General features: G+C 43.9%; 1 long non-coding RNA gene across 1 annotated transcript; it reads left to right on the top strand.

Annotated features, from left to right (window-relative positions):
* The first annotated feature begins 38,480 nt into the window (after positions 1–38,480).
* On the top strand, positions 38,481–44,529 carry LOC120639062. The gene is made up of 2 exons (XR_005661236.1): positions 38,481–38,547; positions 44,115–44,529. It is a non-coding gene; the product is annotated as an uncharacterized LOC120639062 (long non-coding RNA).
* Positions 44,530–72,089: the final 27,560 nt, after the last annotated feature.

Raw genomic sequence — 72,089 nt, 5'->3', positions numbered from 1 at the left:
GTCTCCCACCCCCTAACTCTGAGTGTCCCTCCAGGATCAGTTCTGGGTCCCCTTCTATTCTCCATCTACACTCACTCCCTTGGAGAACTCATTCCCTCACTTGGCTTTAATTTTTTGAACCGGCATTTGTAAAGCACTTACTTTGTTTCAGACATGCTACTAAAGGCTGGGGCAGATACAGGCTCGTCAGGTTGGACTCAGTCCATGTCCCACAAGGGGCTTGCAGCATTAAATCCCCATTTTATAGATGAAGTAACTGAGACACAAAGAAACTAAGATGGCAGTGAGGCCAACAAGAGTTCCCAGCCCTTGGCAAACACCGTGCCACAGTGCCACCAGCAGCCGGGGTGGGAGAGGTCGTGTCTTGGCCCAGGTAGTGGGACCGCAAGGTGGCGACAGTCTTCATCGTCACAGGGCTCCTCGGGATGTGCCCGGAATGGCAAGCAAGCAATTGGCGGCTGTGGATTGAATGTGTTTTTGCAGCAGGGTCAGAAGGACCAGAGATGAGCTTGGCACTTAAACAAAAGAACAAGTAAAATCCTGTTCTCAGGCCAAGCTTGAGCAACTTACTGTAGGCCCCCTCTGGGTTTAGGGTAGACAATCGGCAGGTCAGCCAAACTCTAGAAGTGCAGCTAGTGGAATCGTTTGGAACAAACACCCACTTGGAGGGGAGTGCTCAGACCTTATGAGCTTCCAAGTAGGGTTGGCAGGTCACTGCAGCTAATATTAGGCCTTGGTCAAGAGGCTGAGATAGATCCAACCTCCTCTCTCCTCTCTCCTCTGCCTCCTCCCCTCCTCCCCTTCCCCGCCCTAGAACTTTACCAGTGCCACCCCTCTTCCCCATCCCCATACGCTCCTCCTCACCATACCTCCTCCTCCCACCCTCCCCCCTTCCCTCTTCCCCACCCACGCCCCATCCCAGTCCTCCTGTCCCACCGCCACCCCTCATCCCCTGCTCCCCTCGACTTCTCAGCTGCCTTTGACACTGTAGATCATCCCCTTCTCCTCCACACCTTATCTCACCTTGGCTTCACGGACTCTGTCCTCTCCTGGTTCTCCCCTTATCTTTCTGGCCAGTCATTCTCAGTCTCCTTCGCATGCTCCTACTCCCCCTTCCATCCTCTAACTGTAGGGGTTCCTCAAGGGTCAGTTCTTGGCCCTCTTCTGTTCTCCATTTACACTCACTCCTTTGGTGAACTCATTCGCTCCCACGGCTTCAACTATCATCTCTATGCAGATGACACACAAATCTACATCTCTGCCCCGTTCTCTCCCCCTCCCTTCAGGCTCATATCTCCTCCTGCCTCCAGGACGTCTCCACTTGGATGTCTGCCCACCCCCTAAAACTCAACATGTCCAAAACTGAGCTCCTTATCTTCCCTCCCAAGTCCTGTCCTCTTCCTGACTTCCCTGACACTGTGGATGGTACAACCATCCTTCCTGTCTCTCAAGCTCGCAACCTTGGTATCATCCTTGACTCAGCTCTCTCATTCACCCCACACATCCAATCCGTCACCAAGGCCTGCCGGTCTCACCTTTATAATATCACCAAGATCTGCCCTTTCCTCTCCATCCAAACGGCTATCTTACTGGTACAGGCTCTCATAATATCCCAGCTGGATTATTGTGTCGGCCTTCTCTCTGATCTCCTTTCCTCCTGTGTCTCCCCGCTCCAGTCTATTCTTCATTCCGCTGCCCAGCTCACCTTCCTGCAGAAATGCCCTGGGCATGTCACTCCCCTTCTTAAAAACCTCCAGTGGTTGCCTATCAACCTCCGCACGAAACAAAACCTTCTCACTCTAGGCTTCAAGGCTCTCCATCACCTTGCCCCTTCCTACCTCTCCTCCCTTCTCGCTTTCTACTGCCCACCCCGCATGCTCCGCTCCTCTGCTGCTCACCTCCTCACCATCTCCCGTTCATGCCTATCCCACCATCGACCCCTGGCCCACGTCCTCCTGCTGTCCTGGAATGCCCTCCCACCTCACCTCTACCAAAATAACTCTCTTTCCCTCTTCAAAGCCCTACTGAGAGCTCACCTCCTCCAAGAGGCCTTTCCAGACTGAGCTTCCCCTATTCCCTCTGCTCTCTCTGCTGCCTCTCTGCCCCCCGTCACCTCCCCTCAGCTAAGTCCCCTTGCCCCCTTCCCTCTGCTCCTCCCCCTCTCCCTTCCCCTCCCTTCAGCACTGTGCTCATTTGCTCATTTGTATATATTTTTATTACCCTATTTATTTTGTTAATGAGGTGTACATCCCCTTGATTCTATTTATTGCTACTGTTTTTGTCTGTCTCCCCTGATTAGACTGTAAGCCCGTCATTGGGCAGGGATTATCTCTATCTGTTGCCGAGTTGTACATTCCAAGTGCTTAGTACAGTGCTCTGCACATAGTAAGCGCTCAATAAATACTGTTGAATGAGTGAATGAATCCAGGCACACCATACAGACTTCATCAATCAATCGATGGTATTTTTGAGCATGTACTGTGTATGGAGAGTATCATATGGAGTGCTCGGGAGAGTATCATATCATACGGAGTTGGTAGACACATTCCCTGCCCACAGCGAGCACCTAAAATTATAAATGAGATGGTAAGGCTTGCTTTCAGGGGTGCAAAGAAAATTGGGGCCTCCCCCAGATACCTGGCCAACGAAATCACCTCAAACGTGATTTTGACTCAAGAAGAGAAGGGTGAGAGTTGTGGAATTAGTATGAAACTCATGGCCTGTCTTCTGGGATGAGTTGTTCTCTCTTGAGAAGTTCACAGTGATTTTGGCTTCTGGGGGTAGTCGGGGACAGGGGCAGGGAAAAGAGGGTAGACGGGAGGGGTAGGAATCTACATTTAGCACCTCTATATGGATAATTTCCAAATCTACATCTCTAACCCTGCTCTCTCTCCCTCTCTGCAGTCTCACATTTCCTCCTGCCTTCAAGACATTTCTACTGGGATGTCCCACCTTCACCTCAAACTTAACTAGTCCAAAAGAGAACTCCTTATCTTCCCACCCAAACCCTGTCCTTCCCCTAACTTTCCCATCACTGTGGACAGCGCCACCATCTTTCCTATCTCACAAGCCCATAACCTTGGCATTATCTTGAACTCTTCTTTCTCATTCAACCCGTGTATTCAATCTACCACTACATCCTGTTGGTTCAAACTCCACAACATCACTAAAATCCATCCTTCTCTCTCCATCCAGACTGCTACCACATTATCCTGACCTGCCTTGATTACTGCATTAGCCTCCTTGCTAACCTCCCTGCCTCCTGTCTCTCCCTATTCCAGTCCATACTTCACTCTGCTGCTTAGATCTTTTTCTGCAAAATGTTCGTCCATGTTTCCACACTCCTCAAGAACCTCCAGTGGTTTCCCATCCACCTCCACATCAAATAGAAACTCCTTACCACTGGCTTTAAAGCACTCAATCACCTTGCCCCCTCCTACTTCAGCTTGCTACTCTCCATCTACGACCCAGCCCACACACTTCACTCCTCTAATGCCAATTTACTCACTGTACCCCAGTCTCTCCTATCTTGCCTCCAACCTCTCACCCACGTCCTGCTTTTGGCCTGGAAAACCCTCCCTCTTCATATCTGACAATTATTTTCCCAAATTCTAAGCCTTACTGAAAACACATCTTCTCCAAGAGGCCTTCCCTAAGACCTCTTTTTCTTTTCTTCCATTTCCTTCTGCATCACGCTGACCTGTTCCTTTTATGCATCCTCCCTCAGCTCCAAAGCACTTATATATGTATTCATAATTTATTTATTTATATTAATGTCTGTCTCCCCTTCTAGACTGTAAACTCACTGTGGGCAGAGAATTTGTCTATTATATTGTACTCTCACAACTGCTTAGTACAGTGCTCTGCATACAGTATGATAATATGACTGATTGATTGCCCTCCATTGTTGCTTTTGTACAATCCCACCCCTACATCTCTCTCTTTCCCTTCCTCTGAAGCCCACACCATTGGCCTCTACCATATTTTAGTTCTCATCACCATTATTTACTGTCCCCTTCCCCAGGCCCCACTTCTAAGTTTCTGAACCATTTCAACATCTTTCTCACTTTGCATCTTTCTCCATCCATATACTGATCCTCAGGAACAACCATATGAATGGCCCCATTGATCTTTCTGTGGCCTGTTCCCTTTCACCCAATTATACTGATCTCCTGCTCCACTCCATCTCACCCAATCACCAACTTGTCCACCCACTTGATCTCATCATCTCTACGCCACTGTGCAGTCTCTACGCCACTGTGCAGTCTCTCCTCACTAACTTTCAAATTCCACTCTCTGACCACAACCTCCTGACATGCATTCTCTTCCACACCCCCCATTACATACTCAAATCTGTCCTTTTACCAGACTGAAATCTCCAATCTTTTAGCCCCTTCCAATTTTCTAAAGTCATGTCCCATCTGTTGTCCATATGCACCTTACCTTCTCTTGACAAACAAATCCACGCCATCCTCTCAAATGAACTTAATTCCCTCACTCCCCTGTCCCTTCTCCAACCACAGTTATGGATCACCTCCCTAGTCCTCTTCCTCGGTTTCTAAGCTCTAGCTGTGGAGAGCTGCTAGCCAAAATCTAGTCACTGGGCTGAACTCGTCCACAAAAATTTCATCCTTTCCTGCTTTAATTCTGCCCTCAAATCCACCAATAACAATACTTCTCGATCCTGATTGACTCCTATGACCATGGCAACAGTTTCAAATTTTTAACTCCTTCAGCTCCTTCAAAGTCCCTCTCCTCCTTTTCCCTCATCCCTCCCTATGGTCCTATGTCCATGAACTTCATTGATAAAAAGAAAAACTATTAGGCATGGCTTCCCTAAAATCTTCCCTGCTCATCCCCAGGCCCCTCCTCCTCTGGTCTCTACAACTCTCCCATCCTGCCCATAAGTAATTTAAAGAGAGATCTTCCACTTCCTTTCAAATACTCCCCCGCTTCACCTGTACTTCTGATCCCATTCCCTTTCATTTATCAAAGCAATTGCGCTTTTCCTTTTTCCCTCCCTCTCCATCTTTAATTGGAGATAACTTAGGTAAACTTAGTTTTCGGAAGCTTCAGACAACTTTCCAAGAAATACTCACTTCCTTATTTGATGATGGAGTCCCCTGTCAAATGATGGATGAGCATGGAGGATGCAGAGCATGAGGCCAACCTCAGAATCTGCATGTGAAGATTAACACTGACTGTTGTGCAGGCCTGAAAATCACCTTTCACCTAGAATATTTCATTTACACTTCAGAAATGTGTATGTTCTCAAAAGACTGAAAGACTAGTTGGCAGATCTGGTGTTAAGAACTTGTCTCAGGCCTCATCTTTCCGAGTACTAGCAACATGGAATAAATTTTGAAGTAGGTCTTTCGTATGTCTGCACTTTTTCCTCTTGCCACCTCTGAACATTGCACCAGTGCTAAACTCTTCATTAAAGATCATGCTGGATATCTTTTTAATATAATAATAATAATAATAATAATTCACTCATTCATATTTTGAGTGCTTACTGTGCGCATAGCACTGTACTAAGCACCTGGGAGAGTACAATGTAACAATTGACACATTCCCTGCCCACAGTTGCTCTAAGCCCTGGGATAGATATAAGCTAATCAGGTTGGATACAGTCTCTATGACACAGTCTTAATCCCCATTTTACAGATGAGAAGTTACTTGCCCAAGGTCACACAGCAGACAGTGGCAGAGCTGGGATTAGAACCCAGGTCATGCTGACTCCCCAGACCTGTGCTTTATCCATTAGGCCAAGCTGTTTCTCTTTTATATTCTATTTACACCAGATTACATCACATCTGAGTTCTTATTGGCATTACTTCTGGCCTGTGATACTGTAGAACCTCAGTGGTCTGGATTAGATATTGTCATTTTATGCCAACTATCAACTTCAGATGATGCTATCAATATGGTATTTGCTCCTTACAGCTACAGGGCAATTTTTCAAGAACAGCAACCTGGTAGGCATTGCTCTTATCTTCAGACTGGCTCCCTGTTCCTTTCAGAGCCAAGAATACAGCATTTCAATGTGATAGCTGTGCTGATATTTCTGTGATGTCATCATCTAGAAAGTGTTTTCCCAGAGGATGCTGGGAGTCACCAATAGAGACCATCAGAACAGGCACTGTGGCAGTGTTGGCCTTCAATTAGAGTGGTTTCTCGGTCTTTTTTGGACTAATTGTCAGCCCAAAGCATTTAACAACTCAGGAAAATATTGTATCTCCAAGTGGGTTGGCTGCTGGTGTGCAATTGTCCACAAATTGTAGCTCACAGATGAGTATCTTTGCCTCTTTTTGTCTTCGAGCCAATGCCACAAATTCGTGTCCATCATCTAGGTGGTATTACAGGTTGACCTTACAGTTTACATCTTTGAAAGCATGTCAGCAAGGCCATGAACCCAAAGGGGAAAAATGTTGGTGTGAGAACCCAAGCTTTTTGGATGCCGTTGGCAACAGAGTAAGATATCCAAAGTAGCCAGGAACCAAAATTCAGACCATTTTTCCAATGTGGCGGTATCTTTGGATGTATCTAGGCAGACAAACCTGTGAAGAACAAATTCCGCAGAAAAAACCTGGTTTACTGAGTTGACAGTCTTTGTGAAGTTGATGAAGACCAAATACTTGTTCAGCTCTTTGCATTTCTCCCTTAACTGTCTAACTGCAAATATCATGTCAGTAGTACCATGTCTGGATTGAAGTAATTTTTCTGCTAAATAAGTTGACATTTCTTCCCACTGGGGGTCAGGAGAGCTTGTAATAATTAGCATGACATCAATCAATTAATGTTATTTATTGAGTGTTTACTGTGTGCAGAACATTGTATTATAACCTTGGGAGAGTACAGTTCAGCAGAGTTGGTGGATACATTCCCTATTACAAAGAGTTTACAAGCTAGAGAAGACTGATTGTGACCAACCTGATTAACTTGTATCTACCTCAGTGCTTAGTACAGTACTTGGATTAACAAATACAATAAAAAATGGTAAAATACATTACAAATATGTACGTAACAGCTGTGGGGCTGAGGGTGAGGTGAATATCAAATGCTTAAAGGGGATTCAGATCCAAGTACATGTAAATTCAGAAAATGAGGACTTTGTTGGACAAAGTCTCTTGGAGAAGATAATATTTTAATAAGGCATGAAGGTGGAGTGAGCGGTAGTCTATCATATAGGAAGGGGGAGGGAGTTCTAGGCCAGAGGGAGTACTTGGGCAAGGGATCAGTGTCAAAATGGACTAGATCAAGATAGAGTGAGTAGGTTGGCATTAGAGGAGCCAAGTATGTTGGTGAAATCAGTGAAATAAGGTAGGAGAGGGAGAGTTGATTGAACACTTTTAATCCTATGGCAAGAAGCTTGATGAGGGAGTGGATGGGCAATCATTGCAGGCTTTTGAGGAGTGTGGAGACATGAACTTTTTTAAGAAAAATGATCTGGGCAGCAGAGTGAAGTAAGGACTGGAACGGGGAGAGACAGGAGGAGGGAGGTAGTGAGGCCGATACAACAGTCAAGGCAGGATATGATAAGTGCTTGGATCAGCATGGTGGCAGTTGGATGGAGCGGAAAGGCAGATTTTAGCAGTGCTTCGAAAGTAGAACCGACAGGATTTGGTGACAGACTGAACACATGGGTTGAATGAGAGAGATGAATCAAGGATAATGTCAAGGTTACAGACTTGTGAGACGGGGAGGATAGTGATTATTGTCTGTAGTAATGGAAAAGACATGGGAAGGACTGGATTTGAGTGAGACGAGGCTTTCTGTTTTTGATGTGTTAAGTTTGAGGTGTTGGAGGGACATCTAAATGGAGATGTCCTGGTGGCAGGAGAAAATGTGAAACTTCAGAGAAGAAAACATCAGGGCTAGATTTGGGAATCCAGCCCTGATCATCAGCGTAGAGTTGATTCTTCTTGTAGAGTTGTATAATATGCACATCTTAGAATTCTGGTGGCACTTTTCCCCATTCCTAGATTATGCACTGTGAACCTGTATTCTTTTGCCAACTTCGCTCCTGACATAGCTGTTGTACCTTAGCAGGAATGCTATCTGAACCAGCACCACTTTTTTTATGGTATTTGTTAAGTGCTTAGTATATGTCAGGCACTGTACTAAGTACTGGGGTAGATACAAGCTAAACAGGTTGGACACAGTCCGTATCCTAGGTCTCAGAGTCTTTTAATCCCTATTTCACAGGTGAGGTAACCGAGGTACAGAGAAGTTAAGTGACTTGCCCAAGGTCACACAGCAGACCGGTGTTGAGTGGTATTAGAACCCAGGTCCTCTGGCTGCCGGACCCATGCTCTTTGAACTAGGCTCACTGCTTCTGACAGAAGTTTGATTTGTATCCTTCAGTATTCTGACACCAGTAGCAGACATGAAAGAAATTGCTCCAGATGACTTAAAATAATAAATAAATAAATATGGTGCTTGTTAAGTGCTTACTATGTACCAAGCACTGTTCTAAGTGCTGGGGTAGATACAAGTTTATCAGGTTGGGCACAGTCTCTGTCCCACATTGGGCTCATATTCTTAATCCCTATTTTTTACAGATGAGGTAACTGAGGCACAGAGAAGTTAAGTGACTTCCCAACATCACACAGCAGACATGTAGCAGAATCAGAATTAGAACCTAGGTCCTTCTGACTCACAGGCCCATCCACTACGCCATGCTGCTTCTCAGTGAGGCTCGAAGAGTTGAACATTGAGAAAGAGAAGTGAACTAAGGTGCAAAATCCTGCAGGTGTCTTTTTGAACTAGGTAATAGCTATGGCATTTGTTAAGTGCTTAATTTGTGCCAGACACTGTACTAAGTGATCGAAGCAGTCAACATGAAGACTATCAGAGGAGGTGGAATATTGTTTTTCTCTTCAGGGCTCCACTGATGCATCACTGCAACCTCTAGATAGTCATAAGCAATATAGAGGCTAAAAATGAAGGTTATGGATATGGACCTTGTCAATCAGTCAATCAATTATATTTATTGAGTGTTTACTGTGTGCAGAGCTCTGTACTAAGCAATTGGGAGGGTACAATATAACAGTTGGTAGACATGTCCCCTGCCCACAATGAGCTTACACTTTAAAGGAGGAGACAGACATTAATATGAATGAATAGTTCATAACATATAATTCAAAGATATGTATATAAGTGCTGCGGGGTTGGGGGTGGGGTGAAAGGGAGAGGGAGGTGGGGAAAAGAGGGCTTAAGCAGGAAAGAGGCTTGGAGGAGAGGAAATGAAACAGCAGATGTAGTCAAATAAGAAGGGTTAATGTAGGGGAGGGAGGAGCATAATAATTAATAATTATGGTATTTGTTAAGTGCTTACTATGTGCCAAACACTGTTCTAAGCACTGGGATGGATACTGGGTAATCAGGTTGTCCCACGTGGGGCTCACACTTTTAACCCCCATTTTATAGATAAGGTAACTGAGGCACAGAGCAGTTAAGTGACTTGTCCAAGGTCACACAGCAGACAAGTGGCAGAGCCGGGATTAGAACCCATGTCCTCTGACTCCCAAGCCTGTGCTTTTTCTACTAAGCCATGCTGTTTCTCTACTAAGCCACACTGAGCAGTGAAGAGGACTGTGAAGAGAGCAGAATTTGTTGTCGAAGTTTCCTGACTTGTTCAATTCTCCATTTGCTGTTATCTAAATCAATCAATAAATCATATTTATTGAGCACTTACCGTGTGCTGAGCATTGTGCTAAGCACTTGGGTGAGTGCCATATAGCAGAGTTAGTAAACATGTCACCTGCCCACAAGGAGCTTACAGCCTAGGGGGTAGTGACAGACATTAAAAAAAATTAATTAAACAAGTATTAAGCACCTCAGATCAGGAGAAGTCACGGTGGAAACGTCACCTGGATTCCATTTAAGAAAGGTCAAAGTCTCATGTAGCTTTGACTGGCCAGTTTACCTTGGGATTGCCTACCCTTTCTTTAAAAACGGGCTTGGGAGCTGCTTACAGAAGAAATGGCAATTTTGAACAATATCCTTTTGCAAATTCTGTGGTTGGTTGGCATTATTTCCCACCCCATTTCGTCATGACCTCCTCACACTGCTAAATGTAGATATGTTCTTTTAAACAATGACTTTAAGTTGAAATCCAAATACTTTGCAGTTCCATAGTCTCTTTATTTGAGAAATATTTCTCCAGTGATATATAAACCCCACTGTGATTCGGTCTCCCAATTCCACTGTGATCTTTGATTTGAAATCCCTCCACTACAACTGTTTAAATGATTCTACCAAGTAAGTAACTGAGTGACTTCTGGCCAATTTTTTAAGAACGTTCAATGGGTTTCATCTTGACTATATAGCCATTTTTAGTTCTTTTTACTAATTTTTATTTCAGTTGTCAGAAGACTTGAAAACTTCCTCATGCAAACAAGAAAACTGAGTTTCAAGCTAGCATTCCAACTAATGTATAGTCTGGGAGGTCCAATTTACCATTTTAAAACACCAAATGTTGGTGATATCTGTGCAAGTAAAGGATCCAGAAAGATTTCAATTCAAGAAGTCAATTTTTCTTTTTTGAAATAAGTGTCACAACACACCTCTTACCTTAGATATTAAACAGGAACGAAAGCACATTTAAGAATTTAATTATCTTGGTACCAGAAATAAACGCAACAAAAACAGATTTATACTTAGTGATTGTGTCAACACCATGTCATGACCACCAGAACTATCTTGCATCTAACTATCTAATCGATTGAGGAGAGACATCCTGGACAGACACAAAATCTACTCAATGGCACCTCCTTGATTATAGCATACTGCAGTCTGAGCCTGTGTCTGGCACATTCCAATCCCTCACTCTAGCAATACACTCAAGGTCTCCAGAAGAGTCAAAGTGCCTACAGAGAATTCTGTTACATTACCCCAACGTTGGAAGAGTCCATTTAGAACTCCAGTGTGAACAGCGAATGGGTGACTCTCCACAATACTTATTATTTACCAGACAGTAATCTAAACACAGGGCATGACCAGTTGAAGAAAACAAAACTTGAAACAATGAAAGTGCTTCTGAGATAAAAAGGCTACAGGCAACACACTAAACAATTCATCAATTGCTCTTCTGTGATATTCAAGCAAGACTATCCCCACAACTAGAAGTAGGAGGAAAGAGCTCAGAAGATTCAGGAACCAGAAATTCATTCCTGTTTCCCTTCCCAAAGGCAAAATTTTCGTTATCATAATGGGTCAGTCATTTACCTGATGGAACCATATGCTAGCCACCCAAGGTAATATTAAGGAAAAAGAGGAGGCTATTAGCTAATTGAGGATCAAGAGATCTTGAGAACTGGCAGCAAAGCTCAAATACCATCAGGAAGTCTTCAGGAAAGAGCAAGGGAAGAGCACATCTGAACACTAGGGTCCCTGGAAAAGGGCTGTTTTCAGTAAAGGAGAATGGTCACTTCACTGCTCTCTCACTACAGCCCAGCCTGCACACTTTGCTCCTCTAATGCTAACTTTACTACTGGGCCTTTATCTCGTCTTTCTTACCACCACCCTCTTGCCCACATCCTCTCTCTGCCATGGAATGCTCTCCCTCTTTATATCCGACAGTTATTCTCCCCGCCTTCAAAGCCTTATTGAGGGTATATCTCCTCCAAAAGGTCTTCTCAGCCTAAGCCCTCATTTCCTCTTTTCCCACTCCCTTCTGCATCACCCTGACTTGTTCCCTTTATTCATTCCCCTCCCAACCCCACAGTACATATGTTCATATCTGTAATTTATTTTTATCAGTGTCTCTCCCCGTCTCGACTGTAAGCTCAGCGTTGGCAGGGCATGTGTCAGTTTATTGTTGCGTTGTACTTTCCCCAGTGCTTAGTACAGTGCTCTGCAAATAATGAGCACCCAATAAATACAGTTGATTAATCTGGAACTCCCTCCCTGTTCACATATGATAGAACACCACTCTCCCCATTTTTGAAGTCTCATTAAAATCACAACTCTTTCAAGGTGATTTCCCTGACTAAGCCCTCATTTCCCCTACTCCCTCTCCTTTCTGCATTACCTGTGCACTTGAATTTGAACTCTAAGCACTTGATATTCACTCCATCCTCAGCCTCACAGAACTCGTATGAGAGCAGCGTGGCTCAGTGGAAAGAGCGCGGGTTTTGGAGTCAGGGTTCATGAGTTCGAATCCCAGCTCTGCCACTTGTCAGCTGTGTGACTGTGGGCAAGTCACTTAACTTCTCTGTGCCTCAGTTCCCTCATCTGTAAAATGGGGATTAAGACTGTGAGCCCCACGTGGGACAACCTGATTCCCCTATGTCTACCCCAGCGCTTAGAACAGTGCTTGGCACATAGTAAGCGCTTAACAAATACCAACATTATTATTATGTATTCATATGAATGCCTGTCTTCCTCTCTAGACAGTGTGCTTGTGGTCAGCGGGGAATATGTCTACCAATTCTGCTGTATTATACTCTCCTGAGCACATAGTACAGTCCTCTGCACACAGTAAATGCTCAATAAATAGGATTAATTGATTGATACTTTGGAAAGGGTCATGAAAATTGTAGTGGGGTCTTGGTGCTGTCTTCTGCACTTTTCCTCATTCTGTACACCTAAGACATGATGTCCTCTGTGCCATATTGTGGTCTGAAACCACATTGGTCCCAAATGCTTAGTACAGTGCTCTGCCCATAGTAAGTGTTCAATAAATATGATTGATAGATTGATCTTATTGCAATCGAGACTACTGAGCAGGCTAGATAATTTCCACAGACTGATCTTTTGCTTTTCTTCTTTAATTTGGGGATGATGGTAGCATCTTTGAGATCTTATGGTGTTTCCTTGGTGGTCCGTTTACTGAGGATACATTTATGGGTTTGTCCGCTGAAAGTTTGTAGATATTAGCAAGTAAGGCAATGGTTCCAAGGGCTTTGCCATTTTTCATGGCTCGGATTTCTGCAGTGACATTTCTAAGAAAGGGTACAAGTGCCGTGATTTGACATAATGGAAAACTGTATGTTTTTCAGAGCCTTGTTTCAATAGTAGAAGGTGTGTTGAGGAGGATATTGAAATATTCTTTAGGATTTCCTTTTTTGTCTGGGGTGAGACTGAAGACTTTTTCACTCTGCAGAGATACCATGATGTCAGTAACAAGGCCATACAATGTCTTTAGCAATGTGTATCAATTTTTGGTTTTGTGGTGGTCCCCAGATTCTTGGATATCTTTTGCTTTGGCATCCCACCACCTGTCATGCAGAGAATACTTATCTTTGTATATCCATATTAAAAAGTATTTCATTTTTATCTTAAAATAGAATCAGAGTGAGTGAAAATCCAGGAAGCAGATATTTCAGGAAAACCTATTTATAGGAACATGGGGTAGATTACCCAAGAAAAGAAATCACTGCATATTAATCAAAGGAAACTGAATAAGCTGCATTTCTCAAACTCCCACTAATATCAAGGAATAATCTATTTTAAAATTCAAATGATCAGAACCCCATTAACAACAGCTGCATCTTTTATCAATTCTAGGCTCACACAGTCATGGCCAGCAACATACTTTCCACTTTATAAAATCTTTAAAACCACCAAGGGAGACATTCTAGTCTTCCTGGCCTTGGAACAGAAAGAGCTACAGCCAAGCACATGGAAAAAGCATGCAGGGAGTAGATTTTTCTGAGCCATAATTTAACATGAGGCATGGTCCCCCTTCCAGCTTGCTACCATTTGACAGGATGAAAGGGGAGAGAAAAGCTCGCTGAATACCCACCATTCATTCAAGAGGAGGGTTGGTTCCTTTTCCCTTCTCCCTCTTCCCGAATTGGCCTCTTGATTATAATAATAATAATAATAATGGTATTTCTTAAGCGCTTACTGTGTGCCAAGCACTCTTCTAAGCACTGAACACTGTTCTAAGCACTGAGCGCTCTTCTAAGTCTTTGATCAAGGTAGGATCACTATTTGAAGAAGCTACTCTTGATAGTCACTATTTACCCATTTTCTCCTTGGTCAAGAAAAACAGAAAATAAACAAATTGCCTATCACCCATTCTTTTTACCATATTTTCATTCACTTATATAGGATAATAAAATCTAGGTTCTCTTTAAGTATTGTCCTCTAAATTCCTAGCAAAAACTCAGTTTTTCTAAGAACTTGCATTAAACATCACTATGTTCTTAGAGACCCTTACTGTCATTTTGGAGCTCTTTATTTCTGTTCCATGTAGTAAATTCTTGGAATTTCATTAAATTCCTATCATCTGTTACCCAAATTCTCATGTAATTACAACACTTTTATCCTCCCTTAAGTCTTTCAAATCCTATTTGTAGACATTTCAAAGACTGTATTTGACATTCCACAAAAAGTCCATTTTGTCTTTGTCATAACTGTATCATTTCTAAAATGCTTTGGGTAAAGATGTGTAAATATGTGCACCTGGAGTTATGTAAATACATTTGAGCAAGTTAAATTACTCTCTGCTTTAAAACATCAAACATTTGAAAATCTCATCCAGTAAAATTTCAAGCTCTATATAAGATATTGCTTTGATTTCCTCGAAGAAAGGCAGTATTATAAACATACTGCATTCAGGCATACAGATTTAATTCCTTTATTTTTTATGATTTTTTCTGAAAAAAAAAACTGTTAGAAGGAGTAAAAAGTGCCACTGAAGTAGCAAAATATTTTGAAAATTCTGAGCTGCAACATTTCCTCATTATTCTTTGTGGAATCACTGGAGCTTCTTAGTGACTAGGTAGAATCTGGGATATATTAAGTGTTTATATGGTTTTTTTTCCCATTCCAACCAAACACACTGTGATATCGTTACCTTAAAAGAGTAAGATAAATCACATATTGGTTGTAAAAATCTAGACTTGTTTAAAAATGGTATTAATATAACTTTGTAGCCTAGTGGAAAAAACATAGGGCTTTGAGACAGGAAACCTGGGTTTTAGTTCCTGCTTCATCACTCACCTGCTGTGTGAACTTAGGCAATTTACTTACCTTTGTTTCTCAGTGTCTTATCTGCAAAATGGGAGTTAAATCCCTTTTCTCTTCTCTCTTATTCCTAGACTGTGAGACCCTTGTGGGCTGGAATTTATCTAATTATATTTCATCTCTTCAATTCTTAACACAGTGTATGACATGTAGGAAGTGTTTAATAAATAACATCATTATTAGTATAAAGCACTACAAGTAGATGAATAATGCATTCCTAATAGACACACCACTTTCTAGAACTCAAAAATCCCAAGTGACACCCCTTGCTTGCATGAATTTCAATCAGAATCTAGCATCTAAAGCATAAAAACTAACTTATTTTGCAGTTCTCTAATGGAAATCCTCTATGCTTTCCTTCATAAGGATATAATTTCCTTACTACCTGGAAATGAGATAGGGATTCCCTTATTATTATGATATTTGTTAAGTGCTTACTATGTGCCAAGTCCTGGGCTAGCCTCTGAGTAACTTTCAGTTTAGAGAAGCAGTGTGGTTCAGTGGAAAGAGCCCGGGCTTGGGAGTCAGAGGTCATGAGTTCGAATCCCAATTCTGCCACTTGTCAGCTGTGTGACTGTGGGCAAGTCGCTTAACTTCTCTGTGTCTCAATTACCTCATCATAAAATGGGGATTAACTTTGAGCCTCACGTGGGACAACCTGATGACCCTGTATCTCCCCCAGTGCTTAGAACAGTGTTCTGCACATAGTAAGCACTTAACAAATACCAACATCATTATTAAACAGGTTGGCACACTCCCTTTCCAGTATGGGACTCACAGACTAAGAGGGAGAACAGACATTGAATCCCCATTTTATAAATGAGGAAACTGAGGTACAGAGAAGTTAAGAGATTGCACAAAGTCACATAGCAGGCAAAGTGATGTGAAGCAGTGTGGCCTAATGGAAGGAGCACATGAGAAGCAGCATGGCCTAGTGGATAGAGCACGGGCCTGGGAGTCAGAAGGTCATGGGTTCCAATCCCCATTCCACCACTTGTCTCCTATGTGACCTTGGGCAAGTCACCTAGCTTCTCTGTGCCTAAATTACCTCATCTGTAAAATGGAGATTAGACTGTGAGCCCATGTAGGACATGGACTATGTCCAACACAATTAGCTTGTATCTACCCAGCACTTAGTACAGTGTCTGGTATATAGTAAGTGCTTAAAAAATGCCATTAAAAAAATCAGGCTGAGAATTTTTGAGACATGAGAAGCAGCATGGCCTGCTGGAAAGAGTATGAGCCTGGGAGTTCTAAGGTCCTCTAGGCCCTGGATTCTAATACTGGCTCTGCCAATTGCTTGCTGTGTGATCTTGGGCAAGTCACTTAACTTTCTGTACCTCAGTTTCTTCATTTGTAGAATGGGATTCAGTGGTGATTCAGTGTTTGTTCATCCTCCTATTTAGACTGTGAGACAAGTGGGAGAGGGACAAGTGGAATCAGCATGGTCTAGTGGAAAGAGCACAGGCTTAAGAGTCCTAAGACCTGGGTTCTAATCCTACTCTGCCACTGCCTGCTGTGGGATCTCGGGCTTTTTCATTACCCTATTTATTTTGTCATTACCCTATTTATTTTGTCATTACCCTATTTATTTTGTTAATGAAATGTACATCGCCTTGATTCTATTTAGTTGCCATTGTTTTTACAAGATGTTCTTCCCCTTGACTCTATTTATTGCCATTGTTCTTGTCTGTCCGTCTCCCCCGATTAGACTGTAAGCCCGTCAAACGGCAGGGACTGTCTCTATCTGTTGCCGACTTGTTCATTCCAAGCGCTTAGCACAGTGCTCTGCACATAGTAAGCGCTCAATAAATACTATTGAATGAATTGAATGAATGAATGAAAGGTTCTGTGTCCGACCTGAAAAACTTGTATCTACCTCAGCAATTAGAATTAGCAATACTTGACACATAGTAAGTGCTTAATGCAAACCACAAAAAAAGGGGTGGAGCCAGAGTAGCAACCAGGTCCACTAACTCCCAGGCCCGTGCTCTTTCCCTAAGGCTACAGTGCTCCTTGCCTTTCTACTTTTTTTTTTAGCAGTAATAATTTAGAACTTACTATATACCAGATACTGTGCTAAACTCTGGGGGTAGATACAAGAAAATCAGGTTGGTCACAGTCTAGTTCCCACATGGGGCTCACAGTCTTCATCCCCATTTTACAGATGAGGTAACTGAGTCACATAGAAGTGAAGTGACTTGCCCAAGGTCACACAGCAGACAGTGGCAGAGCCAGGATTAGAACCCAGGTCCTTCTGACTCCAACGCCCATGCTCTACCCACTAGGCCATGCTGCTTTGCTTTCCATTCAGATATCTAGTTCTCCTCTATTTATGAAGATGACTTGATGATGGTGAGGATGTATGAGTAAGTGTGTACGACTGTAACCAAAAAGACCAATGCGGAACTTGAAAATCTCTTCCTCATTGTGGTGCAAACTAAAATCATCATCATCAATCATATTTATTGAGCACTTTCTGTATATAGAGTGCTACACTAAACTCTTGGGAGAGTATAATATAAGAGAGTTAGTAGACACATTCCCTGGCCACAACAAGTTTACAGTCTAGAATGGGAGACAGACATTAATATAAATAATTAATAATATATATTTTATAGATAACAATAGTTCCCTGCTGCACTAATGTAGTTGTCTGAGATTTGTAAAGGTTGCAGTGGGAGCGGAGTTAGAAAAACTAATATATATATGTTCTAAATATTCTAGTAAATATTCTATTTACTTTATTAATGATGCATGTATATCTATAATTCTATTTATTTATATTGCTGCTATTGATGCCTGTTACTTGTTTCGATGTCTGTCTCCCCCTTTCTAGATTGTGAGCCCGTTGTGGCAGGGATTGTCTCTCTTGTTGCTGAATTGTACTTTCCAAGTGCTTAGTACAGTGGTCTGCTCACAGTAAGCATTCAATAAATACGATTGAATGAATGAATGAATGAACAAGTAGTGGGGAGAGAGCTGATTGAGTGCCTTAAAGCCCATAGTCAGGAGTTTCTGCTTGGTGCAGAAGATAGATGTGCTTTGGAGGTTTTTGAGGAGCGAGAAGATGTGTGCAAAGGTTGAAAAGCAACTTGCCCTAGTGAAAAGAGCACAGGCTTGGAAGTCAGATGATCTGTATTCTAATCCCAGCTCTGCCATTCACCTATTGTTCTACCTTGGGCAAATGATTTAACTTGTCTGTGCCTCTGTCTCTTCACACATAAAATGGGGATGGCAAACCTGTTCTCCCTTCTACTTAGATTGGGATTCCCATGTGGGCTAGGGACTATGTCCAGTCTGCATATACTGTATCTACCCCAGCACTTAGTACAGTGGTTGACACATAGCTTAACAAAGATTACTATTATTATTGCATCTTCTAATTCTATATAATACAAAGTTCAAATGCAATAGCATATGATATATAAGCAATTATTTACATATAATAATTGGTCCTTAACTAGGGAGTGAGGGCCAAGCATTTAGAACTGTTCCCTGAACACAGTAGATGCTCAATAAATACCATGGATTGATTGAATGTTAACTCTGGATATTGTTCAGTAAGTTTTCCTGCTCTGAAATGAAGCACTAAGAATCTGAAATTGCTTCACGACAGCTTGGTTGATCATTTCATATCAAGTCTAACGCATTTCCCATTGTCAGTGGAGAAGAGCAGCCCCCTCCCTTTCAACTGATTCTATGCCATCACACTGAAGGATGTAACAAGGGACCCTCATTCAGATGTTAACACATGCTTTCGATCCTCCAGGAAACTTTCCCGATTTAACAGCCTGGAAGCATCATCAAAAGCCCTAGAGACAGTCATTTGAAAGTTCTTATAGGCAGCTGCTAGAGGCACAAAGCCAAGAAAACATGCAAATCCATCAATCACTGGTATTAATATTGAGCTCTTACCATGTGCAAGGCACTGTACTGAATATTTGGGAGAGAGCAGCACAAACAACAGAATTGGTTCCACAGGGATCTTAGAGTCTCATTAGTTGTAAACCACTTTGCCAAATGAGTCAGGCCCTATAAACTGATGTTAAGTGAGAGCAGACTGAAATACACAAAGCTAGGAAATTCTACCTTCAACTAGAGATCTTCACTGACACTATAGAGCTAAAATCTGTCTCAGTAGTCTGTTCCATAGACAGTGCACTGACTAACAGTGTGATGACAGACAAAGAATTAAAAAGAAAATCCAATCAAGAAGGCCAGAAAATCCTATAGGTGACTGTCAGAATATGGTTCAGTGTGGCATCAGGCTTCAGGTCAAACTGGAAGTCTTTATTGTCACCCAACCTTCTCCATTCATTCATTCACTCATTCAATCGTATTTATTGAGTGCTTACTGTGTGCAAAGCACTGTACTTAAGTTCTTGGGAGAGAACAAAACAACAATAAACAGATACATTCCCTGCCCACAAAAGCAGCATGGCATAATGCAGGCCTGGAAGTCAGAAAGTCATGGGTTCTAATCCTGACTCTGCCCTTTGTCTCTACTATGTGGCCTTCGGCACTTCTCTGGACCTGTTACCTCATTTGTAAAATGGGGATTGAAAGACTGTGAGCTCTAGGTGGTAGAGGGACTGTGTCCAACCCAATTTCCTTGTTTCCACACCATTCATTCAATTGTATTTACTGAGTGCTTACTGTGTGCAGAGCACTGTATTAAGCACTTAGAATGTACAATTTGGCAACAGAGACAATCCCTGCCCAACAACAGACTCACAGTTTAGAAGATGATAGACAACAAAATGAAACAAGTAGACATCAATACCATCAGAATAGATAAATAGAATTATAGATATATACACATCATTAATAAAATAGAGTAATAAATAATATATATGAATATACACAAGTGCTGTGGGGAGGGGAAGGGGGGTAGAGCAGTGCTTAGCACAGTGCCTGGAACACAGAAAATGCTTAACAAATATCATAATTATTATTATTGTAATTATTATTAGAGACGAGCTTGAAGTCTAGAGACTCTATGCTTGTGAAGAGTCTCCACTTGTCACCCAACAACAAATACCATTTCTGGTAGTGAAATGACAAGGCAGGATCATATACCACGGACTTCTGGACTGAAATCAGTTTCTAGCCCTGAAGTTCTGTTCCCCTGAAAACAGCATCGCAGATCAAGGTAAGAAATCCAAACAGCTGCTCTATGGTATGCTGAATTTAGTTACTTGACACAAAAGGATCAGAGGAAATGTTTGAAGGTTGTAATGTAGTGGAGCCTCATTCATTCATTCATTCATTCATTCATTCATTTGTATTTATTGAGTGCTTACTGTGTGCAGAATGCTGTACTAAGTGCTTGGAAAGTACAATTTGTCAAGGGAGACAATTGATACCCAACATTGGGCTCACAGTCTAGAAGGGGAAGACAGACAACAAAACAATAGAAGTAGACAGGCATGCCTCATGTTACAAGGCATTTTAGTGGACAGTGGATAGAGCTTTGGGCCTGGGAGTCAGAAGGACCCTGGGAGTCAGAAGGACCTGTGTGATCGTGGGTAAGTCCTTTAACATCTCTATGCCTCAGTTATCTCATCTTTAAAACAGGGATTAAGACTGTGAGCTCCATTATGTGACTTGGCCTGTGTCCAACCTGATTACCTTATATCTATCCCAGTGCTTAGAACAGTGCCTTGCACATAGTAAGTGCTTAAAAAATACTACAAAAAAACCCAAAAAATGAAAAATGAAACAGAAGACTGTAGGCCCTAGACTGTAAGCTCGTTATGGGCAGGGAATGTGTCCTTTTATTGTTATATTGAACTCTCCCAAGTACTTACTACAGAGTTCAACAAACAGTAAGCACTCAATAAATACGAGTGATTGACAATTTCCACAGGTAGACTGGCATGGCATGCAACAGTCAAAAGGAGTGCTTTGAAAAGTACAGCTGATTAAATTTAATTTAATAAAAGGAGTGGGCAGTCACATGCAAATCTATCATTAATCAATGTATCTTAGCAATTAGGCCAATATTTCCTCTCTCACATGTGCTGCTTCAAATTCACAGATCCAAAAATTACACAGCGTGTTTGTGTTTTTGGCCTCTCTAGGAAGTATATCTTTCCTTGACCATATACCCCTTCTGGACTTAGCAAGAAAGCCTTAGATTCAGCTTTTCTTCGTGCTTCTTATTATTTCTTCCTATTTGGCTTGGATTTCCATTAAAATTTCCACAAGGATCCCTACTAAGTGCATTATAGATGCATTGCCGATTAACTCCAGACAACCAGGCTTCTTGCCAGTTGCACATCTCAATGTCAGAAGAATATGCTTTGCTTTTCACACAACTTTGTCGTTGGCGAGTCAACCTCTATTTTCTTTCCATTCCTGTTAATTTTCAAAACACCGACCCCAATTAGACCTGACTCCTGAGATCTAGAATCCAGATTTGAATGTGGCCTTGTCCCAGCACTGTAGAACCTCTGGAGAGCATGGTACCAGAATGGGCTGGCCTGACTAAATTTCTGCAGAAAGCAAACTAAACAATTCTCAGTTTTAGGATGTTATCATCTAATCCTTTAGTACTGGATAACAAATAACACAATTTTGGAGTCGCAAAATAATAATAATAATTGTGGTATTTCTTAAGCACTTACTATGTACCAGTTATAAGCTATATACTATGTACCACTGTAATAAGCCCTAGGGTGGATACAAGCAAATCGGGTGGGACACAGTCCCTTTCCTACATGGGGCTCACAGACTAAATCCCCATTCTACAGATGAAATAAGTGAGGCCCAGAGAAGTGGAGTGGTATTTGTTACTGTGTGCCAGGAACCGTATTAAGCCGTGGGGTGGATACAAGCAAATCAGCCCAAGGTCACACAGCGGACAAGTGGCAGAGCCGGGATTAGAACCCACGACCTTCTGACTCCCGGGGTCTACATCCTGCTGCTTCAAAAGCATTTGGGGTGAAAGTTAATTCAGTAATGATGGTATGTGTAATAATGAGAGCATTTATTAAGCAGGTACTAAGTGCTAAGGGCAGTTGTAGATACAAGATTAGGAGATTGGACATAGTTCATGGGATTTACACACTATCTTAACCCCATTTACAAAGGAGGAAATTGTGGTTTAGAGAAGTTAAGTGACTTGCCCAAGGTCACACAATACATCAGTGGTGGATTTGGAGCTCTAGCCTGGGCCCCTTGGCTCACTGTTCCAAGCATTTTACACTGCCTCCCTAGTGTGGCCCAGCTTTTGTTCATTCAATCGTATTTATTGGGTGCTTACTGTGGGCAGAACACTGTATTAAGCACTTAGCTATTATGTATAAGAATTTATGTATTATGTGCTCTTGTACTTAAACTTTGTAGTTTATAACAGCTATCAGAAGAAATACAAAGTTCAAATATAAAGGCACATAATAGCATAGGGCATATAAATAAGATACACGCTGTTTTTATAAACTTGGTCTATTTTAAAGCTATTTTTGAAGTGTAAAGCAGGAAGATATTACCAAAAGGGAAAGGGACAAAGAATATATTGCCTGTCCCTTTACGTTAAGGTCAGTACTTCCCTGGTATTTGAGTAATTACTGGAAATGAAAGTGAGATGGTGAATATGAAAGTTTTTAACAGTTTTGGTTCTCTTTAAATATATTTGGTCCCTCCCTTGCTCCCATCTTCAACTTTTCCTTCAATAACTCCTTCACCTCTGCCTTCAAACATAGTGAAGTCTCTCCTTCACTAAAAAAACCTTCAGATCCTATGCTCCTTGTAGCTCTCTGGCCTCTCACTTGCTCACTGCCCCATTCTCCTGCTCCCATTTCTCTCCAGATTATTTGAAGGGAGGAATTTTTCTGCCTTCACTTCCTTTTCATCCACTTTCTTTTAATAGTGATATTTATTGAGTGCTTACTGCATGCAGAGCATTGAACCAAGTGCTTGGGAGAATCTCCTTGTCCTCTAGACTGTAAGCTCCTTGTGGACTGAGAAGCAGCATGGCCTAGTGGATAGAGTACGGAGTCTAAAGGAAGTGGGTTCTAATCCCAACTCTGCCATTTTGCTGTGTGACCTTGGGTAAGTCATTTCACTTTTCTGTGCCTCAGTTACCTCATCTGTAAAATGAGAATTAAGACTGTAACCACATGTGGGCAGGGACTGTGTTCAACCTGATTTGCTTATATCCACCCCAGTGCTTTAGTACAGAGCCTGGAGCATAGTAAGCGCTTAACAAATACCCTGATTATTATTATTATAATTATTATTATCATGCCTACCTACTCTATTGTGTTGTGTTCCCCCAAGGGCTTAGTAAGGTGCTCTGAACACAGTAAGCATTCAATAAATACCATTGTTCAAATGCCTAAGAATACAATATAATAGAATTGGAAGATGAGAGCCCTGCTATCAAGGACCTCATCCAGCAAGTTTTGGATTCCTTCACTCCACTGACACAACACTTTCCAAAGTCCCCACTGATCTCCTACATGTTAAATCTAGGGGGTTCTACTCTGTCCTTCTCTTCTTTGATTTCTCAGACGCCTTCAAGCTGTTCATTGCTTCATTCCTTCGTATTTATTGAGTGCTTACTGTGTGCAGAGCACTGTACTAAGCACTTGGAAAGTACAATTCAGCAATAAAGAGAGACAATCCCTGCCTTCACCGGGCTTATAGTCTAGAAGAGGGGAGACAGACAGCATCAATACAAAATTAATATAATTATAGATATATACATGTCAAAACCAGTAAACAGGCATTAATAAAAATAAATATAATTATAGATATGCACATATATATACAAATGCTGTGGGGGTACGAGGGTAGAGCAAAGGGAGTGAGTTGGGGCGACGTGGAGGGGAGGGGGAACTGAGGAAAAGGGGGCTTAGTCTGGAAAGCCCTCTTGAAGGAGGTGAGCTTTCAGTAGGGGTTTGAAGGAGGGAAGTGTGATTGTTTGGTGGATTTGAGGAGGGAGGGCGTTCCAGGCCAGAGGAAGGATGTGGGCCAGGGGTTGATGGGGGGGACAGGCGAGAACGAGGCACAGTGAGAAGGTTAGCGCCAGAGGAGTGGAGTGTGCTGGCTGGGATGGAGGAGAGAGGGAGGTGAGGTAAGAGGGGGCAAGGTGATGGAGAGCTTTGAAGCCAAAAGTGAGTTTTTGCTTGATATAGAGGTTGACAGGCAACCACTGGAGATTTTTGAGGAGGGGGGGTGACATACCCAGAACATTTCTGTAGACAGATAATCTGGGCAGCAGCATGAAATATGGATTGAAGTGGGGAGAGACAGCAGGTTGGGAGGTCAGAAAGGATGCTGATGCAGTAATCCAGTCGGGATAAAATGAGTGATTTCTCTCTGCATCAAGCAGAAACCTCTGACCATTAGTTTTGAGGGGGCCCAACATTCTTTCCCTTAACTTTGTAAAGAATGGATTTTTCAAGGCAAATGTAATCCACAAGTTTAGTTAATTTACATTTCTATCATCAAGATATGATTTTTGAGAACTAATTGGTAGCCAAGAAGTTTCTTCAAGATCCTTTAATTCCTTGAAAACATAAAGTAATGTGATTGCCAATCATATCTGAATTTGAAACAAAAATTTCAGGTTTCAGTTTAGATCTCTAAATCTACAAATTTCAAGGGAGTGGTGATTTTGAAAAAAAACTATTTTTAATTCTACCATTTTGTATCCTTAATGTTCAGGGTTTTGGAAAATTTTCTCTTCCCTACTCTTAAGAAATGTTAAGGAATGATAGTGAAAGCTAGTGAAAACTGCTCATTTCTAAAATGAGCAGATCACAACTGCTTGGAAGAGAAACATTCTGGGCTACTTGGTGAAGTTGATCCTGCTAGGCTGTAAACTCCCTGAGAGTAGAAAATCCTATAGTAATAATAATGATGATGGTATTTGTTAAGTGCTTACTATGTGTCAGACACTATACTAAGCACTGGAGTAGATACAAGCAAATTGGGCTGGACACAGTCCCTGACCCACGTGGGGCTCACAGTCTTAATCACCATTTTACAGATGAGGTTACTGAGGCACAGAGAAGTGAAGTTACTTGTCCAAAGTCACATAGCAGACAAGTGGTGGAGCTGGGATTAGAACCCATGACCTTCTGACTCCTAGGGCCATGCTCTATCCACTCTAGTACACAAGATCAGTGGTCTGCAAAAATAATTGCTAAAAAAAACCCTATTCACTGATGGATTGATTTCAAGTTCTAGTCTGAAGGTCCCATTAGTTATGGGATTGATTTCATTACTAACTGTAGTAATGAAATCTTATCTTATCTCCCTCTGGTTTGGGAGTCAGAAGTCATGGGTTCTAATCCCGGATCCTCTGCTTGCCAGCTGTGTGACTTTGGGCAAGTTGCTTCACTTCTTGGTGCCTCAGTTATCTCATCTGTAAAATGGGGATTAAAACTTTGAGCCCCACGTGGGACAACCTGATCACCTTGTATCCCCCCAGCACTTAGAACAGTGCTTTGCACATAGTAAGTGCTTAACAAATACCACCATTCTTCTTCTTCTTCAGGCCCTGACTCCCTGTCTTTTTTTGATTATACATCTAATTTCTTTTCTTGGGCCATCAGGAAGTCCTAAACTATAGGCTCTTTGTGGACAAGGGCTCGGTTTAGCTACTCTATTGTACTGTCGAATCCCGGCTCTGCCACTTGGCAGCTGTGTGACTGTGGGCAAGTCACTTCACTTCTCTATGCCTCAGTTACCCCATCTGGAAAATGGGGATGAAGACTGTGAGCCTCATGTGGGACAACCTGATGACCCTGTATCTACCCCAGCACTTAGAACAGTGCTCTGCACATAGTAAGCGCTTAACAAATACCAAAATTAAAATTATTACTCTCCCAAGTGCTTAGTACAGTGCTAAATAAATGCCACTTATTGAATGACAGTACACTATAATGGAGTTGAAAGACACAATCCTTGCTCACTTAAGGAAAACTTGGGGGGAACAGGAGGAGCTGAACTCCATTTTTCCTAAGCAGTTCCTCATATCTATTCCAAGTGAAGTAGAGTGATGCCTTCAGGAGATCTCAGAGAAGCAGCATGGCTTAATGGAAAGAGCCTGGGGTTGGGAGGCATAGTGGGTTCTAATCCCGGCTTTGCTACTTGTCAGCTGTGTGACCTTGGGCAAGTCACTTCACTTCTCTGTGCCTCAGTTACCTAATCTGTAAAATGGGGATTGAGACTGTGAGCCCCACGTGGGACAACCTGATAACTTGTATCTCCCCCAGCACTTAGAGCAGTGCTTGGTACATAGTAAGCAATTAACAGATACCATCATCATCATCATCTCTTCTTGGATAGCCCATTGACACCTCAAGTTTAAAATATCCACAACAGAACTACTCATCTTTCCACCCAAACCCTGTGCGACCCCTTCCTTTGCTATAACTGTAGCCAACTCCACTATCCTCCCTGCTTCACAAGCTCATGAACCTCTCCTCAACTCATCTTTGACATTCAATCTGCATATTTAGTCTGTCACCTAATCTTGTCGGTTCTTTTTTCACAGTATAGCTAGACTGAGCTCCTTCCTCTCCATCTACATTGCTTACTATGGTGATCTATGCCCTTATCATATCCCACCTTGACTATTGCAAAAACCTCCTTGCTGACTTTCCTGCCTCTTATCATTTCCTTCTCCAGTCCATATTCCATTTTGCTGACTGGATCATTTTTCTAAAACCAAATACTCAGTTCAGATCTGCCTACTCTTCAAAAACCTACAATGGCTTCCCAACCATCTCTGCACAAAACAGAAACTCTTTTATCATCAGTTTTAAAGCACCTGATCAGCTCTTCCTGTCCTACCTTACCTCACTGATCTCCTACTATAGCGCCACCTGAATACTTCAATCCTCTAACACCAGTATACTCACTGTACCTCGATCTTTGTCTTTCTTGCTGCTGACCTCTTGCCCATGTCCTCCTGAAGGGACCTGAAGTTCCCTCCCCATTCATATTCGACAGCTCACCACTCTCTCCACCTTCAAATCTCCTCCTCCAAGTGGCCTTCCCTGACTAAGGCCTCACTTTCCTGATTTAGCCCTTCCTTTTGCATCAACTCTGCACTTGGGTCTGTTCCTCTTAAGCACTCTGTCCTCTCCCAACCATACAGCACTCATGTACATATCCATATCTATTTTAATGTCTGTTTCCCCATCTAGACTGTAAATTCTTTGTGGGTAAGGTGTTGCGTGCATCTACAGACGCTGTGATAATGTATTGTCTCTGGCACTTGACTGCTTGCTTGAGGAAGTCTGCAGATTTAGGTCATAAATAGCAAGAGAGAAAGTAAATGTGCAGGTAGGAAATTACATTTCCACGTTAATCCCAAATTAAGCCACATGAGTGGATAAGGCCCCCGAAAGGGAAGTAATCCAGAATTAAACCTGTGGGAATATCTTCAGTGTGAAGATGAAAAGGATATAGCAAAGAAGGCAGAGAAATGTCAAAGTGATTTGAGGAGAAATGAACAAATTTAGAGTTTCTGGGATGTTTGGTATCCCTATATTATGTGTAGCAGGGGTGAGACACATTGCTTTAGATTACAGTTTTTACTGCTATGGACTTAGTCTCTGTTTGTTGTGAAAGAAACCTAATGCTAGTAGGTGCATATCATATTCATTTGATGAAGATGAAGGGAAGCCCAAGAATTGAGGCTGGGCTTTAAAGCCTCAACCTACCCCTCTGCACATTTGGAGGGTAGGCGAAGGAAGACTTAGTTAAGGCAGGCATACTTGGTGGAAAGTAGAGAGTTGGGTTAAATCAAGGTTATTAGACTTGAGGGTCCAGATTGGTCAGGACTGTGTGCAGGAATCTTGCCAAGCATCACTTGTTTCCTACATTGGTAAATGAATTTTCAATTTTTAAGTATTGTTTTTGTTGCCCTTTCCCCATCTTTGATCTCATGAAGACTGAGGAACAATGTGGTCTAGCGGTTAGAGCACAGCCCTGGGAGTCAGAAGGACCTGGGTTTTAGCCTGGCTCTACCACTTGTCTTCTGTGTGACCTTGGGCAAGTCACTTAACTTCTCAATGCTTCTGTAACATGGGGTTTAAGACTGTGATCCTATGTGGGACAGGGACTGTGTCCAACCTGATTACCTTGTAATAATAATAATAATAATGATGGTATTTGTTAAGTGCTTACTCTGTGCCAAGCACTGTTCTAAGTGCTGGGTTAGATACAAGATAATCAGGTTGTCCCAAATGGAATCACAGTTTTAATCCCCATTTTACAGATGAGGTAACTGAGGCACAGAGAAGTTAAGTGACTTGCCCAAAGTCACACAGGCCGATAAGTGGCAGAGCTGGGATTAGAACCCAAGACCTCTGATTCCCAAGCCCATGCTCTTTCCACTGAGCCACGCTGCTTGTATCTACCCCATCACTTAGAATATTGCCTGGCAAATAATAAGCACTTAACAAGTACCATAATTATTATTATGGTCCACTAGTTAAAATACGTTGGGCAGCAGGTTGAATTGCAGCTGTCTTCATCCTCTGATTGATAGAGTCCAGAGGGTGATAGCTTTGGGGCAAAAATCCATGACATTAGGTGGCAACTGGAGTCCTGGCTCCACCTCTCTTTAGCTATATGACTTTGGGCAAGTCACTTAACTTCTCTGTGCCTCAGTTACCTCATTTGTAAAATGGCCATTAAAGACTGTGAGCCCTACATGGGTCAACTTGATGACCTTGTATCTACCCCAGTACTTAGAACAGTGCTTGGCACATAGCTCTCGCCCAGCTCTTTCCCGCTCTCTCCTCTGCCTCCTCCCCTCCCCCGCCCTAGAACCCCACTTTACCAGTGCCACCCCTCTTCCACCTCCCCCTAGGCTCCTCCCCACCAAACCCCCTCCTCCCACCCTCCCCCCTTCCCTCTTTCCCACCCACGCCCCATCCCAGTCCTCCTGTCCCACTGCCACCCCTCTTCCCCCGCTCCCCTCGACCTCTCAGCTGCCTTTGACACTGTAGATCATCCCCTTCTCCTCCACACCTTATCTCACCTTGGCTTCACGGACTCCGTCCTCTACTGGTTCTCCCCTTATCTTTCTGGTCATTCATTCTCAGTCTCCTTCGCAGGCTCCTCCTCCCCCTCCCATCCTCTACCTTTAGGGGTTCCTCAAGGGTCAGTTCTTCGACCTCTTCTGTTTTCCATCTACACTCAGTTCCTCGGTGAACTCATTCGCTCCCACGGCTTCAACTATCGTCTCTATGCAGATGACACACAAATCTACATCTCTGCCCCGTTCTCTCCTCCTCCCTTCAGGCTCGTATTTCCTCCTGCCTCCAGGACGTCTCTACCTGGATGTCTGTCCACCACCTAAAACTCAACATGTCCAAAACTGATCTCCTCATCTTCCCTCCCAAGCCCTGTCCTCTTCCTGACTTCCCTGACACTGTGGATGGTACTACCATCCTTCCCGTCTCTCAAGCCCGCAACCTTGGTATCATCCTTGACTCAGCTCTCATTCATTCATTCAATAGTATTTATTGAGCTCTTACTATGTGCAGAGCACTGTACTAAGCGCTTGGGATGAACAAGTCAGCAACAGATAGAGACAGTCCCTGCCGTTTGACGGGCTTACAGTCTAATCGGGGGAGACGGACAGACAAGAACAATGGCAATAAACAGAGTCAAGGGGAAGAACATCTCGTAAAAACAATGGCAACTAAATAGAATCAAGGCGATGTACAATTCATTAACAAAATAAATAGGGTAACGAAAATATATACAGTTGAGCGGACGAGTACAGTGCTGTGGGGATGGGAAGGGAGAGGTGGAGGAGCAGAGGGAAAAGGGGAAAATGAGGCTTTAGCTGCGGAGAGGTAAAGGGGGGACGGCAGAGGGAGTAGAGGGGCAAGAGGAGCTCAGTCTGGGAACACCTCTTGGAGGAGGTGATTTTTAAGTAGGGTTTTGAAGAGGGAAAGAGAATCAGTTTGGCGGAGGTGAGGAGGGAGGGCGTTCCAGGACCGCGGGAGGACGTGGCCCAAGGGCCGACGGCGGGATAGGCGAGACCGAGGGACGGTGAGCTCTCTCATTCACTCCACACTTCCAGTCTGTCACCAAGACCTGCCACTTTCAACTTTATAATATCGCCAAGATCGACCCTTTCCTCTCCATCCTACCGGCTATTTTACTGATACAGGCTCTCCTAATATCCTGGCTGGATTACTGTCAGCCTTCTCTCTGATCTCCTTTCTTCCTGTCTCTCCCCGCTCCAGTCTATTCTTCATTCCGCTGCCCAGCTCATCTTCCTGCAGAAACGCTCTGGGCATGTCACTCGCCTTCTTAAAAACCACCAGTTGTTGCCTATCAACCTCTGCACAAAACAAAAACTTCTCACTCTAGGCTTCAAGGCTCTCCATCACCTTGCCCCCTCCTACCTCTCCTCCCTTCTCTCCTTCTACTGCCCACCCCGCACGCTCCACTCCTCTGCCTCACCGTCCCCCATTCTCGCCTATCCCACCATCGACCCCTGGCCCACGTCCTCCCACTGTCCTGGAATGCCCTCCCCCCTCACCTCTGCCAAACTAACTCTCTTCCCCTCTTCAAAGCCCTACTGAGAGCTCACCTCCTCTGAGAGGCCTTCCCAGACTGAGCTTCCCCTTTTCACTCTGCTTCCTCTCTGCTCCCCCCTTCACCTCCCTTCAGCTAAGCCCCTTTTCCCCCCTTTTCCCTCTGCTCCTCCCCCTCTCCCTTCCCCTCCCCTCAGCACTGTGCTCGTCTGCTCATTTGTATATATTTTAATTACCCTATTTATTTTGTTAATGAGATGCACATCCCCTTGATTCTATTTATTGCTATTGTTTTTGTCTGTCTGTCTCCCGCGATTAGACGGTAAGCCCGTCAATGGGCAGGGATTGTCTCTATCTGTTGCCCAATTGTACATTCCTAGCGCTTAGGACAGTGCTCTGCACCTAGTAAGTGCTCAACAAATACTATTGAATGAATGAATGAAAGTGTTTAACAAATACCCTTATCATTATTATTATTTACCTCTTTGGCAGGTCAGGTATCAGAAGGTCCAGCTGGTCCTGCAGGGTTTATGATTTCATCTGCTCCTCCGTATTGCATCTTCTCAAGGGACCCATGTTGTAGGTAAATTTTCCAAGCTAGAATGCAATATTTCAGTTCTCATAAAGACCCATTCAGAATTTCCTTTGGTATTTTCTTTAGCAAGAACACATCAGGTGAAAGGCATCCTTCAGAGGTCAAAGGAATGATTAAGAACTTCTGGTCACTTTTTCCAAGACTATTTTCTTCTCAGAAATGCAACTTTTTTAGCCAGTCCTTTTTTCATTCCAACTGACATGATTCCAGTTCTTGTCATCTATGCAGTCATTTTATAGCATCTATTAAAAATGTCACTGATGCGAGCATCGCTTTCACCTTTCTTTGCCTTTAGTACGTCTGCAATTCCATTTTACTTGGCATTTTAACACCCAAACAATTGCTCCTTTTTTCCCCCATAAATAATTCACTTTGCAGTTCCCTTTCCTCCTTAAAAACATCCATGACTTTTTCTTTTTAAAATAAAACAGTCAAAAATACCATGTTTATGTCACTGGGCCAGTATATGTCATCGTCTCAAAAACATTCAGTGGGATAGACTATTGGAGTAATGCCAGAAAAGGAAGAAGTTCAGTTCTTCTGAATGAGAAATGGTGGAGAAATAAGTGATTCGGTGGGTTCAATCTGCTGAGAAGTGTATTGGCGAGGCCCAAGACAGATGCTCAGATTTTGCCTTTTCCGGTCTCACTTCTTTACCCTTCTATTCCTCAAAATTTGAGCCACTTGGTCCTAAGCTCTACTGCTGGTTGTGGGGAGGGGGACTAGAACAGGGGACCTAAAAATCTCTTATCTCACTGAAAACCAAATCAGTCAATTATTCAATCAATGGTTGATGGACTGAGCACTTGGGAGAGTACAATACAACAGAGTTAACGGAATTCCTTGCCCACAAAGGGCTCACCAAAGATAGCAATATTATGAGTCTTCGTGTGGTGGTGTATAATCAATGAGAAACCTTCCAATACACAGGGAATAACAATTACATCAAGGAACTTCAGGTCACTAAATGCTGATGAGAGCAAGTCATCTGATCAGGAGAGATTCTCTCACTCTCTGTGAATTAGCCAGAACAGAGTCAACATCATAAGCACTGAGCAAAACGATATTTCCTCTTGAAAGACAGCTCGCAGATATACGTGCCGGTACTTCTTTTTCTGGGCATATTGTTCCTCACAAAGCTCACAGTTATGGATTTCAAAGTCAGTAAATTTCTTCAAGTCTTCTAAATCATAGCAGTGGTTTTAGTATCTATTTAGTCATCCTATGTTCACTTCATCTCTAAAACAGAATCACTACCACCCAGTCATCAGTACCTGTGACCCCATTAGGAAGGGAACCACTGAAAAGAAAAGAAAGATTCTATAAAAGATCAGGACATATTCATGATAGCATCAATATTGATTAAGTTGATTCTCATGGGAGATTTCAGTCCATGGGTGGGCAGTATGGCATAATGGATAGATCACAGGTCTGGGAGTTAGAAGGTCAAGGGTTCTAATCCCAGCTCTGACACTTGTTTGCTGTGTGATCTTGGGCAAGTCACTTAATTTCTCTTGCCTCAGTTACCTCATCTGTAAAATGGGGATTAAGACTGTGAGCCCCACATGCGACAGGGACTATATCCAACCCAATTTGCTGGTGTCCACCCCAGTACTTAATATAGTGCCTGGCACATAGTAAGAGCTCAACAAATACTATCATTATTATTAATTTTGATAATGGTCAAACATGCAGGGCATCTCACTGCCTGGTACAGCCACCAGGGTACTCAAACCCTTCCAGAACAGACAACTGAAAAACTTAGAGCCATCTCATTTCTCCCTGTTGCTGGAAAATCCTAGCCAGATTATATCTGCATTGACCGCTGAAGAATACTGCCAATCAGACACTCCTGGAATCACAGTGTGGTTACACAGACCCTAGCATGACACATTCAACATGATCTCTGTGGCCCATCAGCTCCAGGAAAAGGGCACAGAGCAGCTCCATGACCTCTCCATTCTTTTCTAAGACTTTACAAAAGTATGTGGCACCATTAGCATCACCAGATTCTGGAAATTACATGGTGAATTTGACTTCCTTGAAAAGTTGATTAAGATTCCGGGACTACTTCATGATGTCATGCCTGGCCATTACGGGGCTGGGGATGCCCTGCCCAATCCATTCCCCATTGCCAAAAGCCTGGAAAAGTTGGGGTGGGAAGGGAGCCAGTGTTACCGTTTCATTTATTCTACATAGCCATGTCGGAGGCCTGAATACAGAATATGTTTCTGGTCCTTTGAGAAACCCCTCCAAGTTAATAGACTTGGATCACCATCCAAAGTTCTAGAGACAATCTGTCAAGAGTTCCTCTACACAGAGGACTGTCCCCTAGAAGCACACACCCAAGAAGTCACTTCACTTCTCTATTCCTCAGTTACCTCATCTATAAAAGGGGGGATTGAGACTGTGAGCCCACATGGGGCAGGGACTGCGTCCAACCTGACTTGCTTGTATCCACCCCAGTACTTAGTACAGTGCCTGGCACTAGTAGGTGCTTAACAAATATGGTAATTATTACGAAGTCATACAAGTGATTGTAAACCATTTCAATGAATCAGCCAGGCATTACATGTTGAAAACAAGTATCAGGAGAAAACGGGAAACGTATCCTATGGCAGGAGGGAAGTAACTTAAGCAACCAAAAGACTACAGTGGCAACACAGAGCTAAACGCTATCATGAGATTCTGTTGCCTAGGCAGTACATTGACCAGTGATACAGTAGAAATAGAAAATAGAAAGGCAATTCAAGAAGGCCAACCCATCCTTTGGGATGGTGTCCAACAGAGTGTGGACCCAGCAAGGTGCAAAACAAACTGAAAATCTACTCAGTTGTAATGAAGTTCAGTTCCTTGACCAGCACTTTTTAATGGCTATGTCTAATAACAGATGGCAAGGCAGGATAACAGACAATTAAGTCCCAGTCTAGTGGCATGAAGCTCACCTATCTTGGAGCTATGCTTCCTATCTGCTCAGAAGTGGGAAGTACTATATAAAGAATGGAAGAAGTCTGGGCAGTGAAAGGGAGGGGCAGGGGACTGGAATAACTTCACAATTTAGCCAGTAAAAGTAAAGCAGAATAGAGAAGAGCAGTCCCACTGACCAGGACAAGTTGTGGAAGATTCTGTTAGAAGCAGCGTGGCTCAGTGGAAAGAGCATGGGCTTTGGAGTCAGAGGTCATGAGTTCGCATCCCAGCTCTGCTACTTGTCAGCTGTGTGACTATGGGCAAGTCACTTCACTTCTCTGGGCCTCAGTTACCTCATCTGTAAAATGGGGATTAAGATTGTGAGCCCCATGTGGGACAACCTGATTCCCCCGTGTCTCCCCCAGCGCTTAGAACAATGCTCTGCACATAGTAAGTGCTTAACAAATACCAAACTTATTATTATTATTATATAAGATGGAGAGAGTCCTGGAGTAGGATTTGCCCAGGCATTTATAGATGTGGTTAAAATCTGGGTGAGGATATATAGTTTGAGTGAGGATGACACTGAGAGTGCTTAATACAGTGCTTTGCACACAGTAAGTGCTCAGTAAATACAACTGAATTGAAGAGAGGCACCAGTTCACTGGATTCAGCCATAGATTGAAGACATTAAGCCAGAGGTAATGGGGAACCCAGTCCCAAGACAGGAAGAATGGATGGATGGACTGATTGATTGATCGATCGGCTTATCCCCTCCTACCTTGCCTCGCTGATCTCCTACTGCAACCCAACCTGAATGCTTCATTCTTCTAATGCCAACCTACTTATGAATATTATCTTGCCACTGACCCCTTGACCACATCCTGCCTCTGGGCTGGAACTTCCTTTCCCTTCATATACAATAGACAACTACTCTTGCCAACTTCAAAGTCCTTTTGAAATTGCCACATCTCCAAGAGGCCTTCCCCGAATAAGCTCTCATTTCCCCTTCGGTGTCACCTATGCACTTGGGTCTGTTTCCCTTAAGCAGTCCTATAACATTTATGTACATATCCATCTGTAATTTATTTTAATTTCTCCTCCTCTAGTCTGTAAGCTCCTTAAGGGAAAGGATTGTCTACACCTATTCCTTTGTATTGTACTCTCCCAAATGCTTAGTACAGTGCTCAATAATTATCACTGATTGGTTGAATGATTGGACCAACCAGACAGGAGTTGGAGGGAGTGGGCAATCTTATTGACCTCAAATTTTGAAGGGAGTTAGAGATTCAGAGTGGGGACTGGATAGGAGAAGACCTTAAGAGCTATCTGGCTAAATCAAGGGTTTGGTGGAAAACTAAAATGGTAGAAAGGAGACCAATAATAATAATAATAATGATTATGGTATTTGTTAAGTGCTTCCTACATGCCAAGAACTGTTCTAAGCATAGATACAAGGTAATCAGGTTGAACACAGTCCCTGTCCCTCGTGGAACTCACAGTCTCAATCCCCATTTTACAGATGAGGTAACTGGGGCACAGAGAAGTTAAGGGACTTGTCCAAGATCACAAGTAGACAAGTGGAGCCAATGGCAGGAACACTGTAATAAATGCCAGAGAAAGGGGCAAAAATGTCTGAATTACAACCTGAATTGCCCCTGTGGACAAAATAGCCAAATAAAATGGAGTGCAAAGATCCCAAAGATGATGTCAGGCAAAAATCCAAAGCTGTAAAGAGTATGTTGGAGAAGTAGCATGCCCTAGTGGAAAGAGCATGGGCTTGGGAACCAGAAAACCTAAATTCTAATCCCAGTTCCATAATCTTGGGCAAGTCACTTCAATTCTCTGTGCCAGAGTTACCTCATCTGTAAAGCGGGGATTAAGACTGTGAACCCTATGTGGTGTCAGGGACTCTGTCCAACGTGATTATCTTGTATCTATCTCAGCACTTAGTACAGTACCTGACACATAGTAAGTGCTTAAAATATCATAAAAAGCCAGTCATGCACTTAAATACACCTAATGTAGCTTGTTTATGTAAAAATTTTAAATGCCTCACTCCCAACCCTGAATGCCAGTACTGGTTTAAATGGGATCCAGGGAGACTTGGTTTTATGGGACTCCCACAAGGCATATGATGTCATTAAATCAAGCTGCATTCTGTGTAGCATCATTGCTTAGAATGGTTGCTTCACTTAGAAAGCTGATCTTGCAAGTGGGGAAGGGAAAAGGGAGAGGAAAGAATAGGAGGAAAGAGAAAGAAGGATAAGGAGGAGAAGAGAGAGGAAATGTAGGGAAGAAAAGGAAGGGAGATAGAAAGGAAGGGAAGGGAAGAGAAGAAGAGGAGAGGGAAGAGAATAAGAGGAGAGGGAAGAGAGAAAAGGATAAGGAAGAGAGTAAGAAAAGGGAAGAGAAGGAGGGGTGATGGAGAGAAAGAGAAAGAAGAATGAGAAAGGGAAGGAATAGGCAGAAAAGGGAAGGACAAGGAGTCGGTTCGGCTGCAGGCACAGGTTGATCTCTTCCCCTTCACCTTCCTTTCTCCTCACCCCAGGGATTAAAGGGGGCAGTACCTAAGTGAGAGTTTCTAGATGTGCTTCCCAAACTCACCAATCCTGGATTGGGGAATCTGGAATATGTGCTGAAGCCTCCCAAAGAGTGTGATTCAAGTTCACAATGCTGGGACAATCTGTTTACAAAAACCCTTGCAGAGATTTCTGGAGATATTCAAATGTCAACTGACAATGAGGAAGGAGTATGTTTGTGATAATGAGTTCAGAGAAAGTGTTAACATTTTCCCTTTATGAAGTCCAAAATGCCAAATGCAAATTTTTGAGGTAATGAGGGTCAATGTGGTTATAAGGAGGGGATATTTCCCTGTAATATATGTGGGAATTTCCTGGAATATTACTGCCTTGGTATGCTAACTGACTCCAGGATTGAGACCCAGGGGAGAAGAGGGTTGAAATTCAGTTATGGCGAATAGTGCTGATTTGGGCACAACTCCATTTTCAAAGTCAGACGTCCAGCACAGATTTCCATCCCCACCCCCTAGCCCTACCCCTCATCCTCAACAAGCCAGATCGCTAGTTTAGGCTTATACCCTGGGCCTGAGCGGCCAGTTCAGGACTGGGGAGACATATATTCATTCATTCATTCATCCATCAATTCATTCATTCAATCATATTTATTGAGCACTTACTTTGTGCAGAGCACTGTACTGCAATACAGCAATTAACAGCAATTAACAGACTCATTTCCTGCCCACATTGAACTTACAGTCTAAAGGGGGAAGACAGACATCAATATAAATAAATTATAGATATGTGCATAAATGCTGTGGGGCCGGGAGAGGAGAAGAACAAAGTAAAGTCAGGGCAACAAAGAAGGGAGTGGGAGGTGAGGAAAAATGGGGTTTAGTCTGTAAAGGCCTTTTGGAGGAGATGTGCCTTCAATAAGTCTTTGAAAAGGGGGAAAGAGTAGTTGTCTGTTGGATTTGAGGAGGGAGGGTGTTCCAAGCCAGAGGCAGAACGTGGGCTAAGGGTTGGCTGTAAGATAGGAGAGACCGAGGCACAGTAAGAAGGTTAGCACTAGAGGAGTGAAGTGTGTGGGCTAGATTGTAGAGGAGAATAGCAAGAGGTGGGAGGGGCAAGGTGACTGAGTGCTTTAAAGCCAATGGTGAGGAATTTTTGTTTGATGAGGAGGTGGATGCACAGCCACTGGAGTTTTTTGAAGAGTGGGGTGACGTCCTGAATGTTTCCCTAGAAAAATGGTCCAGACATCTGACTGAAGTATGGACTGGGGTAGGGAGAGACAGGAGGCTGCAAGGTCATCAAGGTGGCTGGTGCAGTAATCCAGGTGGGATAGGATGATAGGATGGGAGGGATATGGATGTGGTGGGTGACGGGGGGGTAAATTGGATTACTGGTGCAAGAATAAGGCCCAAGCTCTGAAAGTGAGGAATGTCCAAGGCAAAGCCTCAGAAGATCCACTTGATTAAAATTAAGGAATAAAGTTTAAGATTGATGCAGAAGAATGATCACTCTAAAACCTCTTCTCCTAAATGCTGGAAACATCCACAGATGTTTCAAAGAAATCACTAAAGACCTCAGTCCCCTGAGAAGACACTAATTATTACAGACCTATGACAAATGAGGGTGAAAGGTGACACTCTCTTCCAGGCTCCATTGTAAGAGCACTGCCACCCTTCAGTCATCCCAATGGTGACTCTACTTTCCCTGAGGTCCAGGAGATGGGTAAAAGCAAGAGCGGGTCCACATACCATCTGGATGCTTGAGCCACCCATGCCCTGGGTCCAACAACCCCTCTCCCTTTCCAACCCTCAACTTTGCAGTTTGAAGATGGGCTTTATGAAGTATGCGCAGATCTTGAGCTTCCACTGTGAGATCAAACCCCATCAACACCTCATCTCCATGCAACGCTCCCCACCAGCACCTCAAGCCTGGGAGGCAACTGCAGCCATGGGGATGGATCCTAACAAGATTCGCAAAGGGCAGCAGACTCTGAAGTTGGCTGAGGGTGAGCTGCAGAAGTTTTGCATCAGCAGGAACTTTTGGGGAGGGCCTGGGAATGATTGATGCACAGGCACAGAAACAGAACAGGGACAGGCTTTCTATCTGCTAAGTGATGATGGCAGACTTCCAGCCCGAAAGCCAGAAATGGGCCAGAGAAGCAGCTTTTTTGCCTGGCAATAATAATAATAATAATAATGTTGGTATTTGTTAAGCACTTACTATGTGCAGAGCACTGTTCTAAGTGCTGGGGTAGATACAGAGTAATCAGGTTGTGCCACGTGAGGCTCACAGTTAATCCCCATTTTACAGATGAGGTAACTGAGGCACAGAGAAGTTAAGTGACTTGCCCACAGTCACACAGCTAACAAGTGGCAGAGCTGGGATTCGAACCCATGACCTCTGACTCCAAAGCCCGGGCTCTTTCCACTGAGCCACAGCAATCCATCAGCCAATCAATAGTCTTTATTGAGCACGTACACCTTGAAGAGAGCATGGTATAAAACACTTGGGAGAGTACAGTGGAGTGAATTGACACAATCCCTGCCTTCTAGAAGTTTACATTCTAGTGGGGGAGACAGGCACTAATATGAATTACAGGTAGAAGGAAGTGACAGAATTTAAAGGTATGTACATAAGAGCTGTTAGAATGGAGAGATGAGTGAGTACCTAAGTGCACAGAGGGTGAGGGTTCAAGAGCGTAGATGATATGGAAGTGTTGAAGTGGTAGTAGTGGGGGGAAATAGGGTGGGTAGTTGAGAAGTTAATTCGGGAAGGTCTCGTAGAGGACATGTGATTTCAGTAGAACTTTGAAAATGGGAAGAGTGGTGATCTGCTGGATGTGAAGAGGGTCCAAGAAATTCCAGGTAGGATGTTTTAGAAAAATGATCCAAGGTGCAGAGTGAGGTGTGGACTGGAGAAGGGAGAGATTGGAGGCAGGGAGGTCTGCAGTGAGACTGGTGCAGTAGTCAAATTGGGATATGACAAGCGCTTGGACCAGCCTGCTGTCAGTTTGGATGGAGGGGAGGGACAGATCTGGAGATGTGATGCAAAAGTTCATAGAATTTGGTTACTGTATATTTGAGCTGAAAGCGAGAGAGGTGTTAAGGAAAATGCCAAGGTTGTGGGCTTGAGAGATGAAAGACTGTAGGGGGATGGTAGTGAAAATAGTGATGGGAATGTCACTGATGAGAAGCACTGTGGCCTAGTGGATAGACCATGGGGCCGGGGGGCAGAAGGGCCTGGGTTCTAATCCCAGCTCTGCTTCTTGTCTGTTGGGTGACCTTGGACAGACCACTTAACTTGTTACCTCATTTGTAATTAATTTGTAATTAATACTGTGATCCCCATATGGGACATAGATTATGTCCAACCTGATTAGCTTGCATCTACTCCAGCACTTAATAAAGTATCTGGCACATAGTAAGCACTTAATAAACACGATAAAATAAGTCAGGGGAGGAGAGGATTAGTGAGGAAATTTGAGGAGTTCAGTTTTAGACATAGTGAGCTTGAGGTGCTGGTGGCATAGCTATGTAGAAGCAGGAAGAAACGCAAGATTGCAAAGAAGGGGAGAGTTTGGAACTAATGAGGTAGTTGGTAGTTGAATCTGTGGGAGTGGATGAGCTCTCCAAGGGAGCGAATGTAGTTGGAGAATAAAAGGGGACCCAGAATTAAGACTTGAGGTACTTCCGCATTTAGGGGGTGGGAGGGACCGGTACACCCAGTGAAAGAAAAGAAGCAGATTTGATAGTGTTTCCAGGATGAAGGATGTTCCACAGGGTCAAAATTTGTAGAGAGGTCAAGGAGGTCTGTGACTGAAGAGAGTTGGTTGGATTTGGCAAGGTCGTTGATGACTTTGCCAGAGAGCAGTTTCAGTGGAGTGGAGGGGGAAAGGATCGTAGAGCGTTGGGCAGGGAGTTGGAAGAGAGAAAGTGGAGGCAGCGGCTGTTAACCCATTCAAGGAGTTTGGACAGGCATGGTAGGAGGGAGTTGATCAGCAGAGGTTTTGTACCAGCGGAAACTATTTAAGAAGGAACTGGGAGGGCTGACTGCATCAGCTGAGGAAGGGAATCCAGAGCCACAAGTAACATGTACTGAGTGTTCTGAACCTCTTAGACCCGGGTGTGAGTAGGAATGAAAACAAGCCTTAGGAACACTAGCATTAATCTGAGCTTTCCTCCAATATATCTCTTGCTGTAATAAGTGCTTGGGAGAATACAACACAACAGAATTAGCAGACACATTTCCTGCCCATAATGAGCTTACAGTCTAGAGGCGGAGACAAACATTAATATAAAGACATAATTTACAATATATAATTTAAAGATATGTATGTAAGTGCTGGGGGTTGAGGGTGGGGCGAGAATTAATGCTCAAAGGTCAAAGATCCAAGTGCTTAGATGATGCCGAAGGGAAAGTGAGACAGGGAAAAGAGGGCTTAATCGGGGAAGGCCTCTTGGAAGAGATGTGAACTTAATCATGCTTCGAACGTGGGAAGAATTGTGGTCTGGTATATTTTGAGGTGGGAGGGAGTTCCAAGCTAGGAGGAGAATGTGGGAAAGAGGTAGGTGATGTGTTAGATGTGATGAGGGCATAGTGAATAAATTGGCTCTAGAGGAGTGGCGTGTGTGGGTTGGGTTGTAGTAGGAGATCCATGAAGTGAGGTAGGGTGGGGCAAGGTGATTGCTTTAAAACCAGTAGTAAGGAGTTTCTGTTTGATGCAGAGGTGGATGGGCAGCCATTGGAGGTTATTGAAGAGTGAAGAGACATGGACTGAACATTGTGTTAGAAAAATAATCTTTGCAGTAGAGTGAAGTATGGACTGGAGTAGGGAGAGAGAGGAGGCTGGGAGGTCAGCTAGGAGCCAGTTGCAAGAGTCAAAGGTGAGATAGGAGAAGTGCTTTGATCAGCATGGTAGCTGTTTGGATGAGAGGAAAGGATCGATTTTAGCAATGTTGTTAGGGTAGAACTGACAGGATTTGTTGACAGATTGAATATCTTGGCAGAATAATGTTGGCATTTGTTAAGCATTTATTATGTGCAGGGCACTGTTCTAAGCACTTGGGGAGATACAGCGTAATCAGATTGTCCCACGTGAGGCTCACAGTCTTTATCCCCATTTTACAGATGAGGTAACTGAGGCCCAGAGAAGTGAAGTGACTTGCCCACAGTCACACAGCTGACAAGTGGCAGAGGTGGGATTCAAACCCGTGACCTCTGACTCCCAAGACCGGGCTCTTTCCACTAAGCCACGCTGCTTCCCTAAGAGAGAAATGAGTTGAGGATAATACCAAGGTTATGGCCCTGTGAGCTAAAGAGGATAGTGGTACTATCTAAAGAGATAGGAAAGACATGAGGAGGACAGGGTTTGGGTGGGAAGAAAAGGAGTCCAGCTTTGGTCATGTTTAGCTTGAGGTGCTGGTGGGACATCCACATAGCGATGTCCTGAAGGCAGCAGGAAATGCTAGATTGCAGGGAATGAGAGAGGTTGCGGCTGGAAATGTAGATTTGGGAATCATCTGCAGCTAGTCGGTAGTTGAAGCCATGGGAGCAAATGAGTTCTCCATGGGAGTAAGTGTACATGGAGAATAGAAGGGGACCCCCACTGTGAGAGGTTGGGAGGCAAAGGAGGAGGAGAGCAAAAGAAACTGAGAGCTAGGAGGAGAGAGCTAGGTCAGAGAGCTAGGAGGAGAATCAGGAGATGATAGTGTCAGTGAAGCCATGGTTGTATAAACTTTTAAGGAGAAGAGGGTGGCCTACAGGGTGGAAGGCATCTGAGCAGTCTAGAAGAATTAGGACAAGACCATCAGATTTTGTGAGAAGAAGGTTATTGGATTCCTCAAAGAGGGTTGTTTCTGTGGAGTAAATGGGGCAGAAGCCAGATTGTAGGGGATCTAGGAGAGAACTTCATTCAGTAGTATTTATTGAGCGCTTACTATGTGCAGAGCACTGTACTAAGCGCTTGGAATAAACAAGTCGGCAACAACTGCAAAAGAGGAAGTGGAGACAGCAGGTGAAAACAATTCTGTCAAGAAGCTAGGAAGCAAATCATAGCAGGGAGATGGGCTGATAACTGGAAGGAGTTGTGGGGTCAAGGGAAGGATTTTTTAGGACATGGAATTTATAAGCGTGTTTGAAAGCAGTGGGGAAGAAGCCTTTGGAAAGTGGACAGTTGAAGATGGTAGTCAAGGAGGGAAGAAGGGAAGGGGGAAAGTGTTTTAATGAGGTATGAAGGGATGGGGTCAGAAACACTGATATTCTACAGTCCCAAATGCAGTTCCCAGGGGTTCCCTCCGCTGGTCCAGGTACTCCCTGAGTGCGGGACGCTTAAACGGGTGGGTTTTAACATATCCATTCATTTGCATCTGGCGTGTGGCAGAATGAGGAGCAGAAGGGTAGCATCGAAGCGGTGGTAGATCCCTGTCTCTTCTCTGTGAGGACCAATCCGGACTGTGGGAACGAAAACACAACTTGAATCTTCTTTCCAACACTGAGGAGCTCAACTCAGATGGTGGTTTGGAGACAGGGAGGGGAGGGAACAGTGTTGGGGGGAACTACTGCGACGGTACAGGGATGCCCTGTGGCAGCAGAGACTCTCTACCTGGAACTCCATGATAGAAGCAGCCCAGGCCTCATCTCTCTGCCAGGGAGTGCAAGCTGGAGGAGGGCATGAGTAACAAAAATCATTGGTTGAATGTAGGGTTTCTTAGGTGTAGGCTCGTATAATAATAATAATGTTGGTATTTGTTAAGTGCTTACTATGTGCAGAGCACTGTTCTAAGCGCTGGGGTAGATACAGGGTAATCAGGTTGTCCCACGTGAGGCTCACAGTTAATCCCATTTTACAGATGAGGTAACTGAGGCACAGAGAAGTGAAGTGACTTGCCCACAGTCACACAGCTGGAACTTTGGATTTCACTTTGACATGGTCAGTTGACTGCAAAGCGATTCATAATCATTTGTACGGCCTCTTTTGTACTGCATACAGCAGTTCCTCAATGACTGTCTCAAAGACTACTGAAAATGGCTGTAATCCATTCTGCTGGAAAAGTTTCTCAGTGGATTAGAATGCGTTCCGATTCTGGCTCCCAAATCCTCCATGGCAACCTCCAGCTTGACAACACGGTATAGGTTGATACATGGTTAACTGCGATTTACAATCATGTGTGATACAGTGCCTTTAGGGGAGTTTCTGTTTTTGATTTCACATTGCAGTTTTGAAAAAGACATTAAATACCTGATTTGAACACACTGCCACCTAATGCAGGAATATATGACTGGGACATGATTGAATTTTACATCGTTAAAAAAATATTTCACAGTGCAATTGTATACCACATCAGAAAGATTTTTTTAAATTAAAAAAATACATGGCATAATTCATAGGAAAGATAGTGATTTCTTCATAGTTGTAAAATATTGAAATAACTCATTGTGGGCAGGGAATGTGTCTGTTACATTGTTATATTGTACTCTCCCAAGTGCTTAGTACAGTGCTCTGCACACAGTAAGCGCTCAATAAATACTACTGACTGACAATAGCTTCATTTATTCTAGAACTTTTGTTCACAGGCTGAGACTGGAAATGGCTTTGGGTGGCTAAGCGGCTGGACTTTTCTGGTTGAAGAGACAACAAACAGTTCACTGAAACATGATATGGAAATTCAACTAAATCAGAATTGAAGAGTTGTCATCACAGATCATTCTGCCTGGGCCACACCGCAAGTCAGATCATGATGTTTTCCAAAGAAGGCACCTACCTTAAGGCTAAGTGGGTGCAAATTCTGAAACTGGAATGACAATAGTTACTCATCACAGCAGGAGAGTCAAAGGGGTTGCTTGGTTATGTCCACTTGGCATAAGATCCTCTTGTTTACGCCAGGCTGAGAGAGTCATTTGAACTCATGCCCCTGGACTGGCCATAGTGCAGAGTGCAGTTTATGAGGCCCATATAAATCATCTCTAATAAAGGAGCTTGCCGTTTCAAGACAGTCTGCTTTTTACAGGAATTCTGAGACTCTTTTCCGAGAGTCAAGGGACTGTGCTTCTGAATCTCGATGCCCTTAATCTCTGCATTTTTTCTTGCAGCTTGAACCTCCCATCACTAACTTTCATTACTGTTTATGAGCAGGATTTATTTCCCAACCAAATTTAATGTTTGAAAAGAAAAAAAAAATTGAAGTCAGAAGCCTTTCTTCTGGACTGCATTTTATTAATGGCTGCCCCATGCTGAGGCCTTCCATGTGATTGTTTGGGGACAAATTAACTACGCTTCAGTAGAACATCGTGTCCCAGGACTAGATGCAGAACTAAAGTTGTGACTATGTCTGGCATTTTTGGGGGAGTGGGGAGGGGGGTGGCTGACCTGTCTTTTGCAGTGCCTTTAGAACTAATTCAATGAATGAAATTAAATTTCTCATTAAGAAAGCACTCTCTCCTAAAAAAAAACTCATTTATACAAGAGGTCTCTATCTCTAGAACATCAACATCCAGAATGTCCCTGGTCACTGCTCTTACAGGATAGATTAGAGTTGAATGCCACTTAGTTGGAGAAAGAAATATAGTTATGTTAGGCCCTATGCCTTGTTTGAAGTTATTTTGAGTTTCTTTGTCATTGATATTTTCCATTTGCACCCTTCCTTGTGATATTTAAAGAAACTGAGTGGGTGAGCTGAAAAGACATCACTTCTACTGACCCCTCCCTACCCCAGGCCTCAAATTTCTGGGCCCCTAAGTTGACATTCTCATTACTACTTGCTCAGGCAACAACCAGTAGGGAATGTGACTTCGTATGTGCTTTGAGGTAGATGGCATGTGTTAAATCAACTCTATTTGTAGACATAATGATAATAAATCCATCAATTGTATTTACTGTGCACTTACTGCACAGAGCTTGGTAGAGTAGAGTATAACAGGGTTAGTAGTCACTATCCCTGCCCACAAAAGATAATAATAATAATAATGATATTTGTTAAGCACTTATTTGTTAAGCACTGAAGCAGCGTGGCTCAGTGGAAAGAGCACGGGCTTTGGATTCAGGGCTCATGAGTTCGAATCCCAGCTCTGCCACTTGTCAGCTGTGTGGCTGTGGGCAAGTCACTTAACTTCTCTGTGCCTCAGTTCCCTCATCTGTAAAATGGGGATTAAGACTGTGAGCCCCACGTGGGACAACTTGATTCCCCTATGTCTACCCCAGCGCTTAGAACAGTGCTCGGCACATAGTAAGCGCTTAACAAATACCAACATTATTATTATTATTATTACTATGTGCTCAACACTGTTCTAAGCAATGGGGTAGATATAAGCACATGAGGCTCTCAGTCTAAGTCAGAGAGAAAACAGGTATGGAATTCCTATTTTGCAGATGAGGGAACTCGGCACAGAGAAGTTAAGTGACTTGCCCAAAGTCACACAGCAGACAAGTGGCAGAGCTGGAATTAGAGCCCAGGGTCTCCGATTCCCAGGCCCATGCTTTTCCCATTGGGCCATGCTGCTTCCCAGATGCTGAAAGAAATATGGAGATTTTTGATGCTGAAGTGGTATTTCCTTAAGCACTTACCTTTCCTTACCTACTTGTTTATTCAAAACTTTGAAGTCTGGGAAGGTGGTGGCCATGGTAACGAAAGACTACTGTTTGGAGTGGCAAGGAACATGAAGAATGCCCCCATCAGATAAGGTGTCATGCTGTTGATATTTATACTTTTCGATTGTTGAATTTTTCAATTTGTCCTTATTTTAATCACTCAATCAGTGGCATTTATTGAGCACTCACATTGTGCAGAGCACTGTAATAAGTGCTTGGGAAAGGACAGAACAGAATTGGTATACATGTTCCCTGCCCACAAGGAGCTTACCATTTAAAGAAATTTATTTCTTTATATTTCTTTATATTTTGTTATTAGGAATTTTTCCTTTTATCCATGTCCCTGCTTCCATCATGTATATTGATTGTGCATCCTTGGGGGATAGAAATCACAACTAAATTGTATTTATGGCAGCACAGACCAGTCTAGGAGTGGGGAGACAGACAACAAAACAAAACAAGTAGACAGGCATCAATAGCATCAATATAAATAAATAGAATTATACATATATACATCATTAAAATAAAAAGAATAATAAAATAATAAATATGCACATTTATACCCAAGGGCTGTGGGGTGGGGGGAGGGGTACATCAGAGGGAGGGAGTAGGGGCGATGGGGAGGGGAGGCGGAGCAGAGGAAAAGGGGGATCCAGTCTGGGAAGGCCTCCTGGAGGAGGTGAACTTTCAGAAGGGGCTTGAAAGGGGGGAAGTGTGTTAGTTAGGCAGATGTGAGGATGGAGGGCATTCCAGGCCAGAGGTGAGACGTGGGCCAGGGGTCGACAGTGGGACAGGTGAGAATGAGGCACAGTGAGAAGGTTAGCAGCAGAGGAGTGGAGTGTGCAGGCTGGGCTGTAGAAGAAGAGAAGGGAGGTGAGGTAGGAGGGGGCAAGGTGATGGAGAGCTTTGAAGCCAAAAGGGAGGAGTTTTTCCTTGATATGAAGGTTAATAATGTTGGTATTTGTTAAGCGCTTACTATGTGCCGAGCACTGTTCTAAGCGCTGGGGTAGACATAGGGGAAGCAGGTTGTCCCACGTGGGGCTCACAGTCTTCATCCCCATTTTACAGATGAGGGAACTGAGGCACAGAGAAGTTAAGTGACTTGCCCACAGTCACACAGCCGACAAGTGGCAGAGCTGGGATTCGAACTCATGAGCCCTGATTCTAGGGCCCGTGCTCTTTCCACTGAGCCACGCTGCTTTGATAGGGGATTATCAACTGATTATTGAGGAAGGGAGTGACATGCTCAGAGCATTTCTGTAGAAGGATAATCTGGGCAGCAGAATGAAGTATAGACTGAAATGGGGAGAGAAAGGAGTTAGGAAGGTCAGAAAGGATGCTGATGCAGTAATCCAGTCAGGATATGATGAGTGATTATACTAACAAGGTAGTGGTTTGGATGGAGAGGAAAGGGCGATCTTGGCGATGTTGTGAAGGTGAGACCAGATAGGCTTATGTCACTTAGATCTGAAAAACTTGGTTCAGGTCAACTCTTGCCTCAGGAATTTGATATTGGGGTTAAGACCAATCTCTCTAAATCTTGTCTGTATCCCGAACAAAATCCCCCTCCTCTAGGCTGCTGGCTGCCCCAGATGGAAAACCTTCCCACCCTGTAGGCTTTTTTTTTTCCTTCAACAGAATTGCCAGCAAAAATTTCACTTTCATTCATTCAATAGTATTTATTGAGCGCTTACTATGTGCAGAGCACTGTACTAAGCGCTTGGAATGAACAAGTCGGCAACAGATAGAGACAGTCCCTGCCCTTTGATGGGCTTACAGTCTAATCGGGGGAGACAGACAGACAAGAACGATGGCAATAAATAGAGTCAAGGGGAAGAACATCTCGTAAAAACAATGGCAACTGAATAGAATCAAGGCGATGTACATTTCATTAACAAAATAAATAGGGTAATGAAAATATATCCAGTTGAGCAGACGAGTACAGTGCTGAGGGGATGGGAAGGTAGAGTGGGAAGAGCAGAGGGAAATGGGGGGAAAAGAGGGTTAAGCTATGGAGAGGTGAAGGGGGGCGGTAGAGGGAGTAGAGGGAGAAGGGGAGCTCAGTCTGGGAAGAACTCTTGGAGGAGGTGAGTTTTAAGTAGGGTTTTGAAGAGGTGAAGAGAATCAGTTTGGTGGAGGTGAGGAGGGAGGGCGTTCCAGGACCGCGGGAGGACGTGGCCCAGGGGTCGACGGCGGGATGGGAGAGACCGAGGGACGGTGAGGAGGTGGGCAGCAGAGGAGTGGAGCATGCGGGGTGGGTGGTAGAAAGAGAGAAGGGAGGAGAGGTAGGAAGGGGCAAGGTGATTTTGAGCCTTGAAGCCTAGAGTGAGGAGTTTTTGTTTGGAGCAGAGGTTGATAGGCAACCACTGGAGTTGTTTAAGAAGGGGAGTGACATGCCCAGATCGTTTCTGCAGGAAGATGAGCCGGGCAGCGGAGTGAAGAATAGACTGGAGCAGGGCGAGAGAGGAGGAAGGGAGATCAGAGAGAAGGCTGACACAGTAGTCTAGCTGGGATATAACAAGAGCCTGTAGCAGTAAGGTAGCCGTTTGGATGGAGAGGAAAGGGCAGATCTTGGCGATATTGTAAAGGTGAAACCGGCAGGCAGGTCTTGGTAACGGATAGGATGTGTGAGGTGAATGAGAGAGACGAGTCAAATATGACACCGAGATTGCGGGCCTGAGAGACAGGAAGGATGGTCGTGCCATCCACGGTGATAGGGAAGTCTGGGAGAGGACTGGGCTTAGGAGGGAAGATGAGGAGTTCAGTCTTGCTCATGTTGAGTTTTAGGTAGCGGGCCGACATCCAGGTGGAGACATCCTGGAGGCAGGAGGAGATGCGAGCCTGAAGGGAGGGGGAGAGGACAGGGCAGAGATGTAGATCTGTGTGTCATCTGTGTAGAGATGGTAGTCAAAGCCGTCACCCCTTACTGCTCAACAAACTGGTATCATTCTCTCATTAATTTGCTCCAGTGGTCTCATTCCTTGAAAACCTTCATCTCCCAATATTTTGATCCCAATATGTTGTACCCAATTCCCCAACACCTCCTTGTGACCTGGAAAAAGACAAACTCAGCCAATTGCCTCAGGGCTGGGGACAGTCATCCCTCCTACCCATGCTGGGCTGCCCACATTTGGGACCTCATCCCACACATCCAATCCATCACCAAGACCTGCTGGTCTCACCTTTATAATATCTCTAAGATCCGCCCTTTCTCTCCACCCAAACGGCTATCTTAGTGGTACAGGCTCTCATAATATCCCGGCTGGATTACTGTGTCAGCCTTCTCTCTGATCTCCCTTCCTTCTGTCTCTCCCCGCTCCAGTCTATTCTCCATTCCACTGCCCGGCTCGTCTTACTGCAGAAACGCTCTGGGCATGTCACTCCCCTTCTTAAAAACCTCCAGTGGTTGCCTATCAACCTCCGCACGAAACAAAAACTTCTCACTCTAGGCTTCAAGGCTCTCCATCACCTTGCCTCCTCCTACCTCTCCTCCCTTGTCTCTTTCTACTGCCCACCCCACACGCTCCGCTCCTCTGCCACCCACCTCCTCACCATCCCCCATTCTCGCCTATCCCACTGTTGACCTCTGGACCACGTCCTCCCACTGTCCTGGAATGACCTCCCTCCTCACCTCTGCTAAATTAATTCTCTTCCCCTCTTCAAAGCCCTACTGAGAGCTCACCTCCTCCAAGAGGCCTTCTCAGACTGAAATTCCCGCTTTCCCCTCTGCTCCCTCTGCTGCCTCTCTGCCCCCCTTCACCTCCCCTCAGCTAAGCCCCCTTCCCCCCCTTTCCCTCTGCTCCTCCCCCCTCCCTTCCCCTCCCCTCTGCACTGTGCTCATCCGCTCATTTGTATACATTTTTATTACCCTATTTATTTTGTTAATGAGATGTACATCCCCTTGATTCTATTTATTGCTATTATTTTTGTCTATCTCCCCCGATTAGACTGTAAGCCCGTCAATGGGCAGGGATTGTCTCTATCTGTTGCCGAATTGTACATTCCAAGCGCTTAATACAGTACCTTAGTACAGTGCCTTAGTAGAGTGCCTTACTTAGCACCTAGTAAGCGTTCAATAAATACTATTGAATGAATGAATGGGACTTTCTACCCTCATTTCCCAGCAAAATTATACAGTAAATCTAAATCAACCTAGAGTCCCCTTCTATCCTGGGGACCTGAGTGAATGTTTGTTTTGACCAATGGTCTACTGCACTTCCCTTTATCACCAGAGTGGTTGGACTCTGTATTTTCATGTTGTCTTTTTTGTTGTTTGGCATTTACATCATTTCATCATTCCTACTATGTCTGTCACCAAACTCTACCCCACTTTGTTTTATATTGAGAATCCTTGGAGGGTCAGGGTCTGGGCCTAATTCTCAGCTGTGTATTTTTTTCCTCAGTGTTTCATACAGTGCTCTGCACATAATAAGCCCTTAATAAGTATTATTACAATTATAACTGGTTTAATCGGGATAACAGGTCAATCCTTGTTATTCACTTTTTGGTGTCCAGAGCCTTCACTCTCTCAACCTGGGTTTTTCTTTTGGTTGAAGGGTCCCTGAGTGAACACACTAGGTCTCTGTCCAAAATTGTGCTTTCAGTCAATCATCAGTTATATTTATTGAACATTTATGTGCTTGGAAGAGTACAATACTATAGATTTGGTAGACCTAATTCCTGTCTTCAAGGGCTTATAGTTTAGTGGAGGAGACAGAAATTAAAATAAATTACAGATGGAGTAAACGGTTATGGAAACAAGCGTTGAGGGGTTGGGAAAAAATTTCAAGTTCTCACAGGGAACTTGAAAACAATATCTTCAAGTCTAAAAGTCTATGACAACTCCATTCTGAACTGTAAAGCTTCTGCTATGCCCTTTCCCTGTCTGGGATTTTCCATGAATTGAATTCCCTTAAAGGACCCCTTCATTCTTTGCTGACTCACCAGAATTTCTGCAATTCTCTGTTTTGCTGCCTGCACGAAAGGGAGTGACTGGAAGAGTTCTGGTTCTGGGCTCTTCCCCAGCTGAGTTACTTTAGTTGCCGCTTGTTTCTGCAGCCAAGTTTGAGCCTTGGCTAGACTTCAAGTTGACCGATAGGGGGTAGACCTCCTAGATAACAGAGGTCATCTGCAGGGTCATTTAATGCCTAAAGAGAGCACTTATACTTCACTCCCTTAACACAAGGACTGTAGGAGAAGTCAGTGTAGGCCATCCAAAGACCAAAAGATTTCATCTTTCTGCTTCATTTTTATATAATTTCAAAATCTCCTTTCTGGCTAACACATATCTGGAGAAGCCACATATTCACTAAGCCACACTTGGAGAAGCAGCGTGGCTTACTGGATAAAGCATGGCCCTGGGAGTCAGAAGGACATGGGTTCTAATCCTGGCTCTACCACATGTGTGCTGGATAATGTTGGCCATGGCATTTCACTTTTCTGGTCTTCAGTTACCTTATTTGTAAAATGGGGTTTAAGAGTGTGAGCCCCATGTGGGACAGGGACGGTGTCCAATCTGATTGACTAGTATTGACCCCAGTGATTAGAACAGTGCTTTGCACATGGTAAGCGCTTAACAAGTACCATGATTATCATTATATCCTTTTATTCTAATTGACTCTCTTTCTTGATTATCTAGGGGGAAATAATTGATACCTAATGCAAATTATCCTTCCTTCTGATAATTCTTTTAGCCTATGTTAATGAACTTTCCTGATGATAACAATCAGGTTTAAAGAGCCCATCCCTAGTTATTTGCCTTTTTTATGGTTTTGTTAAGCACTTACTGTGTGCCAGGCACCATACTAAGCACTGGGGTAGATAGGTTAGACCCAGTCCATGTTCCATAAAGAGCTCATGCTCTTAGTCCCCATTGTATAGATGCGGTAACTAAAGCACAGAGAAATTAAGCTACTTTCCCCAGGTCACATAGCAGATAAGTGGCGGAGCTGTGATTAGAACCCAGACTCTCTGACTCCCAGGCCTGTGCTCTTTCCACTAGATCCCATTGCTGTCTTGCCGTGATAATAGACATATTGTAATCCCATCGGCTAAAAGGAGGATGTTTCTGGTCTCATAAAACTGTTTCTGGTCACTCCTCACTACTAAATCACTCTTAACCATTGTCTGGGTTCTTCCTTCCCAGAAACCAGAGTGAATATTTATTCCCACAGAATCACTCCCTTTCCATACTCTGTGGGTAAAATCAAACTATGAGTGATTCAATTTGACCCACTTTTGAGGGCAGAGATTCTTTCTTTTAATCTCTAGTGTATGTTCCCTAGATCTTAGTACAGGACTCTGCACATAGTAACCACTCAATAAACACTACTAATTGATCCATCATGTCAGCAGTGATGGTACAGTAAAGTACATGTGTTATCTTAAAATGGCCCACGAGTGACTGCTGAAGGAGTCTGACCCTAGTGGCAGCCATCAGTGGTTACAAGGAAGGGGGAAGGTCAGCCTTAGAACCTTAGCTCTAAGCACTTCCAGAAAAAAGGGGAGAAAGCAAACCCACATGAACTGTGTGAGAAGCATCAGTCTAATCCTCACTTAGCTGATGTGTTTCCCTAAATACAGAAACCACGTGTACAGTCTGGGCATTTTTGTTTGTTCAGAAGTGTTGGCAACCTGCTATCCAGGTAAAGAAGATGCTGCCCTGTGACATCATAAAAGTCACAAAACTCTCCCAATTCAGATTGACAGTCAATGAATTGAGATAGTACAGTACTCTGCACATAGTAAGTGCTCAATAAATATGATTGAATAAAGCATGAGAACTCTCTGAATGGTTATGAATGCATGTCACCCTCCAGAGATAAAGTGACTCCTAAGGTAACACAGCAAACCAGGAAAAAGTCAGGATTGGAACTCAGGTGTTCTGACTTCCAGTCCTCTGCTATTTCCCTGAGACAGGCACTGTACTAGACGTTGGGGTGGATATAAGAAAATCAGGTCAGACAAATTCCCTGTCCCATATGGGGCCTCACAGTCTTAATCCTCATTTTACAGATGAGGGTACTAAGGCACAGAGAAGTTAAGTGACTTGACCATTATCACACAGCAGATACACATGGCAGAACCAGGATTAGAATCCAGGTTTTTCTGACTCCCAGGCCCATGCTCTAACCACTAGGCCATACTGCTTCTTTACTAATCAATCAATCAATCAATATCACTGTTGGGTTCAATATTCACAACATTTCTTGAATTTGCTCTTTCCATCTAAACTGCTGCTTTGTTGATCAAAGCACTTAGACTGTGAGCTCCATGTGGGGCTTGATTATCTTGTATTTACCCCAGTGCTCAGGACAGAATAAGCACTGAACCAATTCATTTATTCATTCAATCGCATTTATCAAGTGCTTACTGTGTGCAAAACACTGTACTAATACTTGGGAGAGCACAATATAATAATAAACGGACACATTCCCTGCCCACCAATGAGCTCACCATCAAATACCACAATTATTGCAATATCCCACCTTGACTACTGCACATTAGCCTCCTCGCTGACCTCTCTGCCTCCTGTTTCTCCCCTCTCCAGTTTTTACTTCACTCTGCAGCCCAGATCATTTATCTAAAAAAACTTCAGTTGACACCTCCCCACTCTTCAGAGAACTCCAGTGGTTGCCCATCCATCTTCATACCAAAAAGAAACTCCTTTCCATAGGCTTTTTAGCAATCAACTCTCCTCCTCCTCCCTTACCTCACTGATTTTCTACTACAACGCAGCTGCTTGAGGGTCAGGGTCTTTGTCTAATTCTCAGTTGTGTAGTCTTTCCCAGCCATTAGTAGAGTGCTCTACTAAGTAGAGTGCAAACATTTTGTAAATACCATTACTACCAAGTTGCTCCTCTAATGCCACTGTACTTCAATTTTGCCCATTTCACCACCCACCTTTGCCCATGTCCTCTCTCTGTCCTGGAGCCACCCCTTCATATCTGTCAACCTGTCACTCCCCCATCTTCAAGAACCTTACTAATATGGTATCTCCTTCCAGAGACCTTTCTGACTATCCCCTCATTTTTCCCTATTCTCCTCTTCCGCATCGTCTACACACTTGGGTTTGGACCCCTTAAGCATTTTACCCCGCTCCCAACCCCTTAGCTCTTATTATGTACATTATCTTTGTATTCTACCATTTTCCTTAACTATAATTTATTTTAATGTACATCTCCCTCTTCAGACTGTAAGCTTCTTATGGGCAGGGATCATGTCTAACAAATCTTTTATACTATACTCTTCCAAGTGCTTAGTACAGTGCTCTGAATGCAGTAAATGCTCAATGAATACCATTGACTAAGACCAATAATAATAATTAAATAATGATTGTATTTATTAGGTACTTACTATGTTCCAAGGACTGCGCTAAACTCTGGGGTGGATATAAAATAATCAGGTTGGACACAGTGCCTGTACATTTGGGGCTCACAGTCTAAGTAGGAGGGAAAATGATATCTCTGAGGTCTGTCTCACAGGAACAACTGCGATTCATGTGTAAATCTATTCTATAGGCATGGAGGTGTGTATAGGAGGGGTGCACAGTTTCACCTTTTCCAACCCCTATCCCCCAACCCTGACTCCAGCAAGGTGTTTTGGATTCTGTTCAAGCCAGCAGGATATAGGAAGCACATCAATCTTTACAGTCACTCTCATACACCTGCATGAAATTCTTCATCAGTATGTCTTTGTCCAACCCTAAGGACAAGCACTCATACACACAAATGCTCACACCATGACACTGACATACATTCAGCCTAATTTGTGACAGGCACAAACCTTTTGAGTCATCTAGGAGTAAGATACTTCATATAGGAGGGAGACACCCCTTTCTCAGATGTAGCCCTCTAAAATGTGTCCAGCTGGAATGAACTTATGAGGAATCCTTCTGAGTTTTGAGACTGGAAACCTAATGATGGGTAAATGGTTTCTCCCCCTAGATGTTGGCTGAATTCATGCTCCCCATTGAAAACTTCCCTTTGAGAGGAACCAAAAATGCTACTGAAAGCGAATGATTTTTGTCTGGCATTTTAAGGTGTAATTGTTTCATTTTTCCCAGCCAGCCACTCTAAAGAAGAATAAGTGCTGTAGTGTCTGTCTTTTATTCTCTACCCAGATGACTATATTTTTACTTTCTCTTTGTGTGAGAGTTCCAAAATTTGTCATCTTTAACACTTTGAGACCTCCAAAGCTGCATGGCCTACTGGATAGAGTACGGGCCTGCGAGTCAGATAAACTGGGGTTCTAATCCTGGCTCAGCCACGTATCTGCTGTATGACCTTGGGCAAGTGACTTCACTTCTCTGTGCCTCAGTTACTTCGTCTCCAAAATGGGGATTGATACTGTGAGCCCAGTGTGGAATATGGACTAGGTCCAACCTGACTATCTCATATCTACCCTAAAACCTGGTACAGTGCCTGGCACATACTAAGTGCTTAACAAATTCCATAAAAAAATACATGATTCCTCTACATCCATCTCAAGGCAGGCCTTGGCCTGTCCTCTGTTTTCTGCAAGAGTCATACACAACGCTCTCCAAATGTAGCAGGCCTGATTACTCTCAACTATAACCAAGCTAACCAGTTGAGTTTGGAGAGGTCCTTACCCATCTGACAGCCTCAGTGACTCCAATGTGAACAATATTCTAACATCTATCACCCCATTTGACCCACAGATCCTAGTTACACACACCTTATCTATTCATTTATATCTTCATGGCTTCAAAGAGACTGCATAACTGCCCCTTGTAGCTGGAGTAATGAAACAGTCTGCTTCCACCCAACCATCTTTGTAAGGTTCGAAAACTTCACAAACATTGTCCAAGGAGAACAGGGGCGCCTGTTTAATGTGCCCCCCACTTTTTGAAACAATCGTAACAGTGCCAAGCAAACTCTTAGTAACAGAATTTGGACATTCAAAATAACTTTTCTTGTTACCTGCCAACTTATCAGAAGCTGAGTCTACCCTCATGGCTTTCAATCCATTAGAGGTTTGATCCTCTTTGACAATGGCAGTAGTTTTCTGGCCAACATTCAGTGGCCCATTACTAGCCACTACATTCCAAGTGAAGCGGATCGTGTCACTAATCATGGCATAATCACTACAATGTGTAGAAGCTTTTGATTTTGTGGCAGTTTGTATAGTTGTGGATTTCTTCTGCTGTGGCATGTCATGTTAGTTCCTTAACTTGGTGTTCAGTTGTATCTATTGTGTGTTTTCTCTGAGCAGCATACTGCACTGTGCTTAGGGAATGTGTATATATCTATGATTCTATTTATCTTGATGATATCAACGCCAGACTACTTGTTTTGTTTTGCTTTGTTGTCTGTCTCCCCAGATTAGACTGTGAGCCTGTTGTTGGGCAGGGATTGTCTCTATCTTGTACATTCCAGGCGCTTAGTACAGTGCTCTGCACATAGTAAGTGCCCAATAAATACGATTGAATGAATGAATGAATGAAGAGTTGAGCCAGAGAGTTGGTCCTTGCCCTCAAGGAATTTCTGCAGGACTGAACAAGAGGGAGTTGCCTTAAAATGCCAAAGAAGAGCATTTGGTTAGATGGAAAATAGATCCTCATGACTGTCAGGGTGGAAAACTATTGGAGTAAACTTCCAATGAGGTGGTCAAGTCTCCATCCCTAGAGACAACTAAGAAGAGGATAGTGTGGAAGGTTGTTGAGTTGTTGAATGTATCTTCATCATCCACCATATGTCATCTTCTAGACCATATCACTCCTTTCCTCAAATACCTCCCATTTCCGTATCTCCCATGATTTCTTCTCAAATAATAATGATGGTATTTGTTAAGCACTTACTATGTGCCAAGCACTGTTCTAAGCACTAAAGCACTGTTCAAAGTGCTAATAAAGTAAAGCCTTCTCTTATAGACATCAAGGCACTCCATCATCTTTCTCCCTATTACCTATCTCCTTTCTTCTCCCACTTCACTCCAATTCAAATTCTTTGCCCTCCCTAACCAACTTTCTAACTGTCCCTTGCTCTTGATTTTTCCAAACTGATCCATTGCTTATGCCTTTCCCCAGACTGGACTTCCCTGCCCTCCCACTTCTGCTTTACCAAGTGACATTCTTCCCTTCCTTCATATCTCTCATAAAAGGCAACTTTAGTAATCAATCAGTGGTATTTATTGAGCGCTTACTGTGTGCAGAACACTTGGGAGAGTACAAAGCAACAGCACTGGCAGACGGGCAGGAGATATTCTCTGATTAACTCCTCATCCTTCTAATTCATTCCATCCCATCTGCCTCCTCATCACTCTAGTATAGCTGTTTGTTTATTTGTTGCTGATTTTTGTTATGGTAATTGTAAAACCAACAAATTCCAACATTATTAAAACCCTTACTATGTGTCAAGCACTGTTCTAAGCACTGGGGTAGATACAAGTTTATCAGGTTGGACACAGGCCCCATCCCATATGGGACTCAGAGTCTACATTGGAGGGAGGAGGATTTAATCCCCATATTACAGGTGAGGTAACTGAAGCCCAGAGAAGTTAAATGACTTGCCCAAGGTCACACAGAAAGAAATTGGCAGACCTGGGATTAGAACCTAGGTCCTCCGATTCCCAGGCCTGTTCAGTTTCCACTAAGTCATTCCACTTCTCATTCTCTTGTGTTTATTTACCTTGGGCTTTCAGTAGCCAGACAAAAGTGGTAACCAAGTGAAAAGCAAAAGAAGTTTCTCAAACCTGGGAATCTTGTCCCACTCAATTCAAGAAAGCAGGAGGAACCTACCCTGTGGGAAAAAAATAGGGAAAAAAATAAAGCTTTGGTGAATCACACACAGGCTCTACTTTTAAATATGAAAATCCTGTAAACAAGAGCGTATATTAATGCCAGCAGTGATGACTGTCAGCTTCTAAGATTGAACTCTCACCCAAGTGGTGAGATTTCAGCAATTCACAATGAAGCTTCGGGCATTGCCGAGCCAAGTTAGTGAAATCTCCATGGCACCCAGAGGCCCATGCCAAAGCTGCTCTTGCAGACTTCTTCTCCATGAGAACTCTGATTTCCTAGCTTGGAAGTCTCTAAAACAGAACCTTTTTCTTGTCTCTTGGTTACTTGACATAAAACATGACAAATAACAAGAGAAAGAAACAATCCACGAGGATCTGGATAAGATCACATTTTCGGCTCCCCAATCTGGCAAGCTAATCATCATGGGAAATTTCAGTGCATGGGTGAGTAATGATGCCGAAGCTCGGAAAAAACATCATGGGACATCATAGGATTAGAAAGTCGAAGAGCGGCGGGTGACTCCTGCTCAGTGAATGTGCCAAAATTCAGCTGATGATCATCAACAAACTCTTCTGACTCCCAAACAAAAGAGTCTTGCCAATGCACTCAAAGTCTAAATGGTGACATCCCTTATAACTTCCACTGTTTGTCGGGGGAACTTGAAAGATGTATAGTTCCCTGCAGTCACAAGAGGAGAGGAATGTTGACCATTTGAATCATACAATCACACCCTTCATGCAATTCAAGCTCAAGCTCTCAGTTCAGGCAATCTCTCAAAAAACCAGCATCCAAACAATCAAGAATGCTAAATGCCAAATTGCTGGAGGATAAAGAAACTGACGAGATGCTCTGTGATGACATCACAGTAGCCTGGTGGAACAAAGGAGCCCAGTGACAGATAACAGCATAAGAACACTGGATAACTGGGTGTAACCAGAAGACAACATCAAGACTGGTTTGATGAAAAATCTCAGAGTTATAAATGACTAATGGAAAAATAGGAAATGCATCATCAACATCTAGAAGATCCTCAGAGTCAAAACAAAGTGGTGACCCCAAAACTCTGGTTGGTTCATAAGCCGTCCATAATGATCCATGATTAATGTTGAGATGTGAAAGCTGAAAAGATCTAGGGATAAACTGGCTGTCACCAAACTGAAGACTTTTACAAATCACTATGCTTCCTCTGCTCCTTCATTCATGCTCCACTGTGCTGCTGGAGTCAAGGTAGGCACCAGAATGACTTCAGAAACTTTACATGTACCCATGCATACTTGAACTCTGCTCATTTTTCTGCACAGCAATATTCTTTTTCAATCAATCATATTTATTGAGCATTTACTGTGTTCCTCCCTCATCATCACCCATGCTCACTGCCACACTATTTCAGACCTTTAATTACTTACTGAAGGTACCAGTGTCCCCTTCTCCTCTCTCATTTGCCCCCTTCCTCACAAACTACTTTGTTGAAAAAAATGAAATAATCAGATGTGATTTCCTCAGACTTCTTCTCTTGCATTCCCAATTCTTTCCCACATCTATATCCACTCTTTCATCCTTCTGTCTTCTGTCATCTGTCTGTCTTCTTTAAATGCTTTCAAAATATACCCCTCCATCTGTGCTCATTTCACCTTCTAAATACCGCTTGTTCTACTCTTATTCCCCACCAGCCGCCACTGTCAACTGACCCCTCTTTGATGGCTCCTTTTTCCTTGCCTTCAAGCATACTCAATTTTCACCCACTGAGAAATCTCCCCATTTCCCTCTTCCATCTTTATCCTAACTTCTTGAATGGGTTGTAAAACATCTGAAGGCTCCACTTTCTCTCTTGACTCATTTCTTAATCTACTACTAATAATAATAATGTTGGTATTTGTTAAGCGCTTACTATGTGCCGAGCACTGTTCTAAGCGCTGGGGTAGACATAGGGGAATCAGGTTGTCCCACGTGGGGCTCACAGTCTTAATCCCCATTTTACAGATGAGGGAACTGAGGCACAGAGAAGTTAAGTGACTTGCCCACAGTCACATAGCCGACAAGTGGCAGAGCTGGGATTCAAACTCATGAACCCTGACTCCAAAGCCCATGCTCTTTCCACTGAGCCACGCTGCTTCTACTAGACCTTATGTCTCCTCCCATCTCCATTTCACACTTCCTCTTACCTGCAAGACATCTCCAAAAAGCTCAATACATTGAAATGTATCTTCGCTCCTAAATCCTCTCCCCAAGCAAACTTTCCCAACACCTTTACTATTTCTGAGGGACACAACCTTGGAATTGTCTTTGATTCCTCACTCTCAGCTTTCACCTCCAGGTTGTTGCTAAATCCTGTTAGTTTTTCCTCCACAATATTTCCCGGATCTGCCCTTTCCTCTCCATCTGAACGGTCACTGCCCTGGCCAAGGCACTTGGCATTTCACAGCATGACTAGTGAATCAGGCCCTTCACTTATTTCCCTCCCTCCAGCCTCTCCCCTTTCTAGAACAAAGTGTGTGGGCTGTGTGGGAAGTGAGGATAGATGGTGGAGAGAGAGCTGATTGAGTGCCTCTCAAGGGCTGTACAGTCCTAAAATACTAAAAAGTAGTAGGTGGGAGTCGATGAGATTGGTGAAGGTCCTTCATCTCTTCTACTCCTTCTCTCTTCTTCTTCTTGAACTAGCTTGATTGTCCTTGACCCCCAACTTTCTTCTGGTTATCCACTGGGAGATCCTCTGCTTCCTACTTTTTGCTCAATTTCCTATAAGGAATCTTGTCCTCTGTCCCCTTAACTCACCTTGGTGGCTCTTTGCTGTCCATCAGAGGATGTTTTCTGATCACCTTCATGCTGATCCAGCTCCAGGATCACCTCTGCCAGATGCAGCTGGTTCTTGGTCAGCACTCATAGCAGAAGTTGACTTCTGTATTTGCGACGCCTAGTGGCAGAGCCCAGAGACCATTTTCCAGGCCACTCTTTGGGTGTCAGCACAGGGAACCAGGCATGGAGTGCCAGGGTAGCCAGGCCCAGGGGAAGGAGATGGGAATCGATCCAGACACTGCTTCCCAATGGCTCTTGCAGCTTTCCCTTCCCAATCCCACCCACTTATCTCTTCTGTTCTGACCTCCCTGACACTGTGTGGACAGATTTTGCCCCATCCTCTCTGGGTCCTCTTGACTGGTTTTGACCCCTGGAGCTGCCTTTCCTAAGGGAAGTCACAGGTCTCTTCCAATACTTCCATTCTCTGTCTGGCTCCAACCCTTTCAGCCTCCACACCCCCTACCCTAGATGACCTTGTTCTTCCTGGCCTCTTAGGGTGGGTACCTAGGCCAGTCCCCTGAAATCAGGGATATTGGCAATTGTTGGGCCCTGCTGAATTTCTCTCCTGGGGAGTGTGGTTGGGATTGTGAAGTTTCTTTTTATGGTGTTGGTTAAGCGCTTACTATGTCCCAGGCACCGTTCTAAGCACTGGGGTAGATACAAGGTAGTTCATTTGTCCCTCGTAGGGCTCACAGTCTTAATCCCCATTTTACAGATAAGATAACCGAGGAACAGAGATGTTATTTGCTCAGGGTCACACAGCAGGCAACTGGCAGGATTATTCATTCATTCAATCGTATTAATTGAGCACTTACTGTGTGCAGAGCACTGTTCTAAGCACTGGAAAGTACAATTCAGCAAGAAATACAGTCCCTGGCTCACTGTCTAGAAGGGGGGCATAGACCCAAGGTCTTTTGACTTCCAGGATTGTGCTCTATCCACTTGGCCAAGCAGCATCATTGGCTGTCTCTGCCACACCCAGAGGTAAATTTCACTGTCAGTGGCACCCTTACCTCTCTGGCCAGTCATTCTCGGTCTCCTTCGCTGGAGCCTCCTCCCCCTCCCATCCTTTAACTGTTGGAGTTCCTCAAGGGTCAGTTCTTGGCCCTCTTCTGTTCTCCATTTACACTCACTCCCTCGGTGAACTCATTTGCTCTCACGGCTTTGACTACCATCTCTATGCAGATGGCACGCAGATCTACATCTCCGCCCCTGTCCTCTCCCCCTCCCTTCAGGCTCGCATCTCCTCCTGCCTCCAGGATGTCTCCACCTGGATGTCGGCCCGCCACCTAAAACTCAACATGAGCAAGACTGAGCTCCTCATCTTCCCTCCCAAACCCGGTCCTCTCCCAGACTTCTCTATCACCGTGGATGGCACGACCATCCTTCCCGTCTCTCGGGCCCGCAATCTCGGTGTCGTCCTTGACTCGTCTCTCTCGTTCACCCCACACATCCTATCCGTTACCAAGACCTGCCGGTTTCACCTCTACAATATCGCCAAGATCCGCCCTTTCCTCTCCACCCAAACGGCTACCTTACTGTTACAGGCTCTCGTTATATCCCGGCTAGACTACTGTGTCAGCCTTCTCTCTGACCTCCCTTCCTCCTCTCTCGCCCCGCTCCAGTCTATTCTTCACTCCGCTGCCCGGCTCATCTTCCTGAAGAAACGATCTGGGCATGTCACTCCCCTTCTTAAACAACTCCAGTGGTTGCCTATCAACCTCCGCTCCAAACCAAAACTCCTCACTCTAGGCTTCGAGGCTCTCCATCACCTTGCCCCTTCCTACCTCTCCTCCCTTCTCTCTTTCTACCGCCCACCCCGCACGCTCCGCTCCTCTGCCGCCCACCTCCTCACCGTCCCTCGGTCTCGCCTATCCCGCCGTCGACCCCTGGGTCACTTCCTCCAGCGGTCCTGGAACGCCCTCCCTCCTCACCTCCACCAAACTGATTCTCTTCACCTCTTCAAAACCCTACTTAAAACTCACCTCCTCCAAGAGGCGTTCCCAGACTGAGCTCCTCTTCTCCCTCTACTCCCTCTGCCATCCCCCCTTTACCTCTCCGCAGCTAAAGCCTCATTTTCCCCTTTTCCCTCTGCTCCTCCACCTCTCCCTTCCCATCCCCACAGCACTGTACTCGTCTGCTCAACTGTATATATTTTCATCACCCTATATATTTTGTTAATGAATTGTACATCGCCTTGATTCTATTTAGTTGCCATTGTTTTTACGAGATGTTCTTCCCCTTGACTCTGTTTATTGCCATTGTTCTTGTCTGTCCGTCTCCCCCGATTAGACTGTAAGCCCGTCAAACGGCAGGGACTGTCTCTATCTGTTGCCGACTTGTTCATCCCAAGTGCTTAGTACAGTGCTCTGCACATAGTAAGCGCTCAATAAATGCTATTGAATGAATGAATGAATGAATTTTCTAAGAGATTGGGCTTCTGAAGCCTTAATTTTGTATGTGCCCAAATGTGTCGGTATATATATACATCTATCTGTATACCCACACATACAGGCATATACATATTGTTACGGATTTTTATAAGAGAAATGACTCTGATCTTGCAATCGTATGAGAGGGTTGCGTGACCTTGGTGTAGAAATGAACAGACTCAAGAAAGCGAACCGAGAGAACAGGAAAGGGCGGAAAGTGGCTACCACCAGTTCATCCAAGAGGGTACGAGTGACGAGCAGCACCCAGCCGTCCCGAACCCGATACCTTTATTTGCAAGCATTTCCGCATTCCACTCACCCGCAACTCTTCCAGCGCGCACCCAAATTCCTACCCAATCCCCTTGCGTTACCCGTACTCCACCCTCCAATCAGAACCAGGCCTTACGAGTGGTCCGTATAAGATAATGAAATTGACACATTGCTACCCAAATTTAAGTGATTGATCTACCACAGAAAGGAGATTAAATGGAGACAGGATGTCTAGTACAATATTGGAAGAAGATAGAACGGAGACAGGGTGGTCAACTGTCTAGTACAATATGGGAAGGAGACAGAAGGGAGACAGGATGGTAAATCGTCCAGTACACATATAATTGCTGGGGAAATGAAAGAGTTAACAGTGATATACCCCCTAGAAAGGAGGTTTGCATTCCTAATGTAACCAGCTACGCAGGATAATGGTAGTAATAATAATAATTAATACTAATAAGTATGGGACTCATTAAGCACTTACTTTGTGCCCAGGACTATTCTAAGCACTGGGGTAGATAAAAGTTAATCAGGTTGGACACTGTCTTTGTCCCACATGGGGCTTACACTCTGAGTCCTCATTTTACAGATGAGTTAAGTGAGGCCCAGAGAAATTAAGTGATTTGCCCAAGGTCACACAGCAAACAAATGGTGGAGCTGGGGTGAGAAGCCAGGTCTTTCTGACTCCCAGGCCTGAGTTCTACCTACAAAACGATGCCACATGGAAATGCAGAAGGGCCTTGTGGAGCCAGTTTTAAATTGACCAGAAGCCTCACTGAGAGCTGAGTGAAACTGATGAAGAAAAAGTACATCTGTGGATCCCCCTGATGACTGAACATGTGCAGAAGTGAAAATGATTTTTATGTAACAATAATAAAGATACTCATGGCATTTGTTAAGTGCTTACTATGTGCAAAGCACTGTTCTAAGCGCTGGGGGGGGATACGAAGCGATCAGATTGTACCACGTGGGGCTCACAGCCTTAATCCTCATTTTACAGAGGAGGTATCTGAGGCACAGAGAAGTTAAGCAACTTGCCCTAAGTCACATAGCTGACAAGTGGAGTGAGGATTAGAACCCATGACCTCTGACTCCCCAACCCGTGCTCTTTCCACTAAGCCACACTGCTCCTAGTGGATAGATCACAGGCCAGGAAGTCAGAAGGATCTGGTTTTTAACCCAGCTTTACCACTTGTTGCCACTTGTCTTCGCTGCGCCTCAGTTACCTCATCAGTAAAATGGGGATAAATACTATGAGCCCCATGTGGGTCAGGGATTGTCCAAATCTGATTACCTTGTATCCACCCTAACTTTTAGAATAGTGCTTGGCTTGGAGTAAACGCTAAACAAATACCACAATTATTATTATATGGGACATGGACTGTGTCCAAGCTGATTAACTCATATCTACCCCAGTGCTGAGTACAGTACTTGGCACAAAATAAATGCTGTAAAAACTGCTACTATGTCAATCCTACCCCATCGTGATTACTACTTCAGCCTCCTTGCTGTCCTCCCTGCCTCCTGTCTCTCTCCAGTCTAGTCTATACTTCATTCTGCTGCTGGGATCATTTTCCAATAAAAATGCTTAGTCCATGTTTCCCCCCTCCTCAAGAACCTCCAGTGGTTGTTCCTCCACCTCCACATCAAACAGAAACTCCTTACCATATTCTTCAAAGCCCTTACCTATCTGTTTTCCTACTACAGCCCAGCCTGGACACTCTGTTCCTTTAATGCCAAACTACTCACTATACCCCATTCTTGTCTATCTTGCCACCAAACTCTCACTCATATCCCGGCCTCTGTCCTGGAATGCCCTCCCTCTTCATATCCAACAGATGATCTCTCTCCCCATCTTCAAAGCCTTATTGAAGGCATATTTCCTCCATGAAGCCTTCCCTAACTAAGCCCTCATTTCCTCTTTTCCCACTTCCTTCTGTCACCTTGGGCTTAGATTTTCATCCTTTACACACCCCTCCCTCAGCCCCATAACATTTATGTAGATGTCTATAATCTATATTAATTACTAATCAATTAACTATCAAAGCAGCATGATTTAGACTGTAGACTCTAGACTGTAAACTCACTGTGGGCAGGGAACTTGTCTACTAACTCTGTTGTATTATACTGTACTCTCCCATGCACTTAGGACAGTACTCTGCACACAGTAAATACTCAATAAATATGATTGATTGATTAATAAATACTATAAAAAAGAGACTCATCTGCATAACCATGCCAAGCATTTGAGACATACAAATACATGCCAAGCCGGCACAGTAAACTGGCTGGGCGTTGGGGAAAGCAGAGGCTAAAATCGCTTTGTCCTCAAGATATAGCTCACACAAACCACAGACAACAGGACAGCGAGCCAGACTGTGGAACAGAGGTCTGCAGAAGGCCCAGGAAATAAACTCAGCTTTGTTCACCCAGTGAATTTTTCTTGCTGTAGGAGACCTAGGGGAGAAACTGCTGGGGCTTCTGATTAACATGTAAGTGTCTCTTACTTACTTGAGAAGCAGCATGGCCTAATAGCAAGAGCACGGGCTTGGGAATCAGAGGTTGTGGGTTCTAATCCTGGCTCCTCCACCTGTATGCTGTGTGACCTTGGTCAGGTCACTTAGCTTCTCAGTGCCTTAGTTGCCTCATCTGTAAAATGGGGATTAAGACTGTGAGCCCCATGTGGGCCAACCGGATTACCTTGTATCTACCCCAGTGCTTAGAACAGTGCTTGGCATATATTAAGCGCTTAACAAATACCATCATTATTATTACAACCTAGGCTGCCCACTTCACTCCTCTCATGCCATCCTATTCAATTACCCCAGTCTCTTATTTCTGGCAGCCTATCCCTTGCCCATGTCTGCCTTCTGGCCAGGAACATCCTGCCTCTTCACATCCAACAGACTGCCACTTCAAAACCCTACTAAACTCATATCTCCTTTAGGAAGCCTTCCCGGACTAACCTTGCATTTCCCCTCCCTGATGTGTTTCTCTTCTGTATCCCTTAAACACCTGGATACTTACCCCACTCCCAGTTCCATATGACTTATAAGTGTATCCTTATACTCTGCTGCTTCTCCTTTCTATACTTTATTGTCTGTAATTTACTTTAATGTCTGTCTCTGCCCACCAAACTGCAAGCTCTAGGTATCATAGTCACCAACTCCAATGTATTACTGTGTATTTCCTAAGTACACAGTAATTGCTCAGTAAGTATGACTGACTGATTGATCTGGAAGCTAGAGGGAGAATGTGTTTCTAATGTGCTGGGAAATACTTCTAGCTCATTACATAATGAGGGCATGCATGATTTTGATTTAGAGGTTTGATCCAGCAGTATGAACTGAATCTCCTGTGGAAGACCACAGTTAGCTATCAGCCTACCCCCAGAAAATCCTCCCCACAACCAAAGATATTCAATGGTAGTACACAAATTCCCCAAATTCTCCTGAAAAGGCAACATATAAAAAGTAGAAAATGAAATAAGAAAGGTCACAATGGAACATCCAGTTCCATATCACCCTGGAAATGTAGAAAGTCGTAGTGGTTTCCAACCTATTACATGAGTTAGCTATCGGTGCTTCAACTTACTATCCTTAGACTCAAACAACATGGATTAGAGTACAATCATGAATCAAAAAATACAAACATAGATACCTATACTATAATGTATAGTTCCATCTATATAACCCTGATGTGCAAAGAAAGACCTCTCTTGTTCCGAGCCTGGTGTAAGCTCATGTCGGCAGGGAATGTATCTACCAACTCTTTTGTAATAATAATAATTAATTATAATTATGCTATCTGTTAAGTGCTTACTAAGTACCAAGGAGTGTTCTAAGCTCTGGGTGATCAGGTTGTCCCATGTGGGGCTCACAGTCTTAATCCCCATTTTACAGATGAGGTCACTGAGGCACAGAGAAGTTAAATGACTTGCCCAAGGTCACACACCAGACCAGTGGCAGAGGCGGGATTAGAACTCACTCTCCCAAGCACTTAGTATGTATTCTGTCCACAGGAAGTGCTCAATAAATAGCACTGATTGATTTCCTTTATAGTTTTTTTTTGAAACTGGTTTGGTTCCACTGTTTTTGCTGCCTTCCGACTAGCTTGCATCTGTTGGTTTTATTATGTATTGAGTGCTTATTCTGTGCCAAGCAGCATCTTAAATGGTGAACATATAGAAGCAGCATGGCCTAGTGGATAGAACATTCATTCATTCATCCATTCATTCATTCAATAGTATTTACTGAGCACTTAATATGTGCAGAGCACTGTACTAAGCGCTTGGAATGTACAATTTGGCAACAGATAGAGACAATCCCTGCCCAATGATGGGCTGACAGTCTAATTGGGGGAGACAGGTGGACAAAAACAAGACAACATAATCACAATAAATAGAATCAAGGAGATGTACACCTCATTAGCAAAATAGATAGGGTAATAAAATATATACAAATGAGCACAGTGCTGGAGGGGAGGAGGAGGAGCAGAGGGAAAGGGGGCTTTGCTGAGGAGAGGTGAAGGGGAAGGGGAGGAGCAGAGGGTGGAGGGGGAGCAGAGAGGGAGCAGAGGGAGCAGAGGGAAAAGGGGTAGGTCAGTCTGGGAAGGCCTCTCAGAGAAGGTGAACTCCATGGATGTGGCATTCAGAAGGACTTGGGTTCTAATTCTGCTCTGTCACTTTTCTGCTCTGTGACCTTGGATAAGTCACTTCATTTATCTGTATCTCAGTTCCCCCAGTGAAAAAATGAAGCAGCATGGCATAATGGATAGGGCACGGGCCATGGAGTCAGAAGTTCATGGGTTCTAATTCTAGCTCTGCCATGTTTCTTCTGTGTGACCTTGAGCAAGTCACTTCACTTCTCTGTGCCTCAGTTACCTCATCTGTAAAAAGGGGATTGAGACTGTGAGCTTCATGTAGGACAAGGACTGTGACCAACTTGATTTATTTGTTTCCACCTCGGTGCTCAGTACAGTGGTTGGCACATAGTAAGCTCTTAAAAAGTACCACAATTATTATTATTATTATTATTACTAAGATGATCAGATCAGATTGGACAGATTCTTTTGAGAGTTCACTGATTTATGTGAACAGATTTTGTTCTTTTTCCATTTATCTTTTACATCATGGAAGAGGGATGAAATTTCTTGCCATGACTCAAGAACCTTGATTTGGGAAAAGGTGTGATTAGTGAATTAATTGGAAGCCTTTTTGCTGAAAACCTACACACAGCTGAAAGTTATTAATTAAAGTAACAGTAGTAAAAAAAAAACACTAAAAACTTTGTTTCTTTATTTCCTTTGTTCCTTCTTTCCACCTCTCTTGAGAATTGTCCAAATGGATTTTTTGCTGTGCCTTGGTCAGAATTTGGAGACTTGGCAGCTGTGAATTTCTCAGTGCTACTGCTAAGGCTGTAATAGCTAACAGCTGAGAGAAGAATGAAATCTGGCCTGAAAAAACAAACCAAGAAGCAACTCCTGCTTCCACTCCAGCTTCTGCTTCCACTCCCGCTTCCGCTCCCGCTCTAGCTTCTGCACCAGCTCCTGCTCCCATTCTCCTTCCTGCTCCAGGCCCCTCCAGACTGTAAGTTCATTGTACATAGGGAGTGTGTCAGCTTATTGTTGTATTGTACTCTCCCAAGTGCTTAGTACAGTGCTCTGCACATGGTAGGTGCTCAATAAATATGATAGAATGAATGAATGCTTCCGCTTCCATTCTTACTCCAGCTCCTGCTCTTATTCTTACTCTAGCTCCAGCTCTAGCTCTGGTGTGATTGTACGTGCCGGGTGCTTCCTTGTTGATTTCCCTATCTCCATTGCTTCCCTCCCAAGCCCATTCTTCATTCTGGGCCTTGGGTAATAATAATAATAATGTTGGTATTTGTTAAGTGCTTACTATGAGCCAAGCACTGTTCTAAGCCCTGGGGTAGATACAAGGTAATCAGGTTGTCCCACGTAAGGCTCACAGTCTTAATCCCCATTTTACAGATGAGGTAACTGATCATTGGCTTGCCCAAGTCTCCCCACTCCTCATAAGACTTCAGTGGTAGTCCATTCTTCTCTGCAACAAGAAAAAAACTCCTGACCATGGACTTGAAAACACTCTTTTGTTCTCTCCCTCCTATTTATTCACTTTTCAATCCTCTCATACTAGCCACCTCACTTTAGTTCATTCTTTTCGCTCACAAAACCAACCTCTTGCTCATGTCCTACTTGGAACTCCCTCCCCCTTCGTATTCATCGCTACACACTTCTCCATATCTTCAAACCTATCTGTGATCACAAGCCCTTCAGGCAACCTTCCCTGATTATCTGTGAATCTTTTGACCTTATTTCCCCTGAAACCACCACTTCATTCAAAATCCTCATCCTAATGTAACAATATTTTAAAAAATTTGAATGAAGTAGAAATGTACAAAGTACACCCTGTGGGATAGTTGTCCGTGAAAAGAAAAGAAGTGTGTGGCATGAGGGAGCTCTTGACTGCTTCAGTGATTTTCTAAAAGAGTTGGGCATCTTGGATCACACCTTGGTCAGCGAGTCTGTGCAGGGAAGCCATTTCTTGGTCACCACCCTTTGGCCCATGTAAACTCAGGTCCCTAGGTCTTCTATCAGTAATGTGGCTTTTATTTAGGGAAAGTGAAGGGACAATATCTATCTAGATGAGGTCTTTCACATGGGTGATTGTTCATGCATTCAATCGTATTTATTGAGCACTTACTATGTGCAGAGCACTGTATTAAGAGCTTGGAATATACAATTCAGCAAGAGATAGAAACAATCCCTGCCCAACAACAGGTTTACAGTCTAAAAGATGGGCTCACAGTTGGAACTGCTTTGCCCCATGCTTTATTTTCATTTGAAATTAGCCTTCCTTGTGTCTTCAGGGGGCTGGCCTCCTTTGTTTGGAAAATGCCTAATCTCAAACACTGCAGGTTGTTTTTCTTAAATGATATTTAAGTGCTTACAATGTGCCAGGTACTGTACTAAGTCCTGGGGTAGATACAAGATAATTAGGTTGGTTACTGTCCATAACCCCATTTTACAGATGGGTACATGAGGCACAGAGAAATTGATGTGCCTAAGGTCATACAACAGACAATAATCAATCACATCTATTGAGCAGTTACTATGTGCAGAGCACAGTACTAAGCTCTTGAAAAGGTACATTATAATGTAATTCCCTGTCCATAAAGATTTTACAAATGGTAGAACTGGAATTAGAGCCTAGGCCCTCTTAACTTCCAGGCCTGAGCTCTTTCCACTAGACTATGCTGCTTCTCAAATAGCCTTCTTCTTTTTCAAGTTATTTCATTTCAATTTTTTTTTTGGCTGAAATCATGCACATTTTCTTTTCCCCCGACATATCAATTATGATATTTCAATTTGGAAAACCTTTGGAAAGCGAACTCTGGTACAACGCCTTACTGTGGTCTTTGATGCTATTAAGACATACAGTTCTCTTACCACTTGGCTCAGGTTAATTACTCCAAGCGAGTTCAGTTATTTTGGAATTAAAATTGAGAAAAATGCAACCTGAATTTTTTTTAATGGATAAAGTAGTTGAAACTCAAGGGATTTAATAGATTGTTCTTGCATTTTTCCAAAATTGAAGCATGGAAATTTCCATCTTTAAAGTATCGTTTTTCAGCAATTTTGAAAAAAGGTGAAATGTAAAATGGAGATCTATCTGGATATAGTTTTCCCTAAGAATGGCATCTTGAAAGCTGTAAGTGTCCACCCCCCCGCCCTTCCCAACCGAATTGGCCACCACATGGACTCAGGAGCTCTCCTCCCAGGCAGCGGTTCCCTGGACTGCCTGCCCCCCATTTCCAGGCTAACTCTTTAGCAGCCTTTTTGGCCACCGACCGCCGACTCATCCAAGCCGGGACCGCCTCTCTCTCCCGGGAAGCTGAGCCTTGTCATCGCCCGGAGCCTTGGAGCCATTACCACGTGGGCTCGGGATCTCTGCTCCCCTGGGGGTGAGTCTCAGACCGCTGGTCCCCCTCTTCCCAACCGAATCGGCCACCACATGGACTCGGGAGCTCTCCCAGGCAGCGGTTCCTTGGACTGCCTGCCCCCCATTTCCAGGCTAGCTCTTTAGCAGCCTTTTTGGCCACCCGACTGCCGACTTTAGCTGCTTTTTGGCCACCGACCTCCGACTCATCCACGCCGGGACTGCCTCTCGCTCCCGGGAAGCTGAGCCTTGTCATCGCCCGGACCCTTGGAGCCATTACCACATGGGCTCGGGATCTCTGCTCCCCTGAGGCGCAGCCTCGGCCCACCTGGCCCCGATTCCCGACAAGCCCCCCCTTCGCCTGCCGCTCGCCGACTCATCTGCGCCTCCTCCACCTCCTCCGGGGAGCTGAGCCTTGGACCACCCGGACCCGTGCCCGCCTCATCTTTTCCCAACCTGGACCTCCGCACCCCCGCTCGGGAACTCCGACACTAAGGATCTTCGCCCCCACAGACCGCCAGCAACCAGTTCCCATTCCACCCCCCCTGCTCGGGCCCGGGGACATTGCGCTCCCCTTCTCGACTCTGGGGACATTGTGCCCCCCTACTCGGGCCTGGGGACATCGTGCTCCCCTGCTTGGCCCTAGGGACATTGTGTCCTCTGGGGACATTGTGTCCCCCTGCTCGGGCCCAGGGACATTGTGCTCCCCAACCGCCCCCCCCCCGCCTGAAACAGCCATTTTGGGAAG

This window comes from Ornithorhynchus anatinus, chromosome 21 (genome assembly GCF_004115215.2).
Source record: "Ornithorhynchus anatinus isolate Pmale09 chromosome 21, mOrnAna1.pri.v4, whole genome shotgun sequence".
NCBI lineage: Eukaryota > Metazoa > Chordata > Mammalia > Monotremata > Ornithorhynchidae > Ornithorhynchus > Ornithorhynchus anatinus.
This window is presented reverse-complemented; position numbering and strand designations above follow the sequence as displayed.